Genomic DNA, 62027 nt, shown 5'->3' on the forward strand with positions numbered 1-62027 from the left:
AGGAGAGCTTTGTGAGCAGGGGCATTGGGATATGTCATGTTGGGTGGTTTGGTGAGTGGGACACAGGAGGATATCACTGGCATTCCTGCGGTGGGGGAGTTCCTGGAGGTGTTTCCTGAGGAGATCTCTGAGTTTCCACCACAGCGGGAGATAGAGTTCTCCATTGACTTGTTGCCTGGTGTGGGACTGATTTCTTTAGCTCCATATCGGATGTCGCCACCGGAGTTGGCTGAGCTTAAGAAGCATATTGAGGATCTTTCAGCGAAAGATTTCATCCGGCCGAGTGTGTCTCCTTGGGGAGCACCGGTCATCTTTGTGAAGAAGAAGGATGGGACAATGCGATTGTGCACCGACTACAGGCAGTTGAACAAGGTGACGATCAAGAACAAGTATCCCCTTCCTCGGATTGATGATCTGTTGGATCAGCTCAGGGGCGCTTGTGTGTATTCCAAGATTGATCTCCGGTCCGGATACCATCAGATTCGGGTAAGCCGGAGGATGTCCCTAAGACCGTGTTTCGTTCGAGATACGGTCACTTTGAGTATTTGGTGATCCCGTTCGGACTCACCAATGCGCCGGCAGTGTTCATGGATTACATGAACAGGATTTTCCAGTCGTATTTGGATCAGTTTGTGATCGTCTTCATTGATGACATTCTGATTTACTCCAAGACTGAGGAGGAGCATGCGGAGCATCTGAGGATTGTTCTGCAAGTGTTGAAGGAGAAAAAGCTTTATGCTAAGTCTTCTAAGTGTGAGTTTTGGCTCAAATCAGTCAAGTTTCTGGGGCATGTGATTTCAGCAGATGGAGTTGCAGTGGATCCCAACAAGATTGAGGCCGTACTGGATTGGGAGAGGCCCAAGACAGTTACGGAAGTGAGGAGCTTCTTAGGTTTGGCAGGTTACTATCGGAGGTTCATCAAGGGTTTCTCCACGATGGTTCTCCCTTTGACTCGCCTTACCCGAAAGGAGACTCCATTTGTATGGACTCACGAGTGTGAGGCGTGCTTTCAGGAGTTGAAGGAGAGATTGATTACTTCACCTGTGTTGGTCCTTCCTGATCCTGAGGAGCCGTTTGAGCTTTACTGTGATGCTTCTGGAAAGGGGCTGGGTTGTGTGTTGATGCAGTCTGGTAGAGCTGTTGCTTTTGCTTCAAGGCAGTTGAAGCCTCATGAGGAGAACTACCTGACTCATGATTTGGAGTTGGTTGCGATTGTGTTTGCTTTCAAGATTTGGAGGCATTACCTGTTTGGCATGCAGTTTGTGGTGTTCAGTGATCACAAGAGCTTGAAGTATCTGTTTGATCAGAAAGAGCTGAACATGAGGCAGAGGAGATGGATGGAGTTTCTGAAAGACTACGACTTTGAGTTGAAGTACCATCCTGGCAAGGCTAATGTAGTAGCTGATGCTTTGAGTCGAAAATCCGTAACTCTATCCAGTTTGACGATGGGTGACTTCGACCTCATAGAGAAGTTTCGATATCTGAAGGTGACCACCTTGTTTGGGGGTTCACTTCTCGAGATGGAGACTGTGAGAGTCAGGAATGAGCTTATGGAGAAGATCCAAGAGGCGCAAGTGCAGAGAGAGTGTCTCGACTACGTGAAGAACCAAGACGGTGTGTCTTGGAATGAGGATGGACTTTTGGTTTTTCAGAAGCGTATTGTGATTCCTCGAGGTCCCTTGACCGAAGAAGTTATGGGGAGGCCCATAAGGGACAGTTTACTGTTCATCCTGCTGCTACGAAGATGTACCAAGACCAGAAGAGAAATTTCTGGTGGCCAGGAATGAAGAAGGACATAGTTGTGTATGTGTCCAAGTGTTTGATCTGCCAGAAGGTGAAGATTGAACACCAGAAGCCGTCTGGTAAGCTTCAACCTCTTGAGATTCCGGAATGGAAATGGGAGAGCATTTCCATGGACTTCGTTGTGGGTTTGCCGAAGACTCAGGTTAGCTGTGACTCGATATTGGTCATTGTGGACAGATTGACAAAGTCTGCCCATTTTCTTCCAGTGAAGGTGAGCTTCACTACAGAGCAGTTGGCCAAGCTTTATGTTCGCGAGATCGTGAGGATTCACGGGGTGCCCGAGAGTATCATTAGTGATAGGGACTCGAAGTTCACATCTCGGTTGTGGGAGGCGCTGCAGGGAGCTTTTGGTACGCAGTTGAGACTGAGTACAACCTATCACCCTCAGACTGATGGACAGACTGAGCGGACTATCCAGACCTTGGAGGACATGTTGCGGGCATGCACGTTGGAGCTTTCATTGGTGGAGTTTTCGTATAACAACAATTTCCATACTATCCTGGGCATGGCACCCTATGAGGCGCTCTACGGTAGGAGGTGTCATACACCTACCTGCTGGTCTGAGGTTGGGGATCGTGAGTTGTTTGGCTTGGACTTTGTCCAAGATACCACCCTGCAGATCCAGATGATCAGGGAAAAGCTGAAGCAGGCGCAGAATCGCTAGAAGAGTTACTACGATGTCAAGCATCGTCCACTGGAGTTCAGTGAAAGTGAGCACGTGTTTGTGAGACTTTCACCTGTCACCGGTGTTGGACTGGCACTCGAAGTGAGGAAGCTGAGCCCGCGGTTTATTGGGCCATACCAGATTCTTGGTAGAGTAGGACATGTTGCCTACCGGCTTGCCTTGCCTCCGAACTTGGCTAACACCCACGACGTGTTTCACGTGTCTCAGCTTCGGAAGTACATAGCAGATCCGTCGCACGTGGTGCAACCTGATGATGTGGAGGTTCGGGAGAACCTAAAGACTCCCGTCGGACCACTAAAGATTCTCGATCGTGGCGAGAAGCAGCTGAGGAGCAAGATCTTCTGATGGTCAAAGTGCAGTGGACCGGAAGAACTCCTGAGGAGTGTACTTGGGAGCGTGAGGATGAGCTTCTCCGGCAGTACCCCGAGTTTCGACCAGATATGCTTCTGATTTTGAGGTCAAAATCCTAAAAAGGTAGGGTGAATGTAAGAACCCGCACCGTTGATTAAGGAATTTAATTAATAAATTATGAGAAGATAGGAAATGATTCAATAATTCACTCTAATAATTATTATGAGGCTTTAATAATTATAGTAAGTGATTAAGAATGCTGAAAGTCGCTTTTCGGAAGAAAAGTGCAGATACCGGTTCTGCTAGTCAGTATAAATGCGTACCGAAAGAGTATCCCGGAAAATTATAATAAGTGCATGATAATTACTAGAATAATATGTAGGACTTGTAAAACGAGTTTCCAGTCCAAATAATGAGAACTGGTGCTAGAAACCGGTACTGGCTTTGAAAAGCGCGTACCGGAAAGGTGCTCTGAAAATTATAAGAAAAATATGATAATTCTTGTAAAATTGAGTAGGTTAAGAATCCAAAGTTTGGGATTAAAATGCTAAGTGTCGCAATTAAAGTTAATATTGTGTGTTAATTGGGTAAGTGACTATAAATACCCTTATTAAGGGCACATTGCCCTAGAAAACTGACTCATGCGTGAGTGTTAGGAGGCTGGTCAGCTGCTGGTTGCTTGCCTATGGTTTCTCCTGCATTTGTGAGCCAAGTTGCCACCTTTGCTCCATTTCTTCTCCTCTTTGAGTGAGTAAACACTTAGGTGAGTGCCTTGAGAGGTTGAGGTCCCATCTTCTGAGTTGTGGGAACTGTCTTGAGTCAACGTTTGGGGTTGAGTTCTTGCTTTGGTGTAGTTGGGGTTTTGTGTTGGTTGTAGGAGCTTCAAGGAGTGAACTTTTGTGTGAAAGGATTACTCTTGATCACCATTTTCGTGTGCCTTGAAGGTCAGACCTGTAGAGGCAGATTTGAGAGCTCCAAGAGCCTTTCTTCCTCTGTTTTGAGCTTTGGTGAGTTGTACCAACCTTGATCATGTGTTTTGTTGAATAAAAGAGGTGTCTTTGCATGTTTAAAGAGTTAAACAAGTAACCAACAGTGGTATGACCCTTAAACAGTATAAAGATGCATGCTTTAACGTTTGAAAGTGTTAAAAATGGAACCTTGGAAGGATATCTTCACGAAATGTAGTTTCTGCATTCTGTCGTGAAATATCCGGATATGTTCCCGAGAAATATCCGGATATGTGATATCTGGATATGGGATTTGGATATCCGGATATTGGATATCCGGATATGGGAATCTGAATATCCGGATATTGAATATCCGGATATGGTCAGTGAGATATCCAGATATTGCATATCCGGATATGCCCCGTGGAATATCCGGATATTCTGGGATTTCGTAGAACAGTAGTTGTGTTGTGTGTACAGTAGGCTATTGGGGGTTTGTGGACCCTAGATTGATGAAGTTGAACTTCTGTAATTTAGGAACTAAGTCAGAATCAAGGGATTAAGGGCTTATGGCTTGGTATAGAGCCTTAAGACGTAAAACGTAAAGGAAAGGCGTTGTCTTTAAGTTATATGCTTGTGGTGCATTATTATTGATATAGTATTGGTCCATAACAGATTGTGAATCTGCGTGTTTGGACGTTGAGCTGTGGACTCTTGGCTTTGGGTGTTAGCTTGCAAGGTAAGCTTTCGTGTCCTCAGTTTAGCCATGTTGTGGTTCCACCATGTCCCTTGGGGGTGTGGTTATACGCATGCTGTGTTACATGCTTTGAATATTTGAAATGCTGTTGAGCTTTATGTGTAATGGCTTTTAATATGCATGTGTTGTTTCATCTTGACGGTAAGCCTGAGTATGTGGCGTCATACGATATGGTGATCCGGGGTGAATGCAAGTGGCGTCTTGCACTATGTGTGGGTATTTGGCGTATATAAATCCTGCATTTCTCTGACCAATAGAATAGAATTGACACACATGATATGATTATCTGCTGCATTGCACTGTTTTAGAAATGATATTGATGAACTGCTTTTAAACTTATATTGCACATGTAAGTGAGCTTGGGGTGGAAGATCCTTAAGGACCCCATGTCTTACTGAGATTTCTTGTTTAGAGATCTCACCCCACGTTTGGGGAATGCTTATTTCAGGTTCAGGTAGTATGGTGACTGATGCCTCTGGCGGCAGGAGGCCAGAGCTTAGCTGATTATGATATTATGTTGTATGGCTGCCATGACTGGATTTGGATGATGTTTATGTTTTCCGCTATTTATGATTATGTGGTTGTTGAGACTGATGTTGGGCTTGTTGCCTTATTTGAGTGAGCATGGGGATTGTCCATGACACTTTATGTTAGTACCTTTAGATTGGAGTTGTATAACCTGCTAGTTGGTCCGGCCTACTTGTGGTAGTCCCGTGATTTCTAGAGACACACTTATATTATCTATGTTATGAGGTATTTCAGTTAGCTATTTTATTGCAATTACATACAGGCGATGTTTTATTATTTGATTAATAAGCAAGTTGGTAATGATAATGACATCATAATTGAAAAGAAAAAGATATTCCGCAATTTAATTAAGCGCTGCTTAATACGATAGTATGATAACATTACCGGATATATACGGGGTGTTATACCTAACTTCCTTGTTCTTCTTTTTCAACTTCTCTACTCTTGTTAATCTTTGATGACTGGAAAGTGAACCCTGGTGTTTTTGAGTGGTCGTGATTTACTTTGTCCTACTCCGCTTCATCTTCATCACTCCGCAGGTATAGTGTTTGTAGCTTCTCCATTTGCTTGTGGTATTTTGTAACTTCTTCATTCACTCCTTGTATTTCTTTGGTTTATGGACTTTTCTTTTTTCATGATGGTTAAACTGAGTGAGTTGACGGGGGGAAACTTTGTGTGAGTTGGAGGTGACTATCAAGGAGGAAGAATTTGATGATGCCTTTGACTTGTTTGATGGTCGTGGTGTGGGAGAGGTGATGCGAGCTTTTCCTAGGGTTAAGTCTCAACCCCATGGTAGGGTCCCTAAGCTTCTGGGTTTTAGCGAGGAGGAGATTCAAAACCTTCTGCTAGAAAAGGCTTTGGGTCCTGTGGTTCCATATTCTGGGGAGGCTGTAGGATCTAATCTTCGTGGCGATCATAGGGGAGGTCGTAAGACTACTCTTGGTGGGAGGTGTTTTAGCCCTATTGGGCGCTCGTTTAGTGGTTCTAGATCTGGTTCATGTCACCGATCTTCCCGGTGATCTGTCTTTGGTCTAGGGCGCATCATTCGTCCCTTATCTATTATAAATCGGGACCTTGGAAATCGCCCTTTGGAGTTATCTTGCCAACCTCGCCCTTTACAAATAATATATCCAACGCCAAACCCGTTAGTTGCCTTAAGCAAGCTGGCGGGTATATCCCCCCAACCCCTAAATCTTTCCACCGTCGTAAATATGATGAGTCCACTAATAATCGGCGGGGTATATATCATCCAGAAGACTCCCGACTCATACGTTATGGCGTATGGGATGCTATTGCTGAGGATTTGGGGTTACATAAGGTGTCGCCCCCTTGGTTTCCATCCTCATTCACGTACTTAGACTATTACATCTCCTCTTCTTCGGAGGCGTCAAATTCCTCAGGTATGCACGTTAGTGTTTAATTATTCTTGTTTTTTGTAGTTTGGCGGGGTGTTGTTAGCGGTATGGATTAGGTTCTAGGAGAAGTTAGGGGAAGTGTAGTTAATCTCTGGAAGTAGTGGCGTCAATTTCTTAATGTCAGTTTAAATATTTGGCGTCTGATCTTATCTTTGTTCCTTCTCCCATGTTACATTGGTGGGATTCCTTGACTACGTATGGTGGGTGATCATCTTCCCGATAATTTGGCGGCTACGAGTTGGGTGGATGATGATGTTGCATCCACGTCGTCTTGCTACTTAGATCTGTCAATCTTAGACACAGCTTACGAACTTGAGGGTAATTTTGACCTTACCGAGGGCGGTTCCAAGGATGATGAGTGGCAACTGCGGATAGTTGAAGAGTCTGAGCGAGTTTGCGACCAGCCTCGCAGTAAAGGGGTAGCTGGCTGGCAGTTTTTATGTATAAGAACCACTTCACCGACCAAAAAGGCAGGTTTTCTTTTTCTGAGTTTGAGATGGATGTGATTCGTGACTTGCAGGTTGCGCCGTCTCAACTGCACCCTAATGCTTGGGCCTTTGTCTGGGTATTCGAGATTATTTACCAGTACTTCAGGTGGGTCTGTACCGTGAAACTATTCTTCTATTGCTTCAAGTGTCTCCGACGGGCAAGAAACTGGGTTGGGTTTCCCTCAAGGCGGGAGGAAAAATAGGGACTATAATTACCACTTATGCTGACTCCTATAAGAATTGGCGGGAGACTTTGTTTTGGTGAGGCCTGTTCTTAAAGAGGGGGAGAGTCCTTTCTTTGTTGATCCTGAAAGCAGGGAGAGCCGAATCAAGTTATATTGGACAAAATGGCATTATGAGGTCCCTTCCAGTTATTATTCTTTCAACTACGATGCTCTGTCCCATGAGGATAAATGTGTGGTCGAGTGGTTTAACTCTCTTAAGAAACCTTTGGGGCGATGGCCGACCAAGAAGGTGTTCGGTTACGGAGGTGTGGCGGTCGTTTGGGACGTTTATACCAAGCTTTTTCCTTGTTTTAACTCATACACTGACTTATCTTTTTCTTTGTAGTTGACAGTTTGTCGATGGATGCGCTGAAGGTTGCGCGTGAGGCTGCTTCTCGTATTAGCAGGGTTCCGTATCTTGCTCCCATGTCAGTGAGGAAGGATAAGAAGAGCAACAAAGGAAAAGAGAAGGCTCCTCTTCAGCAAAAAATAAAGATCCGGTCGGCCGCCGATATTCCTCCTGGGGAGATGGCGAAGAGAGCCAAAGGGCACATTATCAAAGACGTACATGACAAGGATGGTAGCTCGCCTGTGGAGGAATCCTTTTCGCGGCCTGTGATATCTGACAACACTCATTCTGGGCAGAAGCGGTCTGCGAACGAAGTTGTGCCCTCGCCAAAGAAGGTTAAGTTGGCGAGAACTGAGCCAAACTTGTCTGGGAAAGCGACGTGAAGCAATTGTCTTGTGTTGGATAATCTGGATGCAGGTCTTGTTGGTGAGGGTGGCATGATAGACCTTGGCGTAGGGAAGGACATAGTTGGTGTAAAGGAATCTTCTTCGTCTGCATTAGTCTCTCTAGACAGAGCTTTAAAGTTGACTGAGAGGGATCTGGGTTCGAGCTTCCCCAAACCGGTATTGAATGTGGAGGTGCCTGGGAGAATTGATTATCAGGCGATCATTGAGTGCATGCAGGTACTTATTACTGGCAGCTCTTGCTGGTGGTCGTCGTTGTAGCGAGCAAGATGAGCGTATTGTTCGGCTGGGGCACAAAGTTGAAGAACTAACTGTCGAGGTTGGTCGGCTTGGCAAGGAGGTCAATGACTTGAAAGTTGCTCACAAATCTTTGCATAAGAGCAATGAAGCGCTGAAGAAAGATAGAGAAGAGGTCAAACGCCTATCTCAAGTGAATGGCAACCTGTCGAAAACACTAGATGAGCTGACTCTGTCGAGGAATGAACTTCAACTTGCTAAGGAAGGGTTTGCCGCCAAACTTTCAACGGCTCAAGAGGCTCTGAAGGTTACTTTGTCTAGTCATGAAGATCTGGAACGGTCTACTAAGCGGGTGAAAGAATTAGAGATCGCCTTAGACCAACCCCAGTCGGCATTGGCCAAGATTTTCTACGATTCATTTAACAACGCACTTCACCAAGTTCTGTTTTGCTATCCAGAGGTAGACATTATCAGTCTTGACCCTGAGTATGAGGTGGAAAATGACCAGCTGATTCATTATCTCTTCGATGGGGAGGTGAGGGTTGTAGAAGAGATTCCAGAGTCTAGCGATGAAAGTAGCGATGCAAGGTGGAAACAGCTTCAGAAGGCGGGCCCGAGGGTTACTGCCGAGGTAAATCAAATTCCCAGCGGTGGTACTGACCAGAGTCTAGCTGGTATGCTTTCTGTAGCGGGAAATGTGGTTGCTAAAGAGGTGAGGGGGGCTCCTGGTGATGTTGTTGATCAAGGTATAACTGCTCTTGGTGATGTTGCTGATCAAGGTCTAACTGAGCAAGCCTTTTCAGCGGAAGAGGTGGAGAATCTTGCAGGAGGTGGAAACGTTTAACTGAGCAAGCCTTTATCTTCTACTTTTCCTGTATTTATCATGGCTGGTATGTCGACCTTTTGCTTTGTATTCAAACTTATTTGCAATAGAAAGTTGATTTTTGTAGAATGGTCTGTGATTTGCCATGCTTGGAAATAAGTATAAGAAGTGGAATCGATTATACTTGCATGATGCGTTCTGATATTTCGAACCTTTTTTGAAGGTGAAAACCTTCCCAAGTGTAATGTTTGTCGGGGATGAGAACCATCCCGGAATTTGGATGTTAACTGGGGAGAAAACCTTCCCAAGTGTAACGTTTGGCGGGGGTGAGAACCATCCCGGAATTACCAAAAAATTAAAGATATAAAAGGATGATCCGTTTGAGGTGGGAATGGTGACATAAATGTTTATTGACCACTTTAGATAAGTACCTATTGTCTACCTCATTAAAAACTTTCCAAGAAAAACCCATTAGGATAAAAGCTTGGTAAAGAAAAAAGATAGTACAATTATTGATTACATTTGTCACCTATCTTAAGCTTGCGTCCTTAGCTGTAGTATCTTTTAAGTTTGTCTGCGTTCCACACCCTGGGGATTGCTTTTTCGTCCAGGGTTTCTAGGGCGGAGGCCCTTCCTCCTAGCCTTTGGCTATTCGGTAGGGTCCTTCCCAATTTGGGGCGAGCTTTCCTTCACGAACATTTTTGTTTCCAGTATCTGCGTGCCTGAGTACGAGGTCCCTTTCTTCAAACTTCCTCGGGATGACTTTCTTGTTGTAACAGGCGGCTGACCTTTCCTTGGAAGAGCATTCTACTTGTGTGGCTTGTTCCAAAAGTTCGCTCAAGAGGTTAAGTGCTTCCTTAAGATTCTGGCTATTTGTTACTTCGGTTACATGTTCCTTTTCCAGGAGGGTTCGACGACTTCAACTAGGATAATGGCTTCTGCTCCATAAGATAACCTGAAGGGTGTCTCTCTAGTGCTAGATTGGGCACTGGTCTTGTAACCCTAAAGAACATTGTCTAAGTTTTGAACCCATGCTCCTTTATGTGCTTCCAGTCTCTTCTTGATTCCTCGAGACAACATTTAGTTAGCTGACTCCACTAGCCCATTAGATTGGGGGTGTTCTACTGCGGCGAAATGGTGCTTGATCTGAAGATTTTTCAGTAGCTCTCTAAATCTGGCATCTATGAACTAAGTGCCGTTATCAATTATAACTTCTTTGGGAATGCCAAAACGATACACAACGTTTCTCCAAAAGAATTTCCTCACTTTTTGTGAAGTTATGGTGGCGACTGGTTTTGCTTCTACTCACTTGGTGAAGTAGTCAATGGCGATAATCAACCACTGAACTCGACCGGCTGCCTTGGGGAACGGTCCCAAAAGGTTCATTCCCCATTTGTAGAACAGCCAAGGGGATGTTATTGATGTTAACTCTTCTGGTGGAGCCTGGTGTACGTCGACGTATCTTTGGCACTTCTCACACTTCTTGACGTGGTTGTGGGCGTCTTGTTCCATGGTAGGCCAGTAAAACCCAGCTCTGAGAGCTTTCCTTGCTAGAGAGCGTCCTCTCATGCGGTGACCGTTCAAGTTTTCATGGAATTTTTCAAGAACGTATCCCACATCGTTAGGGTTCAGGCACTTCAGGAGTGAGGTTGACAATCCTCTTTTGTATAAGCGGCCTTGTACAATGCAAAAGTGTGCGCTTCTTCGGACAAATTTATTTGCTTCATTCTGATCAGAGGGGAGGACTCCTTCAAAGAGGTAGTTAATGATGGGTGTGCTCCATGTTTCATGGGCGGTCTCAATTAGCACGTCTGAGATACACATGACAATACATAGGACGGGCAAGTTCTTTTGTTACATGGGATCTTAATGCTTGCAAGTTTGGCGAGGATGTCTGCTCGAGTGTTTTCTATCCGCCTAATGTGTTCTACTTCAATCACCTCAAAGGTTTGCATTATTTCCTTAACCTTGTTTAGGTATTTGATCATCGAAGGCCCTTTGGCTTGGTATTCACCATAAATTTGGGAGGTCACTAGCTGAGAATCACTGAAAACTTTGAGGCGTTGGGCTCCTAACTCTTTGGCTTGAAGTAGGCCAGCTATGATGGCTTTGTACTCAGCTTGGTGGTTGGTGGTGTTGAAATTAAATGAAAAGGAGTGCTCAACTGCTACCCCATATGGATTTTCAATTATGATGTCAGCGCCGCAAACCTTGGCGTTCTAGGAGCCATCTACATAAAGTTTCCATAAAGCTGGCGGTTGTGCCATGGTGGCTGGATCTGTCAGTTGGGCGGCATGTGTCATTTCTGTGATGAAATCTGTAAGAGCTTGGGCTATGATGGCGGTCCTTGGTTCACAGGTGAGTTGATATTCTGATAGTTTGATCGCCCAGGAAATCATTCATCCGGCGAGGTCTGGCTTATGCAGTATCTGGCGGATGGGTTGGTTGGTTCGGACCATGATGGGGTGGCACTGGAAGTATGGCCTTAATCTTCGGGCTGCAAAGATTAGTGTGAGGGCCACCTTTCTCACCTGCTGGTACCGTATTTCAGCACCTTGCAATATTTTGATGACAAAGTATACTAGCCTCTGTCCATCTTCTTTGGATTCTCTGATAAGAGTAGCGCTTATAGCTTCTGTGCTGATTGCAAGGTATAGGTATAGAGTTTCCCCATTTTCTGGTTTAGTGAGGACCGAGGGGCCAGACAGTATAATTTTGAATTTTTGAAAAGCTCTTTCACATTCATCAGTCCACTAGAAGTTGACTCATTTCCTTAACAAGCTAAAAAAGGGAAGGGACTTATGTACCGAGTCTTCTAGGAAATGGGTGAGGGCTACAATTAACCCAGTTAGTTGTTGCACCTCTTTGACTGTTTGGAGACTCTTCATCTCTAAGACGGCCTTGCACTTATCAGGGTTGACCTTAATACCTCTCTCGATTAACATGAAACCAAGGAATTTCCCGACTGGTACCCCGAACTCGCATTTGCTGGGGTTTAGTCTCATGTTATATTCCCTCAACCGATTGAACACACTTTGAAGATGTTGGAGGTGGTTCTCAGGCGACCGGGACTTGGCTATCATGTCATCAATGTAGACTTCAATCACGTTGCCAATTAGGTCTTTAAAAACTTTGTTCATCATTCTTTGACAAGTGACCCGACATTTTTTAGACCAAAAGGCATCATGGTGTAACAGTAATTTGCGTTTTGTGTGATGAATATCGTTTTGTCTTCATCTTCTTTGAATAACGGGATTTGGTTGTAGCCGAAATATGCGTTCATAAAAGACAACATTTTGAACTCAGAGGCATTATCCACTAGCTAGTCAATGCTTGGGAACGAGTAGGCATCTTTGGGGCATACCTTGTTTAGGTCTGTATAGTCTACACACATCCTCCAGGCCCCACTGGGTTTCTTTACCAGGACCGTGTTAGCTAGTCAAGTTATGTAGTTGATTTCTCTAATAAACTCAACGTCATGGAGCCTCTTAACCTTCGCGTCGATGATCTTCGCCTTGGGATCAACAGATAGCCTGTGACAGTAGACTTTCGGGTCAATACCTGGCATGTCCGATGGTTTCCAGCCGAAGAGGTCTCTGTTATCTCTCAGTAGTTTGATCAACCTATTCTTCAGCTCTGGGATAATGGTTGCCCCAATTGTTGTTGTTTGCTCCTCAGTATCGCCCAAAATGACGTGCTCCAATGCTCCATCAGGGGTGGGTCTTGAATGTTCGACCCCTTGGAACATCATGTATGTAATCTAATTGTGGAAGGATTTGGGAATATAAGCTATAACATGGTATTTGATATTCAAGTAAGAAATGAATGCATATGATGTACATTGAATTAAAATGATTAAGTTTATGTATGAGGTAATATATAATGGTTGATGCCATGGATAATCAATTCATAGAAGAAATAATATATGAAGCTATCAAATGGTGAAATGGTTAGAATATTGTGTAATGGAGGATGATTATGCATGAATTTAAGTTGTATGACCTCTAGGTAGTGTCTTCCACACTTGGAGGAGTTTTGGGGACCAATTTGTAGCAAGAAAGCTGTCATTTTTGGTCTTCCGGCTTGCTCACTAAACGAGCATTCCAGCTAGAAAATATGAGATCTTCCATCTCCTCGTTGAGTTACTCGCTTGAGCGAGTTGTAGGCTTGCTTGCGGAAGCAAGCAATTCAACGAGTGTAGGTTTGGCAGCACATTCTCACAGCGAATCAAATGAGCATATCTTGAGGTAGAGAGCTCCGATTTAAGTGAGGTTTGAAATCATATGTAGCTAATTGAATGGACTTTAACCCTAAAAGAGAAAGCTAATAATCTATGATAAAATGAATAATTTGATTAAGAGATTAGAAATGGATTAGAATGAAAAGGGTTTATTTTAATATTATTTTAAAAAGAAAAGTTTATTCGCATTTTCGCTGTAATAATTGAATAAGCTAACTAAGCTTAATGCCATAATTGATGTTAACACACCGGGTGCACACGAGGTGTTACATACCTTTTACGATTTTTCTATTCAAATTTATTCTAAACATCGTTAAAAACTTAATTAATCTATCTATTTTACCTTTCTTAAAGAAGAAAATGAACTAATGATAAAAAAAAATATGGCCAAATATGTTAGAAGCTTACAATACTTACAGAAAAACTTAAAGTAAAAAAATAAAAATAGAAGAAAAAAGTCCAAATATGTCTAAAATAAAGAGAAGAAAATTGACTCAAGACAAAAAAATATAAGACTAAATATATTAGAAACTTACAAATATGACAAAAAAAAAATTAAAAGTAAAAAATAAAATTAAATAAAAAGAAGAAAATAGACCCAAGACAAAAAAAAAATAGTGTTTTAAGTTTACAATGTTCTTTGTCATTTTGTCATTTTTCTTTTTTGTACTCAATTTATTTTCTTCTTTTTTATTTAAACATATTTGGCCTTTTTTATTTTTATTTTTTCACTTTTAGTATTTTTTTATCACTATTAAAAGACATAGAAGAATAATTACCAAAAAAAAAAGACATAGAAGAAAAAATAAGATAAAAAATAAGACAAAAAGGAAATAGAAGAAAAAAAATGTGTTATAAATTTTCAACATATTTGATGTTCTTTTTCTTCTATTTTTTCTTTGAGTAAATACCCTTTTGGATCCCTAACAAAAACACGGTCCCCACTTTAGTCCCTTACAAAAATAAATTAGTCAGTTAGTCCTTAACAAATTTAAAGTGGACCCATTTTAGTCCTTTTGAGGGACTAATATGGGTCTTTTTTGAATTTATGAAGGACCACGAATTCAGCTAAATGGGTCCACTTTGAATTTGTTAGGGACTAACTGACTAATTTATTTTTGTAAGGGACTAAAATGGGGCCCGTGTTTTCTGTTAGGGACTAAAATGGGGCCCGTGTTTTCTGTTAGGGACCAAAAAAGGTATTTACTCTTTTTCTTTTGTCCTCAGTCTATTTTCTTATCTTTTTTTTAGATATATTAGTCTTTTTTCTTCTATTTTTTTCACTTTTAGTCTTTTCCATCACCGTTAAAAGAAATATAAGCAAAAATAAGATGAAAAAGAAACTAGTGTTATAAATTTTTAATATTTTTGGTCTTATTTTTTTTCTATTTTTTTCCTTGGTATATTTTTTTCTTTTTAATGTAGACATATATGGTCTTACTTTTTATAATAACCCTAATTTTAAAATTAGAGAATTATTATGAAGACCTTAGGGTCATGAATGGAATGAGGATGAAATTATAAGAATTTCGATATCCATATTGATAGTATTCTACATAGGTGAATTTTCATCTGTTATTTTTGACTACTGACGCATTAACAGTCAGTAGAATAGCTCCAAATTAACAAATTTGAGTTGAAGAGCTATTTTGACGATATGATTACCATAGATGAGGTTAGTATATGATTTGATGAAGTTTGATACCCATATTAGAATATTTTGGGAAAGTCACTTCTGCCGGAAATTTTGTACTATTGTAGAAGCAGCCGGTAGAATCTCGAAATGAGAAAAAGATGAGAAAATGGAATGAAAGACAAATATATGCCTAACAAGTCATAATTAGACCAATAATGTTAAAGTTAAGAAGATTATGAAATTCGGGTACAGTTAAGAACACTGGTAAAGACTATAGTGCAATTAAACAGAAGTAAGTGGATTTGTGATCTACTAATCAAATTTTTAAGTTAAGAACATGATAATTAGACAAATTTAATATTAATTACTTAAAGTTATAGTCTTGGGTGTTTCTGGGTAAAAATGTGATAACCGTTTAGAGAAAAATTACATCGGGTGTCACTAAATGATAGAAAGTCACTTAATGACATGTCAAAACCCCTAAAAACATAAGGAGACCCTTCCCCTCATTCTCATCAGCAGCCCAAACACTTCTCTCTCTACCTTGGAGGTTTTCAAATTTTTTCCTCCTTCTCTCTAGATTTCCACATCCAAAACTCCATCAAATCACCAAACACCCTTCACAAAACTTGTTCCCCTCATCCTTCTCTTCAAGAACATACCATTTTTGTTCTGGAAAACCAAATTTTCATGGTGAATAGCCCTCCATACAACAACAATTTTTGAGTATGTTCAAGCTGTGGTGATAGTGTTTTGAGTTCTCTTTGAAGAACACCACTTTTGTGTTTATTTCCTTGAGTTCTAGTGTAAGTCTCTTAAACTTTGTTCTTAAAAAATCCCACCTTTGAGTTGTGTTCTTGAGTTCTAAGATAGTGTCTTTCTTAAATGTGTGTTCTTTGTGGAAAGAAAGCATTTTTTCTTGAGAAAGATGGGAGCTTGAAACCTTGGTGCTCACTTGGAGAAGTAAGCATGAAACCTTGGTGAAATGGTGACCAAAATCCTCCCCCACCCACTTGCACAATTCAGCCAACATGTGTTCATCATGAGGTTAATGTTCTAAATTAATAAAAACTAGTTCTTGATGTTATAAAGGTGGATAATCATAAGTGGGACCAAGGGAAAGGTTAAAAATGCAACCTTTAATCTTAAGAACATTAATTATGATTAAGGAATGGATTTGAACCCTAATAATACCACTTAATCAAATTTGTCCCTTGGATTATTATTATGATTTTATGTTTAAAAATTAATGGAATAATGGATTAGTGGACTAATTAAGTGTAGTACTTAATTAACTAAAGAAATGGGAAAGTTGACAAGCTAAAAACCTTGTTTATAGCACTTAAACAATTCGGCCAATTAGGGATCAATTAGGGTTAGTATGTTAAATTGGTTTAAAATCTAATTAGGATAATAGTCTAAGGTTTAAGAGAGGTGAACCATGTATAATGGACTAATTAATTATAAAACACTAAAATTGGACCTAATTAAGGTTTAGAAGAACAAATTATATAATTAGTGAAATTAATGAACTAAGTAATGTGACTATGTATGAATACATAAGTGACCTAATAATATAAAAACTGATAAATCTTTGGTTTACCATGTTTTTAGGCTAAATTATACAAGAATTATGTAGTATATTGCATGGAATTCAAGGTTTTACAACATATAAATCATAAGTTAGGAATTTGAGCTAAATTTTTGATTTTCTTTGCATTTTGAAGGTAAAACCACACTTATTGGTGCTAAGAAGTGATGAAGAAATCATGACAAAGAGTTGCAGCTCAATATGTACCAAAGGAAGCTAAAATAATACAAGTCAAGGGCCAGAAGAGCACGCTCAAGCGCACAGAATGGACGCTCGAGCGCGTCCAGGCAGGAAAGTCAGCTAAATTGAGCAATCCAAGGCGCTCAAGCGCCCAACAGCACGCTCAAGCGCCCAAGACTACAAGAGTTCACCGTCGAGGAACACGCTCGAGCGCCCAGTTAGACGCTCGAGCGCGTGAAGCAGGCAATATCCAGTAATTCATGCTCAAGAGGACGCTCAAGCGCTCAGTAGCGCGCTTGAGCGCCCAAACACGCACCAGTCAGCCCAAGATTTGATTAGATTTTCCAATGGATACAGAATTGTAATATGTTAAATGAAAGCGGAAACAAATCAGTCTTGACTTATCAACTGATAGATATCCTTTAGAAGATTGGAAGAGGGATCATAACAAAGAATCGAAGCTCAACTCATCACCCATTCTGCAAGATCTTAAATAAGAAAAGGAAGCAATTAAAGATTTGATTGCAAATTTGATAGAGATTCATGAGAAGATTGGATGAAGAATTAAGAGATATGGCTTCAATGGTTACAAATAGGGAGCTGAGGGTCACTGATTCATAGACTTTTAAACCAATACACCAATCCAGAGAATTACAAAGAGACCCAACGAGGGAATCCTGTTGCGAAACGTTGGAGCACTGGGGAGCCAAGTCAACATCACACCAATGGAAGCTTGGGGTTCTCTTTTCTTTATTATTGCTTTTGAATTCAGTATGTTAGGCTAGACTTTTATGTAGTTAAGGGTAGATGGAACCCAATTGAATCTTTATGTTTATGAATTAAATTGTCTCTGAATTCTTCTCTTTTTATATTTGAATGAATTTATATGTTTTTAATGCTTTCTATGAGTTTGCTCCTTATAGATTGATTTAGGGGAATTGTATGACAATAGGGATGTTGATGCATGAACCCCGATTTGATAAATTCATCATAATCCTTGAGATCTAGGGATATACATAGGGAAATTGTGCAATCTTTAAATTCTTGATCTTAATGCATGTTTTCTTGGGGAATAATCGGGGAACTAGAGTTCTTTCAAGATCACATAGATTTAGGGTAACAAGGAATTGAGCCCTAATTAACTTAAAAAGAATTGATTGACATTATATTAAGAGCATATTCTTGATTGTTTAATTCATAACATAAAGAGGATATAGGGGGAAGTTGAAACCTTAACTACGCTTGTTTTTAAATTCTTAATCAATCATCTTTTCAATTGCTTTTTAATTCTGAATTTTTATTTGCATGCTATTAATTGTTTTCAATTTCAATTCTCTTAATCCCAATATTGATTGTCCAACTAAACTGTGATTAACGAACTAGTGCTTGAAAACCAATCCTCGTGGGAACGATCTCGTACTCAGTACACATTATTACTTTTACGACCGGTGCACTTGCTGAGTCGCAACAAAAACCCTAAAATTAAAGTAAATTAGGGTTTCCAACTAAACCTAATTAGGAATTGCTAATTAAACACACTTTGGTTAAATGACCAGTTTTTAGGCTAACTTTGGGAGAGCATATCTCCCTCCATAGAGGTCTAATAGGGATGTACCATACATCATGTTGAAGCTTGAGATGTCAGATATGTTGTGTCAAAATTTGATACCATTTGAAGACGTGTAGCGTTCTGTAGTCTGATTGAGTGGAGACTCCCCAAGGAGGCCATGTGCAGGGCTGAACGTGTCTGCATCTTCCACGAATTGTTTCTCCCTCAGTTCTTACAAAAATTAGGCTCATGATATATAAAGTTAAAGCTGAATGTGTCTAGTTTTTTGTATAAAAATTTGAGATTAATTGGTTTAGTAGATTTTCCAAAATCGCAGAAGCGGTGAGAGATGTTTGGGGCTCTGTTTGGAGTTGGCAAACAGTTTTGCTTGTCCAACTTCAAACGATGATAACCGGAGCTAGAGAACTCCAAATGAGACATGTGAGATCTTGTTGGAAAGGTAATTGATTCTTGATTAACATACTAAAAGATGAAAATTTTATAACAAGTGGATTAACAGAAGCGTGTACAGATATAGAAAAACTGTAAAAGTGAGATTTAGGCTAAGTGGGTTTATGGGAACCCCTTAGTAACTTATAATAATTAATGTTCAAGGTTATGAATGACATATATTGTTGATAAATGTCTTGATTAGTTGTAACTTAAGTGGAAAATGCCTTAATCTACGAGAGTTTATTAATGGACTAAGTGTCTAATGAGTTATTATGGACTTAGGGAACAAATGAACATCTTATATACCCTATGTATGTCACAGCCATGAAAGATATATATGGCTAGGATGAGTTGAAAATAATACAAGCTATCTTAGTTTCCTTAGAGTGTAATTCTAAGATGATTGAAGTGCTTAAATCACATAATTGATTTTGTTGTAAGATAACAATTTCTTATGCACTAAAAACATATAATTAAGTAATAAATGGTCTAGACTTGTAATGGGCATATAAGTATGAAACGTGGAATCATAAAATGGTTAAGTCTTGTATATGACTTGATTAATTACTATGTGATTAATGATTGAATGGTTCACACTCTAGGTGTGCCTAGAGAACCTTGCACTTGAGGACTGATTTGGAGCATACGTGTTTATATTGGAGTGTGGGCTTGTACTAAGCTCCTAGAGATAAGCTCCTGGTTTTGATTGCTCCTCTATCTTGTGGCCCAACCATGATGGTGGGCATTATGGTTGAATTGTATGAAAGTATGTGATATGTGGTATATGTGCGTTCATTCACATTCATATAGATTTTATATGATTCTTGATGTTTTGATGATGCACTGATAATGGATGGTATGAGGTTCCTGGCCAGTGAATATGTATGTAGGCTACCTATGGCTTGACCCTGGAGTTATTTCATACTACAGTTTGTGTTGACTGCCTATGGCTTGACCCTAGGAGTCACACTAGGCATGTGGGACATGTCAGTTAGCTATTCTTGGGAAGAGCCCTTGAATAGTTAACCAGAGGATGAGTTATGATGCTATGTTTATGTTGTATGTTTGTTATATATGCTTTATATCTGACTTGTCTTACAGGAGGTGGGCTCAGGGGATTACAGGATCCTCTAAGAACCTTGAGCTTACTGAGATATTGTTATTTCACCCCTTTTTTAGGACATCATTTCAGGTACACATGGTAGATGTGAGCATTCTAAGGGCAAGGGCCCAGCTACATATTAGTGGATTGATGCTGCTGTTTATGTTACGTTGTTATTTGGTTATATAGGATGCATACTGTTTTGGCATGTCTAGTTAGATTATTTTAAGACTATATTGTTGTATGTAATAATGCTCAGAATTTATTACTATTTGAGCTTCTGGATTATGGTTGTATTTAGTATGAGTTATGTTAGATGCATGTGATGAGGACACATAGACATGATGTATGGATTTATGTAACACCCTGTATATATCCGGTAATGTTATCATATCATCGTATTAAACTGCGCTTAATTAAAATTGCAGAATATCTTTTTCTTTTCAATTATGACGTCATTATACTTAGCCAAGTTGAATACTTAGTTCATTTTCAAAACATTGCCTGTATGTAAATTGCAAAAGACAGTTACTGAAATACCTCATTAATTAAAATAACAGACATATGTCTCTAGTCACGGAACTACAACACGTAGACCGGACCAACTAGCAGTTTATACAACTCAAGCTAAAAGTACTAACAATATAGTGGCATGGACAACTCCCATGCTCACCCAAATAAGGCAACAAAGCCCAACAAGTCTCAACATAGCAACAATATAATATAAAGGCGGAAAACATAAACAGCATCCAAGTCCAGTCATGCCAGCATATAAACAGTAAAATCATCAACTAAGCTCAGGCCTCCTGCCGCCAGAGGCATCAGCCCCCAAATTACCTGAACCTGAAATAAGCGCCCCCAAACGTGGGGTGAGATCTCTAAACAAGAAATCTCAGTAAGACAAGGGGTCCTCAAGGACTCTTCCGCCCCAAGCTCACTTACAAGTATAATATAAGTTCAAAACCACTAATTTCAATGCATGTTCATGTTAAGGCATATATGTCATGATAGTATAATCTCTTGCTCAACGAGCTAAATACTATACTCATTAATCATGTGATGTATGTAAATGCGGTTCGACTAGCCAGGGAACAGGATAGGGATTATGCACGTCTGCGACCCATCTAAACATAAGAGTCGCAGTCTTATGCCTTACACACCAGAGTCGTTGTCTGATCGTGTAAGTGACAACATCACTTTCAAACACTACATGTCTTACGCACCAGAGTCGTTGTCTGATTGTGTAAGTAGTCAACAATTAATTTAATACATCTCAGCCATATTTCATCTTTCATAAAAGCATACCATGCATATAAACCACCCTCCCATGGAGGTCGGTGGAACAAACAACAGACTAATCCGAGGACACAAAAGCTTACCTTTCAAGCTAGCTATCCAAACCAAGAATCCAACCCAGCTCAAGCTCCAAACTCAGCATAATCACAATCTGTTTTGGACCGATAGATATATCAATAATTATATACGACAAGCACAAGACACAAGGACAACATCTTTCCTTTACTTTTCATGTCTTAAGGCTTCTCACAAAGCCACAAGCCCTTAATCACTTAGATTCTGACTTAGTTAATTATTACAGAGGATCAACTTAGCCAATCTAAGGTCCACAAACCCCAAACATCAGTTCTGGATGAACAATAAGCTACTGTTCCTCGCAAACCCAGAATATCCGGATATTCGTCGGGGGCATATCCAGATATCAATATCTGGATATCTCTCTTCCAATATCCGGATATTCAGATCCCCATATCCGGATATCAATATCCGGATACCCATATCCGGATATCAATATTCGGATATTCACAACGAAATATCCGGATATTTCGCGACAGAACCCAGTTTCTGCATTTCGCGAAAATCCACACCAAAGGTCCAACTTTTACCGATTACAGAAGCTTAAACATGCATTTCTAAGTGTGTTAAGCATTACCCAACGTTAGGTTATCATCTTTAGCTCATTACATGCAAAGACACCACCTTTAAACATAAAAATCATGACCAAAGGTTCAAGAACATACCCAAGGCTTCACAACTCAGAAAAGAAGGCTCTTGGAGCTCAAACAGTCTCCAAGGTTCTAACTTCATAGAAAAACGAAAATGGCATACAAAGGTTGGTTCTTTGCATCCAAAGAAGACTCCATCAAGCTAAAAGTGCTAAGACCAAGGCTCTCTCAACAAGGTTCATACACAACCCTCTAAACCCCTCAAGACAGACACCCAAACTAAGCAACAATGTCAGCAACACACTTCCAATGGTAACTCTCACCCACACCAAGTGTTTAGGATGAAGAAACAACCAAGAAATGGTCTCTTGGTTGAGTTTTGGTCAAGAACAATGGAAGAGAGCAATGGAACAGTGAAAACTAAAAGGAGGCAGCAGCTACACGCGTAGGAATTATGAGGATGCCTAGGGTTTTGGTCCAAAGTGAGTATTTATAGTCACTTAACCATAAAACACACAGTATTATCTTTAATTGCTACGCTTAGCATTTTAATCCCAAACTTTGGATTCTTAACCTACTAAATTTTACAAGAATTAACATATTTTTATTTTATTTTTCGGAGCACCTTTTCGGTACGCGCTTTTCATAGCCAGTATCAGTTTCTGACACCAGTTCTCATTATTTTAACTTGAAACTCGTTTTCACAGTCCTACATATTATTCTAGGAATATTAATGCACTTATTATAATTTTCCGGGATACTTTATCGGTACGCATTTATACCGACTAACAAAACTGGTTTCTGCGCTTTTCGTCAGAAAAACGACTTTCAACATTATTACTCACTTACTATAATTATAAAAGCCTCATAATAATTATTAGGGTCAATTATGAAATTATCTTATAATTATCTAATTAATTTCCTTAATTAGTGGTGCGGGTTCTTAAATTCACCCCGTTTTTTTAGGATTTTGTCCTCAAAATCAGAAAACATACTTTTCCCGAAGCGCGGGATACTGCCGGAAAAGCTCATCCTCTCGCTTCCAGAATTACCCTTCAGGAATTCTTCCTTTTCAACGTACTCTGACCATCAAAATGATCTCGCTCCTCAGCTGCTTCTCGCCACGATCGAGAAACTTGAGCGGTCTGACGGGAGTTTTCAAGTTCTCCCGAACCTCCACAACATTCGGTTGCACCACATGCGAAGGATCCGCTACAAACTTGCGAAGTTGAGGCACGTGAAACATGTCGTGGGTATTGGCCAAGTTCGGAGGCAAGGCAAATTGGTAGGCAACAGGTCCTACTCTACAACGTAACTGGTATGGCCCAAAGAATCGCGGCTCAGTTTCCTCACTCCGAGTGCCCAAACAACACCGGTGACAGTGAAAGTTTCACAAACACGTGCTCACCCTTACTGAACTCCAGTGGACGATGCTCGACATCGTAGTAACTCTTCTGGAGACTCAGCGCCTGCTTCAGCTTTCCTCTGATCAACTGAATCTGCTGGTGGTAAATTGGACAAGGTCCAATTCAAACAACTTTTTATCTCCAACCTCAGACCAACAGGTAGGAGTTTTACACCTCCTACCAAACAGCGCCTCGCAGGGTTCCATGCCCAGGCTAGCAAGGAAAAACACAATAACACAAAACTCAACCGATGCCAGGTACCTATCTCATGCTGAGCCCTGCCCCAACGTGCAAAGTCTCAACATGTCCTCCAAGATCTGGATGGTCCGCTCAGTCTGTCCAACAGTATGAGGGTGATAGGCTGTACTCAGTCTCAACTGAGTTCCAAAAGCTCTTCGCAGTGCCTCTCAAAACCGAGATGTGAACTTCGGGTCCTTATCGCAGAAGATACTCTCGGGCACCCCGTAAAGCCTCACGATCTCGCGAACACACAGTTAGGCCAACTGCTCAGAAGAAAAGCTCACCTTTACCAGAAGAAAGTGGGCAGACTTTGACAATCTGTCCACGATGACCCAAAAGAGTCACAGCTAGCTTGAGTCTTAGACAAACCCATCACGAAGTCTATGGAAATACTTTCCCACTTCCACTGCGGTACCTCGAGAGGTTGAAGCTTACCAAACGGTTTATGGTGTTCAATCTTCAACTTCTCGCAAAACAAACACTTGGACACATACACAGCTATGTCTTTCTTCACACCCGGCCACCAGAAATTTATCTTCAAGTCTAGGTACATCTAAGTCGCACCAGGGTCAACTGTAAACTGGCCCTTATGGGCCTCTACCATAACCTCTTCGGTCAAAAGACCTCGAGGAACCACAATCCGCTTCTCAAACAACAGAAGTCCATCCTCATTCCAGGATATGCCATCCTGATTCTTCACATCATCAAGGCATTCTCTCTGCACTTGCGGCTCTTTGATCTTTTCCATAAGCTCGTTCTCGACTGTCACAGTCTCAATCTCGAGAAGTGCATCCTCAAACAAGGAAGTCACCGTCAAATCTCGAAGTTTCACAATGACATCAAAAAAGTCATTCAATTCTCTGGGATCACCAGTCACTCTCTCAATAGAGATGACCTAACCCCACAACTCAAAGATCCACACAAAACTCAAGTGAGTTTGGCCCTATTCCATGACTCTAACATCGACTAGTCTTACAATTTGATGAATCATTATTTTCAAAATAACTTCATATCCATGTTTATTGTACAAAATCAAAATCATACTCAATTCAACCAACACATGTCGGCTAGCATATTCATTCACATAATAACGTACCTTAGTTCACGTACACTTGCAAAATTTTCAATCTTAGTAACATAATAATTTGAATACTAAATGCAACAGTATACCTCAATCTCCATGACATCTGCAAAATCAAAACTCAATTAAAGGTGAAATGATATTGATACATTACAACAATCTATCGTACTCATTTCATGCTTAACACTATTCATGAGGTTAATATGCGAACTACTCATGAAGCATATCAATAATCAACATAAGATCCGAGAGTCATGGAGACCACTCAACTCACAACGAATTGTACATGCGCTGCCTCGCATATACAAGATCGCGCGTGGCCTTTGCCACAAACACCAAGTGTGACACACTCAGTTTCCCTGAAGAGAATTTCACAGTCTCAAACAGAGCACCATCACGATTAGGTAACGGCATAAGGCATCATACCTTACAACAAAGTTTACCGGTGCTCCCCAGGGAGACACGCTCGGTCGAAAGAAGTCTTTCGCCGAAAGATCTTCAATGAGCTTCTTCAGCTCTGCCAACTCCGGTGGCGACATCCGATATGGAGCTAATGAAATAGGCCCCACACCAGGCAACAAATCTATGGAGAACTTTATCTCCCGCTGTGGCGGAAACTCAGAAATCTCCTCAGGAAACACCTTGAGGAATTCCCCACCACAGGAATGCCAGTGATATCCTCTTGTGCCCCACTCACCAAACCTCCCGACATGACATATCTGAATGCCCCTGCACTCAAGGCTCTCCTAGCCTGCAACAATGATATATACGGTGAGGAACTGGCTGTGGAGTCACACGGAGACGTCACCACTCGCTAGGCACAACATTCAATCAATCAGTCATCACACAACTATTGGACAATCCATCCATGCCAAGGACGATTTCCAAAATTAGTCATCGATAATCCCATCCAATCAACCGAGAACTCATGACCAACCCACTGAAACACGACATCTCGATGTACAGTGGTAGTATCACACTTTTCCCCGGTGGCAGTAGTCACCCGCAACGGTGGAGAAAACACAGACATAGGCACTCAAGCCCCAGAACAATCGGGGTTGCAATAAAGAATGCGTAGCCCCGGAATCAAAAAGCATCAAAACAATACCATCAATGGTAACAGTACCTATAACAAGGTTCAGAGCTCTATCCGACTGTTGGCGATCAGAAGTATACACTTGCCCCGGTAGTATGTGGCACTGCAGGTGCCGAAGAAGGTGGAAGGAGATTCCTTTGTAAAGGAACTGCTGCAGCTCTCGCCGTCGACGACGGACACTCTCTAGCATAGTGGCCCTCCTTGCCACACTGGAAACATATAGTCTGACCGGTAGCACACGGCCCCAGATGAAACTTCCCACATTCCATGCATCTGGGAGTAAGAGGTCTCGCTGAACTCCCCTGAGTGGAAGTCCTCTTGAACTGTCTAGGCGCCTGCCTAGCAGCAAATTGCTTTCCCTTTCCTTTGCCAGCAAACTTCCTGTCTTTCCAAGAAGTGGAACTACTAGTTCCCTTATCCTCAGCAACTTTGGCCCCCTTGGCTATGCTCGCAATACAAACATCCTCAGTGTCCCTCTGCTGAAAATCTGACGTATAAACTCAGTCAGTCTCTAGTGGTGCAGGAACCATCTGGAATGACATCACATTAGCAACTGTAGCACCAGCGATATTTGTAACGCAGTCTCTGGAGTAGTGGCCCTCCTTGCCACACTTGAAGCATATCAGTTCACCCGAAACACAACGTCCCGAATGCTCCTTATCGCAACCTGTACACTTCGGAATAATCGAAGATCCAGTAAATTTGCCTGCCTGAGTAGTAAGCCTCTTGAATTTGTTGCACAGTTGCTTGACCTGTAGATGCTTCCCTTTACCCAAGGAAGCACGGACACTTGTAAAAACAGGAAGAGTCGTGTCTGACACGCTCCGACACGGCGACACGTTTCGACTCGCTCCGACACGGTGTCGGACACGCGGTCAACTTTTTCCGACACGTTGACCATTCCGACACGCGAATTTGACCGTGTCCGACACGGTCAAATGGCATTTTCGTATTTTTTTTTATTTTTTTATTTTTTTTTAAATTTTTTAAAAAAAAAATTAAAATATATTAATAAAGCTTCCACCTGATCATATCAATTTTATTTTTTTTGTCTTTTTTCCCCTTAAGTAGATAAGAGATCATCTCAGCATCATTGTTGTCAATTCCTATCACGCTCTTGTTGTATCTCCTTCTCTCTGATCTCTCTCTAATATGATTTGATCTCTCTATCTGATATTATATCTCTCTCTCATCCCAGTTCTTATTTTTTTTATTAAACTTCCATCTTTATAACGTGTTGATGGGTATTATTAATTTAGTTTCATTTTTTTGTTACATTATTAAATATTAAATGAAATATACACTATATAAATTAAAAATATTATTTAATATTAAAACGTGTCCCAACGTGTCGAAATCCATAATATTTTAGGATTGACGTGTCGGAGTGTCGTGTCGTGTCGTGTCACGTGTCGCGTGTCGTATCGGTGCTACATAGCCTTTACCTCTACCTCCGAATTTCCTGTCCCTCCTGGAAGTACCCCTAAGGGTCTTCCCACACGTGCTGAACTTAAGTAACGAGGATTTATTCCCAACTAGCATTTCTCTAACTCCACTCCCACACTGATATGGGGATGGAGGTGGTGGCAGCGGAGGATGTTGGCCGTCATGACAACCAATTCTCATCTCCTCCAATACGACCCGCACCATGGTCATTTACGCCAGTCGATTCGTCTCAAGAGCATCCTCAATGGATTTCCGGTTCGTTTCTCGAGCGGCGTCCATCATTGCCACGTCGGCCAATCTAGTGGCCTCTTGCATCTCAGCCAATGCAGTCAGGATCGGGTCGGGTTGACCCTCGACAGTCTCGTGAGTTCTCCTGGGTATTACCATGACTCTGCACAAGTTACACAAATTATGAGTTGATCAGGCCCACGCAATGTGTCCACATATGCATCATCATAGTAACACTCAATGGAGCAAACACACAAGACAAGACACAACCAAGCATCCTAGTTATTGCAATACATACAGGCTTTTCCCTCGAACCATTGCTCTGATACTATAAAATGTAACACCCCGTATACATCCGGTAATGTTATCATATCATCGTATTAAGCTGCGCTTAATTAAAATTGCGGAATATCTTTTTCTTTTCAATTATGACGTCATTATACTTAGCCAAGTTGAATACTTAGTTCATTTTCAAAACATTTCCTGTATGTAAATTGCAAAAGACAGCTACTGAAATACCTCATTAATTAAAATAACAGATATATGTCTCTAGTCACGGAACTACAACACGTAGACCAGACCAACTAGCAGTTTATACAACTCAAGCTAAAAGTACTAACAATATAGTGGCATGGACAACTCCCATGCTCACCCAAATAAGGCAACAAAGCCCAACAAGTCTCAACATAGCAACAATATAATATAAAGGCGGAAAACATAAACAGCATCCAAGTCCAGTCATGCCAGCATATAAACAGTAAAATCATCAACTAAGCTCAAGCCTCCTGCCGCCAGAGGCATCAGCCCCCAAATTACCTGAACCTGAAATAAGCGCCCCCAAACGTGGGGTGAGATCTCTAAACAAGAAATCTCAGTAAGACAAGGGGTCCTCAAGGACTCTTCCGTCCCAAACTCACTTACAAGTATAATATAAGTTCAAAACCACTAATTTCAATGCATGTTCATGTTAAGGCATATATGTCATGACAGTATAATCTCTTGCTCAACGAGCTAAATACTATACTCATTAATCATGTGATGTATGTAAATGCGGTTCGACTGGCCAGGGAACAGGATAGGGATTATGCACGTCTGCGACCCATCTAAACATAAGAGTCGCAGTCTTATGCCTTACACACCAGAATCGCTGTCTGATCGTGTAAGTGACAACATCACTTTCATACACTATATGTCTTACACACCAGAGTCGATGTCTGATTGTGCAAGTAGTCAACAATTAATTTAATACATCTCAGGCATATTTCATCTTTCATAAAAGCATACCATGCATATAAACCACCTTCCCATGGAGGTCGGTGGAACAAACAACAGACTAATCCGAGGACACAAAAGCTTACCTTTCAAGCTAGCTATCCAAACCAAGAATCCAACCTAGCTCAAAGTCCAAACTCAGCACAATCACAATCTGTTTTGGACCGATAGATATATCAATAATCATATACGACAAGCACAAGACACAAGGACAACATGTTTCCTTTACTTTTCATGTCTTAAGGCTTCTCACAAAGCCACAAGCCCTTAATCACTTAGATTCTGACTTAGTTAATTATTACAGAGGTTCAACTTAGCCAATCTAGGGTGCACAAACTCCAAACATCAATTCTGGATGAACAGTAAGCTATTGTTCCTCGCAAACCCAGAATATCCGGATATTCGTCGGGGGCATATCCGGATATCAATATCTGGATATCTCTCTTCCAATATCCGGATATCTATATCCGGATATCTATATCCGGATATTCAGATCCCCATATCCAGATATCAATATCCGGATACCCATATCCGGATATCAATTTTCGGATACCCATATCCGGATATCAATATCCGGATATTGACAATGAAATATTCGGATATTTCGCGACAGAACCCAGTTTCTGCATTTCGCGAAAATCCAAACCAAAGGTCCAACTTTTACCGATTACAGAAGCTTAAACATGCATTTCTAAGTGTGTTAAGCATTACCCAACGTTAGGTTATCATCTTTAGCTCATTACATGCAAAGACACCACCTTTAAACATAAAACTCATGATCAAAGGTTCAAGAACATACCCAAGGCTTCACAACTCAGAAAAAGAAGGCTCTTGGAGCTCACAAATAGTCTCCAAGGTTCTGACTTCATAGAAAAACGAAAATGGTATACAAAGGTTGGTTCTTTGCATCCAAAGATGACTCCATCAAGCTAAAAGTGCTAAGACCAAGGCTCTCTAAACAAGGTTCATACACAGCCCTCTAAACCCCTCAAGACAGACACCCAAACTCAGCAACAATGTCAGCAACACACTCCCAATGGTAACTCTCACCCACACCAAGTGTTTAGGATGAAGAAACAACCAAGAAATGGTCTCTTGGTTGAGTTTTGGTCAAGAACAATGGAAGAGAGCAATGGAACAATGAAAATTGAAAGGAGGCAGCAGCTACACGCGTAGGAATTATGAGGATGCCTAGGGTTTTGGTCCAAAGTGAGTATTTATAGTCACTTAACCATAAAACATACAGTATTATCTTTAATTGCTACGCTTAGCATTTTAATACCAAACTTTGGATTCTTAACCTACTAAATTTTACAAGAATTAACATATTTTTATTTTATTTTTCGAAGCACCTTTCCGGTACGCGCTTTTCATAGCCAGTATCAGTTTCTAATACCAGTTCTCAATATTTTAACTTGAAACTCGTTTTCACAGTCCTACATATTATTCTAGGAATATTCATGCACTTATTATAATTTTCCGAGATACTTTATCGGTACGCATTTATACCGACTAGCAGAATCGGTATCTGCGCTTTTTGTCAGAAAAGTGACTTTCAACATACTCACTTACTATAATTATAAAAGCCTCATAATAATTATTAGGGTCAATTATGAAATTATCACATAATTATCTAATTAATTTCCTTAATTAGCGGTGCGGGTTCTTACAAGTTATGTTAGATGCATGTGATTAGGACACATAGACATGATGTATGGATTTATTAATTTGGGCACGGAGCCAATATGTATGTACTGACCGATTGAGGGAATCATAGTCTGTGTGGGACTTGTGAGCTATCTATAACACCTCGTATTTTGTAAACGTATTATTATATACGAAAATATGGTTTAAAAGGTAGGATTAGTGAAAATCCTGTAATTAGGGTCAAATTGCATAAGAAAGATAAAATGATAATTTGCCAAACACGTAATATTAGGAGAGAAAAATTGAGTATAAGGTCTCAAATGGAAAAATGGACACTAGAAATGGATTCAGAATGAAAAATTGAGTAGATAGGCAAGTTTCTGAAAAATTGATGAATAGTGATTTTATCGGTGTAAAATACTGCGGTATAATTTTACAGATAAGTGCGAAAATATGATCAATATTTTTAGGAAGTAAAAATATGGCGTGAACGAGAAAAATGTGTAGGTTATAAATTTGTGGTTTAAAATAGATGATTTAAGAAAGTTAAGTGACATGTGAGATCCACATAAATGATTTAAGTGAATGAATGGCCCATTTAATCACAAAATCATATTCTCTCTCCTCTCTTCTTCTCTCTCACGTCGTGCTCTCCACCATTGATAGGGCAAGTGAGCTTTTCAAATTAAAACCTTGAGTTAGAGCCATTTTTGAGAAACTCTTTACTACAAAGTTGTTCCCCTTGATCTTGTGAGTGACTTTCATGTAGAGTGCACCTTGTGGGGATCATTATGTGAGGAGAATCCCTCCATTTTCAGCCACAAAAATCGTGGATTTTGGGGGGGATTTTGGTGTTTTCTTGGTTTGATACATTGGTTGGAGATCATCACCTTGGACCCTAGAAAGCTATTGGTGGTAAGTTTCTACACTCTCTTTGAGTTTTCAATGAAATCATAAAATAAATGAAGGTTTTGATTATGTGTGATGAGTTGTGATAGTTAGGAACATTAAATGGTATGACTCCTTTGGAATTAAATGCTTAGAATAATAAATGATGATGATTGATGCAATAAAAATTATGGTGATTTGCAAATTTGTAACTTAGTAAAATTGATGATTGGAAAGTGTTGGAATTTCAATACTTTGTGGAATTGACAGGTTGTGTGATGGTGTAGTTGAGTTGTGGAACATTGGTATGAAGTAATTATAGGATTATGTGAAGAGAGTAAGTGTTGAATTGAACTAAAAACCTTAGAGGATACTTACTTGACGAATTCGACCTATAGGGAATTTGGAGGAAAATGATGTGAAAAATATTGTAAAATCAATGGTTGGTGCCTTGGTGTATGAATGGTTAAATGGTGAGTTAGTTCAAGGATCAAAATGATTGAGCTAGTTGAAATGAATGCAAGATAATCATTAGGCCTAAGTGTTTAGGTTTGGGTAATATTATTGTGAAATTGATTGATTTCTTGCAATTGGTTGTTGATCATTGTTCTTTGATCGTTATAGGTTCCCTCTCACGGAACCAATAGAAGTGGAATAAACTTGGAGCTTACGTGGAAGAGCATTACTTGTGGAGTTGATGTACACTCTTGGTACTAGGGTTTTATCCGCTTGTGTGTTTCGTCACACCTAGTGGAAGGTGGTGGTTGGATTTTGTGCTCTTTGACTTTGTATGAAATGGCATGTTCATGCATTATTGTTTTGTGTCACATGCTTGGAGAATGTTGTGTGACATATCTGTGATCTCTGGTTTGGACTTCCGCTGGAGATATCCCTTTGGGGGATTCCGGTCTGGTTTTGCCGTGGGGCTGACTCTAGGAGCGGTACTATGATGATCCAAACGTGAGACTTCCACTGGATAGGTCTCTTGAGGAGTTCCAGTTGGGTTTTGCCATGAGGTCGTCTCATCTATGGGAGAGGTACCAGGAAGCTTTCCGAGAGTTATATGATGGGGTCCTTGAACAGAATCCTTGTGTGGATGTTCTTGGATGTGAGCCCAGTGTGATATGATTTTGTGTGTTATGCATTTTATATGATGATCATTGTATGCACATTGAGTAAGCCATGGGGTGGAGTGATCCTCTAGTACCCTTGGTTTACTGAGATATATTTGTATATCTCACCCCGCGTTTAGGGACATCATTTCAGGTTATAGTGAGCATGGAGAATCTTTGAGCAAGAGGCCTGCTTAGTGGAGGAGTTGATCATGGTGTGCATATGGAGAGCATAGCATTTTGGAGGATTACATTTGATGCACATAGCATAGTGTCTAGCATTTTGGACTTAGGTTATGAACATATTGCATGTTGATACTGCCATGCTTTTGGGTGTTCATGACTATATTCTAAGTCTTTTGTAATTGACGGATATTTAATGTCTATTGTTCATATATTGAGATTTTGGTGAGCATGAGACTTGTCCATGGCCACACATTATGTTTTGAGGCATTTGGGAATGTTTGATGTAAATTAGCCATATGATGTGTAAATGGCAAGGAATGGAGGAATATTGTAATTGATACCTTAGACAAAGAATTATGCATGATGGAAGGGCCTAGAACCTACATTAGTAATGGTACTAGTTGTATAATTAGTATTAAAGTGTTAGGAGTAGAATACTTTGTTTATTTTCAAGTGAAAAAGCTGTCATCTGTGAATTTTACAGTAAGGTAATCGATTACCTTCAGGTGGTAATTGATTACCTGAAACAGGGGACGCAAAAATTGAGTCATTGTTATCAAAGTAATCTATTACTTTTGCATAGGTAATCGATTACCTAGTTCAATAATCGATTACCTATGAAAGGTAATCGACTACCAAAAACAGGGGAGCCCAAAATTAGCTATTGTCTGTTACTGTAGCTCTTGGTAATCGATTACCTAAAGAATGGTAATCGATTATCACTGTGCAAATTTGAAAATAAGTGATTTTATAACCATGAGTTAATGGTATTGCTTGAAAGGGTTGTAAGGATAAGTTTTATGCTTCCGCGAGTTTTGCATTTACAATTACGGTGTTGTTTTTAATTGATTACGGAAATGATTAATGTTTAAAGATAAGGACATAATAAAAGAAAAAAATTATCCGTAATTTAATTAACTCAATTACTGTGATTATAACTGCGCTTAATACCATATGCAATGATAACAGGATATGATTTTGTGTCTATCAGGATTGTATTATGGAGTGAGATTTTTATCTCCCAGTTTTCCGTTAAACAGCCGTTATGCTGTCCGTGAGACTCTGGCAGGAATGACACTTGTTGTCATATCCGGTTAATCAATGGCCACTAAAAATGGCTAATGGGATTAGTTAGTAGTTGTATGTTTTAGATTTACGCTTACGCAATTTTTCATGTGAACGATTTTGGAAATGTTTTTAGAAAACGTATTGGAAAAAGTTAACTCATATTTTTAAGAGATGATTTTATATTTAATAAAATAAAGTCTTCCGCTGTGTATTCTAAATACCATGTATGTTAACAACCGGAGCGCTACGGGGTGTTACACTTTTTTCTTCTGTTTATTTTTTTCTTTTTGATATAGACTATTTTCATTTTTTTTACTATTAATTTTTTATGTTATTTTTGTAAGTTTTTAATACATTTAATCTTATTTTTCTTCTATTTTTTGTCATCAATTTATTTCCTTATTTTTGATTTAGACATATTTGAATTTTTTTCCTCTCTTTTTAATTTTTTTTTTACTTTTAATTTTTTCAGTAAGTGTTATAAGTTTCTAACAAATTTTGTCCTTATTTTTTCTTTTTCTTTTTTCCTTTTTTGTCATCAATCTATTTTCTTCTACTAAGAAGGATAAAATTTGCAGATTAATAAAAATTTTAACAGCGTTAAAAATGAATTTGAATAAAAAATATATAGAGAGAGTAAGTGATTCCAAAACTAAATTATATGAAAAAAATTAAACTTTTCCCAAAAATATAATACATTCTTTAAAAGCGTCTTGGATGAGTAGTGGAGGTATGGTGCTAATTTAGAAAATATGGAGGGATCAAGTTGAATGATAAACCAGTGCATTGCCAAACCTAATATTGGAGTTACTATCTTGTTTTATATTTCTACTGTTAAAAATATAACTGCATTTGTTTTTCCTGTTATTTTAATTAAATCATTATCAAATTATTAAAATAAGAGTTCAAGAATGCCTTATATTGTGTTCACTCGAAATTCTAATGAAATATGATTTGGAATCCTCAAAGCAAAACATATCTGACTTATTCCACTAGTAAGATTCTCTTGCCTAGTAGATAACCCAAATGAGAGCCAGATTGACAACATTGAGAAATACCACTAGAAAATTGGTCTTAATTAAGCATAAGTAATTAGGATAGTTGACACAAAAAACCAGATGACTTACTTGATAAAATGATTACATATATCACCAATTGATAGAGACAGTGAGGATTTTTTTTTTTTTTTTTTTTTTTCGTCTTTTCGGTCCTTGGAGAGGATGACTGATTCAAAAGGGCGTTTCATTGGTTCTAGGAATGTAGCCATCATGAGGTACCCTCCTAAATGGTTTGCAAAGACGTTTTCTTGCTATTGCAACCGCGTGGAAGTTTCCACCCAAATCCCAAACAATGCAAAATTTCTAACTTAACACGGTGAATATCTCTGCCCCACCCACACACTTTAGTTTTTGGAGCCTTGTGCACATACGTGTATATATATTCAGCTCATTCCAAAAATTTTAAACGGTAACATAGACCCATAATCAAATACAAGTAAGCTACAGAATCAATGGAAGATCTCCCACCTGGTTTTCGCTTCTTCCCTACAGAAGAAGAGCTAGTTGGCTTCTACTTAAACAACAAGCTACAAGCCCAAAGAAACGCCATAGACAGAGTTATCCCAGTTATTGACATCAATGGTGTAGAGCCGTGGAACCTTCCAAGTAAAATACACAAACTCTCAAACTCCCTTACTCTTCATTATTCTCAGCTAGAAAGTTCTGTAGTTTCATTCATGTTTTGATCATTGTTTTGCAAAAAAAGCTGTTATAATTTTAAAAGACACAACTTAGTAGGATAATATATTATGAGAGAGAATATTAAAATGCTCCAAATTATGTGTTTTAAAATGGGACTTGTTAAGTAGTTAGGATTGGTATACCGGCGAGGGATTTGAGTATGTTGTATTATATTATCTGTTCGATTACCACTTATATTAAAAAAAAATATGAGACATGCTTTTTCCCTTGTATTTTTCAACACAGGATGAGTTTGCTAAAATGATTTGATATTCTTGTAGCACTAGCTGGGGAACTGTGTCGTGGGGACACAGAGCAATGGTTTTTCTTTTCACCCGCTCAAGAGAGGGAAGCCAAGGGAGGCAGACCCAACAGAACCACAGCTTGTGGGTATTGGAAGGCCACAGGTTCTCCTGGCTATGTTTACTCTTCTGACAACAAAGTAATTGGGTTGAAGAAAACCATGGTATTCTACAAAGGGAAAGCTCCTACCGGAAGAAAAACCAAATGGAAGATGAATGAATACAGAGCCATCCAAGTTTCTAACCAATCCACCACTGCCACCCCTCAGGTATATTATAATATGAGAAAAACTAATGTTATGTTAGATGTAATAACTTTTTCTCCTACACACTCTTCGATAAGTGTGTCATCGTTTTCTTTTCTTTTCATTTTTTCAGATTGTGGAACTCATAAATTTATCTCTATAACATGAGATAACTTATCTCATTTAACATGAGATTAATAAAACCCTTATAATATATACAAGGTGCTATATAATAAAAAAAAATCATGTATTTCAACATTTTTTACCTATATTTAGTTTAACCGGCTAATTGACCATTTTGCCTCTAATTAATTAATTAATAATTATTTTGCTTCTGATTCAAAACTATTCACCAATCTGTCTCTCTTTAATCGATTAACTTACATTTTTAATCGATTAAATGATTGTTGGGAGATTTAATCGACTAAATCTCTCTACTTAATCGATTAAAAAATCATACTGACTTGTTTCCCTTTGTTGCCTGTTGGGAGATTTAATCGATTAAATAGGGAGATTTAGTCGATTAAATCTCCCAACAGCCATTTTTGCATGTTTTGACCATTTAATCGATTAAAAATGCAATGTAGTCGATTAAAGAGGGGCAGATTGATAGATAATTTCAAATCAGGGACAAAATGATTATTAATTAATTAATGAAGGATAAAAGGGTGAAAAAGCCTAGTTTAACTGGTAAGAAATTATTCCAATTTAATATAATTGTGTTGTGTTAAAATTTGATAAGGAGAATTTTGTAACTGTATATTCTTATCGGGCTCAAATCGTAGAAGATTATTAGTTGGGTAATCGATGAACTGATGAATAATATAAAAAAATAAAATAAAATTACATGTTTGTTCTATTGAAGTAAAAATACTTGTAAAACTTGATTCAATTTGGTTTTGCAAGAATTCTGATTATGATAATCTTTTGGTGTTTAGTTGAGGCGGGAATTCAGCTTGTGTCGGGTTTATGTCATATCTGGAAGCTTTCGAGCATTTGATCGACGCCCATTAGAGAAGGAAATTAGAGTAGAGTCGCGGGTTCAAGATATTGCACGTGCTCAGCAGCCTGCAAGGGTGGATGGAACAAGTTCATCTGAAAATTCACACTTAGGAGGACCCCACCATAGTGCTTATCCTCAAGAAGCTGGAGGGTCAAGTAGCACAAAATCAAATTTACATAATAACGAGGTCCAACTCCAAGAACCGTCATGGGAATGGGAATGGGAACAAGTCAAATGGCTCTAACTCAAAGCCATGCTTAGATCTCAACCAAGACCCCTCAAGCAATTAATGACTCATATATCAACCAATATGTAACATAATCGTCATACTTGTTTAGAATAGGATTGATTTACCATAGCAAAATAAAGTAATTGTAAAAGATCATAGGAAGAAGGTAGCTTTTTCTCCTTTGATTTTTTTTTTTTTTTTTCATTTAAACCCCAATTAGTTTGCTAATTGCTTGTATGTACACGACTGTTCCTAGTATATATGGTGATTTAATTTAACAACTTGATACTTATCATAAGTCGGATATTAAAGTTTTCATAACATATTTTTGCATTTGGTATGAGCCTTCTCGTGAGATTAAAATTAAAATTGTACCCAAGCAACCTAAGGAAAGCAAAATTTGCAGTGCCATTTTTTTTCGCAATTTTTTCATAATTCTTATCTTTTCGTAAGATGTTATTTTGCAAATTATTGTGCTATATTATTTTTCAAAAATATTACCTAAAAATTAGAAGTAATTCATCAAAGAACTAAAGAAGATATTTATGTGATAACATTAGAAATATAATAATTTATGTATTTGTAACTTATTTTGAGTTACCAACCAATCAGGAGCAGCCAGCAGCACGTAAGTTTATTCAATTCAATTCAAAATTTTAAACTCTAACAAACCAAAATAAAAAATAATAATAATAATTTCCACCTAATAATAATAATAAAATAATAGCTAGCGATTTCAACGTTTTGCTTTGATAAGAACATCGTTGTGGTTCCCATGGGAACCGGAAGATCTAGCTAGAAAAGGAGGAGGGAGGAGCAGCAGAGAACTTTCTCCGTAATCTTCTGGAAAGTTCTTCGCGGATGGCGATCCTCTACGCTTTGGTGGCCAGAGGCACGGTGGTGCTGGCGGAGTTCAGCGCCGTCACCGGCAACACAGGCGCCGTGGCCCGCCGCATACTCGAGAAGATTCCGGCGGAGTCCGACTCCAGGCTTTGCTTCTCTCAGGATCGCTATATCTTTCACATACTCCGATCCGATGGCGTAACCTACCTCTGTATGGCCAACGACGCCTTTGGAAGTGAGTAGTTCCAGTTCTTCTCACCGTTCGTACTTTTTTTTTTCTTCTTCTTAATCTCGTCGTTGTGCGATCCGATTCACTTTCAGTAAAAAACATTGGTTCTACAGAGTTGTGTGTTAGATGCTAGTTTGAACTCCTTGTGAGATGAGTAATGTTGCTTGGACGAACTCTTCTGCTTAAAGTAAAGAAAAAATTTTCGTTTAAAGGTAAAGTAACCACAAGCGAGGATATGAATTGGATAAATTTAAAAGAAAAAGAAAAAAATAGTGTTTGTGAAGAAAATGTTTGTGGAAGTAGCATTACTCTGTTCATAAAGGAAATAGGGCTGACCTTGGTATCTTAATTACAGATAATTGTTCTTTAGAATAGGGAATGTCTTTATTTGATTGCTTTTGTGTACATATTTTGTTTTCACTTTGGATGAATTAGAAAAATGTAAAAAATAAATAAATATCAACAGGATTGGTGTGCTAAAATTGAACAAGCCGTGATTGAAGTCTGCAAGCTCGTTTCTGCATCAGTTCATTGACTGGGAGATTCAAAATGTAGTGCAGAGAGTTGTTCTTGAGAATCGTTTGCAGCTTATATTGAACTTTGGGGACTGACATCCTCTTTGGTAGCTAGTATGAGTTCCTCCATTTTTCGGGATTTCCTGCAATTGATTCTCATTTCTCTATCCTTAAAATGATTGATTATATTGCATGGCAGTAGCATGATATCTAACGCAGTCAATGCTTCTGAAAGACTCTTTTTCAGAAGGAAACTGTCAGGAGCAAAGTCTTTGAACTGTCAGTAACTATAGGAACCATGTGAGTTTTCAAAACATGATCCCAAGTCTTTGCCTTACCAGACTGCCAAAAAAGACAATCCCTATTTTGATTAAAATGCTATGATGCACAATATCCTATTAAACCTTGACACGATTTAAACTGTTTTATATGGCTAAGCAACTGATGAAGAAGATTGTTTCAGAATTGTTTAACTAAACCACACAGCTCTTTAATGTCTGAGATTGCACAACTTTAGCTTCTTAAATTACAGGAATTCCTGTTGCTGTGTAGTGTGACACACAAAATAGTGTATTCCAACAAGCCTTCCAGAACCAGACAGAGGCCAAGCCCCATCTCTTTACAAGTCTTTTACTATATTAAATGATGTTTTGCTTTGAAAAGTTATAAATGGATTCTAGTTATCCTGCACTAGAGATGTGTTATCATTATTTACAAAATTTTGAAACACTAAAGGCTACCTTTGTGTTAAGTATAACAGTGTGCCCATTTTATAGCTTCCTGCTGATTGGAAGTTTCCTAATTTGTATTTAAAAAGACACTCCTAGGTCACTAAGAAAATTAAGGTTTTCATGATTGTGTTTCTTGGGAAATCCTTTTAGGGTCTGTTTAGCAAGTGGAAATAGTAGCAAAACACATCTGCAAAGCTCAATTATATTTAAGATGACGCTATTTATAATGACAGTTGAAATCAACCATCAGTGCTTGCTGCATGAATGTACTTCCTGTCAATCCATAAAAGATACAGAGCTAATGTTATCCTGAAATGAAGTGGGGAGGGGGAGGGCTAAACTAGGCCCCTTTTAACTACATTAGATTTGCTATAACATTCTTCTGAAGCTTTATTGACTCTTGAGCTAGAAACACATTTTCAGCTATTCTCCTCACTTTCAACGAGGTCAGATTTGTTCGAACCATTAAATCAGCCAATTACTCCTATAATATATTAGCAAGTAGTAATCATATGCTTATAAACCTTATTGCTGGAGGATTTAAGCTCATAATTGATAGATCTATTACTTTATTTGAGGCTCCAAATATTACTATCTCAGAGAAGATAGACATTGCTAGTGATTTTCAATATTCATTCCAGAAGTAGTTCTGTCAATTTAATATTTACTGGTCCAAGCTGTTGTCTGACTTCCCATTTTTTATATAAACCTTTAACTGCAAGAGATGATGTAGGGGATTAGTAGATTTATCTCTGAATAGCAATAACTAGCAATCATTAACAAAACCATAATCCAAGCAGTTACTATGCTGTTTTAATCTTCGTTACTGTTTTCATGTGCTTATTATGTCCCATTTTCTCTTTATCCAGGGAGAATCCCTTTCTCGTACTTGGAAGATATCCAAATGAGGTTCATGAAGAACTACGGCAGAGTTGCCAATTATGCACCAGCTTATGCAATGAATGATGAGTTTTCAAGGGTTTTGCATCAGCAAATGGAATTTTTTTCTAGTAATCCTAATGTCGATACCCTCAGTCGTGTACGGGGTGAAGTTGGTGAGGCAAGTGCACTTCAAAGAAAACATTGTTCCACTCTATTTTGTCTTTCTCATGCATCCTCACCGGTTTATTTATCTAGCACAAAAGTGAGCTACTCAAGTTTCATGATATGATTGGTGAAGTTGTGCTCTGGCTTATTTTATATGCAACCCTTTTTTTCTGTTGATACCAAAACAAACAATCTGGTCTGTGGGAGCAAAGAAAAACACAAATGTGATAATATCATTTCAATATGTTTGTTTTTGCCCCAGTTTTTACTTTCAGCAAAAATGAAAGCCATAATATGAGTTATTATATATAGGAATAGTCTATGATAGAAATTGGTAAGCTAAGCAGAAGTGGTATACCTCTTGACTTGAAATGTTCTAATGTCTTTACAAGGTGTATGGCTCATCCCAAGGGATGATGGCCAAGAATCCTTACTAGCAAAGTTATTACCTTTCTTCTTAGAACTCACTATATATTGATTACTTTGCAAACATGTTTCTGAAGAGCGTTGTATTGGATTTCAAGTTGTATAGATGCTGTAATGCTCTTTACTTTATTGGTGTTTAGTTATCATGCATCTATGGCTATTTAAGTCCTTTCATTTAGTTTGACTTAGTTGGTGACGTTAGAACTTTCAATCTATCATACAGATACGCACTATCATGGTGGACAACATTGAGAAAATATTAGAGAGAGGTGACCGGATTGAGCTTCTTGTTGATAAGACAGCAACAATGCAAGACAGTGCATTTCACTTTAGGAAACAGTCAAAGGGCCTTCGAAGAGCTCTTTGGATGAAAAATTTTAAACTCCTGTGAGTCAAATTTCTTTCATATGCTTAATATAAAGAACATATATTTTGGAATGTATACATATTAGATTTGGGATACCAAAAGTTGTTTGGATTTAAAGTTCCGAGGGCTGGGCTTTTGTCCTTCTTCTATCCTTGCCCTGACTGTCTGTTTTTGTGTCTTTACCAGGGCGCTATTGACATGTCTGATTGTTGTCTTTCTTTACTTTATAATTGCTGTTTGTTGTGGAGGTGTCACTCTACCGTCCTGCAGATCCTAATTGTCACTGCTGCTTTATATTTTCTGAGCTCTGCAATTATCGAGATATTTTCTGTCAATATGTACATTGGAGGGCACTTTGATATTCCAGATAGCCGAGTGGGAAAATTTGACAAAGGGTCCAGAAACAGTTTCATATATTTTCTTGCTTATGTCGTTCTTGGTTCTGTATTATAAAAGTAGTGCTGAAGCCTAACAGGGTACTATTCTATGATTATGGGGCATCTTTCTGTAAATGTATATTTTTACTATCTTTTATATTCTAGCTTTAAATTATTATTATTTTTAATTTAATGCAATTTATTTGTATACATAATGGCCTTTTTTATGTGATGGAACCAGATTATTGAAGGTCCATCATTATGCTTATCAGTTATCGTCGTCGTCATTATTATTATTATTATTATTATTATGATATGAGCTGGCTATTGAGATTAAGGGTTAAGAGTGATTGTTTCCCTGTTCGTTTAATTGATGGACGGTTCTACACATTTCAATACAATGATGGTTTGATATGAAAAGTTGATTAGATATTGCCAAGAAGACAGATATAGTGTAAAATTGGCTTATTGGTGACCAATAATGATGAAAGAAGCTAAAGCATTTGGAAAGTAGTCATTAAATCTAGTTGGAAGAAGCAGCTTTCAAGTTTCAAGATAGGCTACAAATAAATGCATCTGGTCTAACAATTACTCGTTTAAGTACTCGGATTTGTTTGGCCGGATTAATGAGATTAACTCGAATCTTTCCAGGTTGTTTATTGTCAATATGTTACAAAGTGCCTTGTAACATTAGCTAGAATGATGAGCTATCTTTGGAATCCATTGGATGATGGTCTGATCTCTGATGGGAGGTTGTGAAATACATGCACACTTTTTTTTTTGTTTTTTTTTTTTCTTGTAGTTGAACTTGCATGATTAGTAGAACTATACTTTATCAACAGCAAATTGATTATTTTGCTTCTGGAAATTATTTCTGTTGAATGTGAAATAAACATCTAACCCTTATACAAATAATAGCCTGATTCTACAAGTTGCCTCTCTTGCTATATATGTGTTTTAAAAAAAAAAACACACACACAAGTTGGTGTTGAGCTACAAATTATGGATTTATTCTCTCTCATGTTGTAAAAGATAAATTTATTTCTACATACACATAAAAGTATGTGGGTTCATGTTTTCTTTTTTTTTTCTCTATCTCCTTTTCACATCCTTTTCACATGAATCTCACACACACAAACTTTTTTGTGTGTAAAAAATAAATTAAAATCAATAAACCCACAAATTATTTTGTCCACAAACTAGAAGGGATGATGATTGCAGTGTTAATATTAAGCGGGAGAGATGCACAGGTGAAGGTGGGTTTTATAGATGGCTTGTGAAAATGTTGAGGATATTCATGCTTTGGTGGTAGCGTGTGAGCTGGTTGGGTTGATGAAAGAGGAGGTACTGTCGGAGCGGCCTTATGCAGCGGCGGATTCTGGTGAGTGACTCGCGGAGCTGGTGCTGGTGGATCCTTCTAAGTTCCATGCATTGGTGGCGAAGTTGAAGGACGTCCTCATGGTGGTGGTTCGGATTGAGACGCGGACAAGGACGAGGATTGTGGCTCAGCATGGTGGGGAGGAGACTGTTGTGGCTAATATAATCTTGGAGCTGATCAATATGGCGAAAGAGGCGGTCCACATGGTGGCGGCACTGGTGATGCGGGTGGTGGTGATGGAGGTGGGTCAGCCATGTAGACTGGCGAAGATGGCGGAGCACCACTGTAATGCGGTGGAGCGGATAAAACGGTGGGCACCCCCCTGATGCCATAGTACAAAAGGCAGAGGTATTAAGATTGGGCATATAAGAAAAATAAAATTTGTATGGTGTGTAGTCAACTTATGCTGTATCAAGGTGGGTCTCTGTCTTTAAATTTTGGGCTGAATTTATGGATGAATACTACTTTGGTGGCGAATTCACGAGTTGGCAGTTACAGCATGTGTGAAATAAGTCTCTCTTGTGTGGATTTTTTTTTTGGTAGGTCAGAGCTTCATCCCCATATCCCCTTTTTGCTTTTACACACGACTCATTCACATTCTTCTCTGGAAATTGAACATTCATTTTGCTCTCCGGAAACAATTGGCATGCATCGTTGATTCTATTGATTATATGTATGTCTTAGGCCGTGTATGGCGAGAGATTATTTTTCTTGTTTTATATTTTTAATTGTGTGTTACACCAGCTATAATATTAAAAATATGAGAGATAATAAAGATCTATATAATTAACGTATACATATTTAATAACTCACATACAAATTTAATGGTAGTATATACCATTTTTTCATTCTCTCAAAGAATCATACAAATAGAAGGTTGATACCATCGGATACAGTTTTGATCGATTTTACCAATTCTTTAAAAAAGTAAATTGAATTTTTTTTTTTTTGGAAATCATGCTCGAATTGGATCCTTTTTCTTTCTCTATCAAAAATATATTTACGAAGTTGTTCTAATTTATTAATTTTCATTAACCTTAGATATTTGTCTCTTATAAATGAATCAACTCGAGCTCCCTCGTGTACTATACTATTTACATAATCAATATCTCTTGTTATAGTACTATACTATAATAAGAGATTTTACATGCATTAGGTACACTTAAAAAAATTATCAGACAATTTTTTCACCTCAACAAATTTGATATATGTGTAAAAATTTGTATGTACAACTACCATTTTCACTAGGGTTTTTTTTTCTTGATTGTTAAACGAATCAATGTGGGACTTCAAGCATTAGGTCTGATATCATGTCTTAACCAAAAACTTTAAGACATTGACTTTATGGGTCATTCCATTTATATGAATGTCACTTAGCTAATTAATCAATGTGAAACTTTCTTAGACTTCAATATTCTAACACTAGCATCCAGTCTAGTACCAAATATTCTAACACTAGCATCCAGTCTAGTACCAAAATTCAAATTCATAATAAGTTTTAGTTTTGCGATTATATATAAGCTAGAAGTTTGACCACATGAAGACCTTAAAGCACATTTTGCATTGGAGAAAGAATCTAAAATGAAAAATAGATTATCATGTGCTAGAATATTAAGTTCAAATTCAAAAGCTCACTCTCACATACGTCACCATGAAGAAATCGTCTCTAAGGAGGCTTCCCAAATCAACAATCGCTGCTTTGATACTTTAGCCCTAATTCATATGAAACTCCTTTATAAAAGCAATCTCAAGTCACCTATAATTTTAACCAATAAAAGTACTTTGTTGCCTCACCCACTAGCTAGGAACAATTACGGGGATCCCCCAATTTAGTCATCTACCAATTATAAATATCAATGTTCTAAATACAAGGTGATATCTTCTCTCAATATACTTAAACCTGCTTAAATAAATTCTGACTGGAACATCAAAGTGTCTTGCAGGGACATCCCCTTACTTGGTTCACTTGAAGGCCTGAAAAAGAGCTACGTCAAATGATCAACAAATGAACTTCATCAATCATGGTTAGCCCAAAAATTTTCACTTTTTATCATTAACATTGTTTATGGGGAGGTAAACTTTAATTCTCACACCAGGGTATGATCCCGTAAACTTCTTTTCATGCAAATTTTCAAAGTCATCAGGGTAAGATTCCACAAACTTCTTTTCACGGGGATTGTGACACCCCGTATATATCCAGTAATGTTATCATACAATCGTATTAAGCAGCGCTTAATTAAAAATGCGGAATATCTTTTTCTTTTCAATTATGATGTCATTATCATTACCAACTTGCTTATTAATCAATTAATAAAACATCGCCTGTATGTAATTGCAATAAAATAGCTAACTGAAATACCTTATAACATAGATAATAAAAGTGTGTCTCTAGAAATCACGGAACTACCACAAGTAGGCCGGACCAACTAGCAGTTTATACAACTCCAATCTAAAAGTACTAACATAAAGTGTCATGGACAATCCCCATGCTCACTCAAATAAGGCAACACGCCCAACATCAGTCTCAACAACAACATAATCATAAATAGCGGAAAACATAAACAGCATCCAAACCCAGTCATGGCAGCAATACAGCATAATATCATAATCAGCTAAGCTCTGGCCTTCTGCCGCCAGAGGCATCAGTCACCATACTACCTGAACCTGAAATAAGCATTCCCCAAACGTGGGGTGAGATCTCTAAACAAGAAATATCAGTAAGACAAGGGGTCCTCAAGGATCTTCCACCCCAAGCTCACTTACATGTGTAATATAAGTTTAAAAGCAGCTCATCAATATCATTTCTAAAACAGTGCAATGCAGCAGATAATCATGTCATGTGTGTCAATTCTATTCTACTGGCCAGAGAAATGCAGGATTTATATACGCCAAATACCCACACATAGTGCAAGACGCCACTTGCATTCACCCCGGATCACCATATCGTATGATGCCACATACTCAGGCTTACCGTCAAGATGAAACAACACATGCATATTAAAAGCCATCACACATAAAGCTCAACAGCATTCAAATATTCAAAGCATGTAACACAGCATGCATATAACCACACCCCCATGGGACATGGTGGAACCACAACATGGCTAAACCGAGGACACGAAAGCTTACCTTGCAAGCTAACACCCAAAGCCAAGAGTCCACAACTCAAAGTCCAAACACAGCAGATTCACAATCTGTTATGGACCAATACTATATCAATAATAATGCACCACAAGCATAAAACTTAAAGACAACGCCTTTCCTTTACGTTTTACGTCTTAAGGCTCCATACCAAGCCATAAGCCCTTAATCACTTGATTCTGACTTAGTTCATTAATTACAGAAGTTCAACTTCATCAAACTAGGGTCCACAAACCCCCAATAGCCTATTGTACACACAGCACAGCTGCTATTCTTCGAAATCCCAGAATATCCGGATATTCCACGGGACATATCCGGATATGCAATATCCGGATATCTCACTGTACATATCTGGATATACAATATCTGGATATCCAGATTCCCATATCCGGATATCTAAATCCCATATCCGGATATCACATATCTGGATATTTCTCGGGCAGATATCCGGATATTTCACGACAGAATGCAGAAACTGCATTTCGTGAAGATATCCTTCCAAGGTTGGGTTTTTACTGATTTTAGACACTTAAACATGCATTTCTAGGTGTGTTTGACCAACCCCAACATTAAGTTATCATCTTTTAACCTTTGCATGCACCAAGGTTCCATTTTAAGCTCAAAGACTCAAGATCAAAGGTGATGAAGCTTACCCAAGCTCAAACTCAGAATGAAGGCTCTTGGAGCTCACAAGAAACTCCTAATGGTTCTGTCTCAACACTGTGCACGAAAATGCACACCAAGAAGGGTCCTTTCTTCACAAAGGTTGGCACTTTGAAGCTCACAAGCCAAGGAGAAAGCTCCAACACCACAAACCACCAACTCAGCCTCTTCACAACCACAAAACAGCCCCCAACACTCAGAAATAAGGCCTCCAACACTCTCCTAAGGTCACTCTCACTCACACCAAGTGTTTAAGAGAAGAGAATTGAAAGGAAATGGCTTCAAGCCTCAAGAATGGAGAAGAGAAGCCAAAAACAGTGTTTGAAAAATCTGGTCAGCCACCCTCCATGCGTAGGAGTCTGTTTTCTAGGGTTTTGTGCCCTCACCTAAGGCTTATATAGGCGGTTAAGTTTCAAACACACAGTATTAGCTTTAATTGCTACGCTTAGCATTTTAATCCCAAACTCTGGATTCTTAACCTACTCAATTTTATAAGAATTATCATATTTTTCTTATAATTTTTGGAGCACCTTTCCGGTACGCACTTTTCAAAGCCAGTACCAGTTTCTAGCACCAGTTCTCATTATTTGGACTTGAAACTCGTTTTAAAAGTCCTACATATTATTCTAGTAATTATCATGCACTTATTATAATTTTCTGGGATACTTTTTCGGTACACATTTATACGGACTAGCAGAAGCGGTATCTGCACTTTTCTTCCGAAAAATGACTTTCAGCATTCTTAATCACTTACTGTAATTATTAAAGCCTCATAATAATTATTAGGGTTAATTACGGAATCATTTCCTATTTTCTCATAATTTATTAATTAAATTCCTTAATTAACGGTGCGGGTTCTTACAGGGATATACATCACGCAATCTTTCAATGTCGACCTGTAAATTTTCAAAGTCATCAAGGTAAGATCCTGTTTCAAAGTCATTGAGGTATAATTTCGCAAACTTTTTTTCCTGGGGATAAACATCATGTAAACTTCCAAAGTCATTCCGTGAACTTTCAAAGTCTTCCACCAAACTTTCAAAGTCATCAGGGTCTGATCCCACAAACTTCTTTTCGTGGAGATATACATTTCGCAAATTTTCAAAGTTAGGGGGTTATGATTCAGCAAATTTCTTTTCATGGGGATACACATCCCGCAAATTTTCAAAGTCACTAGGGTATGATCCTGTAAAAAAAATTTCATCTCGAACTTTCAAAGTAATCTCGCAAACTTTCAAAATCATCAGAGTATGATCCTGCAAACTTCTTTCCATGAGGATATGCATCATAAATTTTCAAAGTCATCAAGGCATGATCCCGCAAAATTCTTTTCACGGGGATATATATCCCTTGAATTCTTGTTCATGAAGATTTACATCTAGCAAACTATCTTTCAAAAAATATGGGTACGTCTCATTTATCCCTTGCTCGTGGGAATACACATCCCGAAAATCATCCCAAAAATTAAAGGGAAGCATAAATAAAAAGAAATCCCTCAAAATTAAAAGGTAACCTACGCAAATTATGTAAATTACAGTGGGTCACCAATGGTTTAAGAGAGCACTACCAACCCCCAAGGGTAGCTCAGTTGGCAGCTGAGCTCCCAAGGGATTGCTTGGTGCAGGGATCAAACCCTGCTTCAAGCAGTTTCTTGGAAAATCTTTGGGGGCTAGAGGATAAGCCAAAAATCTTCGGTTGGAGGATTAGTCTCGTCCTTTCTCCGGTTGCGAAGCTTAGTGCACCCATTGTTACAATGAGGGGTTAGCCTAAACGGGCCGTTGAGAGCACTACCAAAAAAAAGGGTTAGGTTTCATACTTTTATTATGAATTAGATTGGGTCGTGGGTCACCGATGGTTTAAGAGAGCACTACCAAAAAAAAGGGTTAGGTTTCATACTTTTATTATGAATTGGATTGGGTCATGAGCATTTGTGGCTTGGATTATGGGCTAGATCAAACATGGGTTATTTTGAAGAAACAGGGCTTTTTAATTTTTCTTCTTTTTCCGTTTTTTTTCTTTTTTCCTTTCTCTTAAAATAAGATAAAGCAAAGTAGTAGTAATATCGATAAAATAATAATAAATAATAAATTTTAAATTAAGGAATTCACGACAAGTCTAGCACGATCCATGACTTTGTAATCCTTGATACTAATGTTGTCAAAATCGAGTTTTTATGTAGAAACGAAAAGGGTGGTAGAAACGTAAATCGTAGAAACGACACGAAACGTAAAATTTATACTACTTAAGGTCAAGATATTAAGTTTCTTCGTCGTTCAGTTTCTTTTAGAAGGGATTTTTCTCTCTTCATAATAGCATATATGCTCTATTGCAAAGTTTTTAGTTGCCAGTCCCAGCCACCAAGGTTTTGCCCCTTTCGCTGGAATCAAAGATTTTTTTTGGTTGGGATTTTAAAGAATTTTAATATATTATTTTTGGACAAAAAAATCCATTGATATTCAATTAGGATTTTAATGGATTGAAAAAAAATCACGTGGTATTCGATTAGGATTTTAAAAGATTATTTTAGAGTTCATCCAAATCCATTGGTATTCAATCAAGATTTTAAACAATGGAAAACCAATCTTGTGATATTCAAAAATCTAACGATTTTAATGGATTTTTTATTGGTGTAGATTTCGTTAGACATTTTAGTAAGAAATATAAATAGAATGTCTCTCTTACAATCTCACCATAACCCTAGGATTTCTTGAGATTTCTTCAGATTCGAAATTTTCTTAGAATATTCAATGATATATGGTTAGAAAACTCTCATCACGTAGAATTAAAACCCCAAGATTTTTAATATCAATTGTAAAAAATTTCAAACGAAATTTTATTATGAACTTTAGGTTCTATATGCAAATTTAGAATTGTTTTAATAATTAAAAAAAAAAATTGGTCTTATAATCATATACGCATAGCTTTGATACCAAATGAAGAAGATAATTTTCAACTCATTGGTCAAACCCAAGAGCATAAACGAGAAAATGCTAATGCATGGAGGACTAGTATAACTTTAGATTTGTGAAAAGTTGTTGTTTAGTAATTTTGAATGTTTGTTAAAAATTATATTATGTTTTACTGATTAAGAAAATTATATTAAGTTTTTTTTATTATTAATTTCATTGCCTTTCTTTGTTTTTTTATGGGGAATGTTATACTTATAACCTATTTTTATTTACAACATTTTACAACCATATCTTAATTGATGATTTTCGTCAATCAACGGTTATTATTTTCGCAAATCAAACTCATTAATTAATATTTAATTCCCAATGAATGATAACCGTTGATTAACGGAAATCAACGGTTAAGATGTGGTTGTAAAAGATTATAAATAAAAATAGATTGTAAATATAACTTTTCCTTTTTTTATTGACTATTGTAATTTTGAATGTTTGTTAAAAATTCATATTATTCTTTCAAATCTTATAAATTCATATTGTCCTTTCAAATCTTATAAATTCTATTAAAATCCTTTAAAATTCAATTTTATGAAATCTTAATTTTTTTTATAATAGTATTTTAAAATCTATAAAACAAATTATCTCAAATAATTATTATTTTTTTTAAATTCTAATCTAATACACGCTATTCTTCTCTCGATTTCCCGAGAAAACTCGTGCTTGATATTCTTGAACTCAAAAGTGGTGAGCATATTTTGTTGTATGTGTTCAAAGTTCAACCGATGAGACCAATTCAGCTTCCTGAGCCGCCAAGCCCTACCGGCCTGAGGGGTACTCCTGAGATCTTCGAATCTGGTGTTCACACCTTCGTTAGACGCGCTATCGTCATCGGAAACGGTTTCCCCGCTTCCGAGAATCAGAGCATCGGATTGGTTCGCGCCCTTGGCCTCTCAGATAAGCATATCTTATATGTACGAATATATCCCCTCTCCTTTTTTTTCTTTTCCTTTTCTTGCAACTAGTTCTTCACACTTATAACATTGCTACTAAGTGAAACAAGTAGTTTTGATCTTTGAATTTGACCTGAATGAGAAATCACATATATGTGGATAACGGTATGATTTGTTTAAAGAGTGAATTGCTAAGTTAGTCACTGAAAGATATAGCATTGGTTTTATTGGTCTCCTAACTGAAATATGCATTCTGCTGATCAAATTTAGTCCTTGAGTTGATGGCGGCAGGTATTCATTTGACCGATGAAATGTATATTTTAAGGACTTGTGTGATAATTTTCTTCTTTTAGAATCTAGTATAATTTCCGCTATATCTTTTAGGGACTGAATTGAAGGTTATTCTTCTTAAAATTACTATAGTATGTAATGTTGGCAATAGATAAATTGGAATGTGAACACCAATAGGGGGAAATTTGAACATACGAAGCACTCAAGCATAGAGTGGTGGTGTTAGAAGATAAGTTGAGAGAAAGAATTTTGCTCGACGTAGACAATGTAAAATGCGCAGTTAAAAGAGCGGGTAAATGGCATCTATATTTGGGTAAATCATCAAACATTTATCCAAGTGATATTGGATAGTAGGTGTAGTTTAGAAACATAATTCTAAATTGAGAAAGGAGTACTTATTTTTGGTGATGTCGATTGAACCCTAATGAAGATTTCCTGGGGAGATAGACAATGGTATTTTGTTGGGCACTCTTATGCTAGATCGCATTGGAATCTTGAGTAAGGGTAGTAGAGGTATTTGAATTGTAACAACCTTGCCTATGTGGCAAGGAGGGTGTGAAGGAATGGAAATAGTTAGAAGCAAAGATAAAAAGGAGGGAAAGGTAGGGGAGAGAGGCATCCAGACATTGAGTTAGTTTTGGGGCCTTTGGTCAAGGAGGTTTGCAGAACCTCAAAGTTCTACGGTGTTCTATCTTTTGTTTTCTTGTTTTTGAGTGATTTTGATCTTTGTAAATTGGGGTTTGTCCCTATTTCTCTGTAATAGAATATTTGGTTGCTATCATATTTCCACCAGTTTTATTATACTAAATTGTATGTTTCTATATCTTTGTTGGTATAGAATGTGATTAACATTGTATCCTTACATTCCTTATATTTCAGTTTGGTGTTTTTCCATTTAGAGCCCGTTTGGAGCACCTGATAAGAAAGACATGATACGATAGTTTATCTTATCCTGTTCTAATCAATTGTTGGTGAAATTATAAGATAGGATAAAGTTATCAGGTTGGCTCATTTTATCCTATTGAAAGCCTGATAACTTATCCTAAAGGTGGGGCTTCGGTTACCCTCCAAGAGGATAGGATAGAAAAAAATAAATTCATTTTATTCCAACCAAGCCTATCTATCCTCTTCTCCCTTTCCCCCTTCGACCTTCGTAACTGACAAATCTCAAAGACATCTCCAATTTTAGAACCGCTAAAAGACCCTATCTTTCTCTATCTCTCAGCTCCTAATCTTTCTCTAGTCAATACTTCACCACCTCCAAATCCAAACAATCCACCGCCACACCAAGAAGTCAGGTGCTACCACCCGCCCACAATCTCAAGGCCTTCCAACCAGAGCAGTCTCAGTCTTCCAAAATGGCCCAAATCAAGGAGTAATCCCTCAAATCCCTAGCCAAGTCCATCACTGTTTGGCTTAGTTTCTTGCTCGAAAACCCTGCCTCTTGCGGTTGCGACTTGTCTATTGCCGGTGTCCACATCGGTGATGCCACTCCGACGTCCAAGGGCAAGAGAGACAGCGGCCCCGAAATCATTGTCGGGGTTGATTCCACCTGGCAAATCGATACGAACCTTGGAAGAGTCTCACCCCAAAAGTTAGCCCATGAGATAGGAGAGCTCAAAGTCCAGATAAACCCCACACCATAACCTTATGTTTCCGATGTGAAACTCCAAGTCCCATACCTTGCAATTGGACCGTAACATTCAACCACACTTCACAGCTCTGACGCCCACGTGGGCTGGCTTTGCGCTAGTTTTTTTACTAGCCCAGGACGAACACTGCAATGCCAACGTCACCATCCGTGCTACTCGATTGCAACTAGGAAACATAGTGGAGGGCTCTGATACCAATTGATACGAACCTTGGAAGAGCATCACCCCAAAAGCTAGCCCATGAGGTAGGAGAGCCCAAAGTCCATATAAATCACACACCATAACCTTATGTTTTCGACGTGGGACTCCAACTCCCATACCTTGCAATTGGACTGTAACATGAACTCCGAAGCAACAAAGGAAGATGTGGTTGCGTGATGACTGCTATCAAAGTTGGTGAGGAAAATGCTACTGCTGCGGCGGAGTATCCAAAGTACTTGAAGGATTCGCTGAAGGATGTCTACAGTTTCGATGATTTGAAGCAGTGAATGAGGGTCTAGCAAAAGCATTTGAACCATCCTCCACTTGGCCCTCTCCATTGAATGGGAGCGGCCGTAACTCTAGCAATTGAGCTGTCGGGTTTGATTTCTTTCTTGGCTCAGGGGGGGGGGGGGGGGAGGAAATGGTTCTAATGTATACCAATTACCAAAAGGATGGAGATGAGTCGTCTACTTTGACAGATTCCGAGGAGGAATCCGATGACTCGTCAGTCAACAATTATTCAGGTTTCTTAGGGAATGGTGGTGATCCGGGGATGAAAGGAAGAATAATGGAGTTGGAAACTGAGCACCATGAGGTAAAAGAAAAGCCATGGATGCAAGAAGAGGAACATGCAGAGGTTTTTTTATCTAGGGGGCAAGAAATGATAATACTGAAGATGTTTATGCCTAAATTAATGCATATGAACAAGAACTGGTGATAGTGAATGAAAAGTTAAGACTTTCAGAAGAAGAAATCACTAAACTGAAGATTGAGCTTGAAAATTACAGATCCTTGGATTCAGGAAATTGGAGGCTGGTGTTGAATTATCATCAACTAAAGAATAAAGCTAAATGTCAAAGTTGCCTCCCATTTGAGTGCAGTATTGATGGATTAGGTGGGGGTTCCCCTTTATTATTCAAAGCAGAATCATGGATTAAATCAAGTAGTCAAGTGATCCATGGTGTATTATTCTGCAGGTACTTCAAATAAGTGAGCTACGTCAATATAATGGTGCTTGCAGTGATCGAAGTGTGGTGATATTGTTGGTTTTCTTAGCAAGCCAGTTATTTGTCAAGAAAAATGTGGTAAACAGAAAAATTGTAAGGGGGTTCAAGCCAAAAATTGTTGCATTATATTTTGCAGATATATGATTTTTTATTTTAAAAAATAATGCAGGTTATTTTATGTATTTTTCATATATTTTATTAAAATAATGAATTTTAAATTTTTTAAATAAATTAAAATAGGAACTAATGTATAAATAAATTAAAAAAGAATTTTAAAAATCAAATAAAAAAAATATGAAAATCTATTATTGAGGGTATTTTTGTCTATTTAAAGCATATCCTGATGCAATTTAATTCATATCAAACTCATAATAGGATACTATAATCTTATCAGACGGCTTATCTAGTGCATATCAAACATAGGATAAGATATGAGCTTATCAGACTCATCCTATCCTATCATTATCCAGCCCTGTTATCCTATCCGTTCTTATCCTACCCTGTGCACCAAACAAGCCCTTAAGGTATGTTTGGAGGGAAAGGGAAAGCAGGGTAAGTTTTTCATTTGAAGTAAATATTCTCTTATTTGAGAATTTTTAAGATGAAAGGAAATCAAATGTGATATTATCATTGCAATAAGCATTACTTAAAGAGTCGAGCTGGTGCATTTTCATGTGACATTATCTGCAACCAACGTGTGCTGTTATGTGGGTTTTGTGTTTATTGGAAATAAAGGGAAAAGTTGCATATCGAAAAAAAATGATAATTGGAATTATTGTTATCATATTGATGAAATTGATAATGGTAATTGATAATGAAAAAAAAAAGTTACCCATATTTTAATGATAATTTTAACCATTCAAGCATAGAGTGGTGTTGTTAGAAGATAAATTGAGAGAAAGATTTTGCCCAATGTAGACAAGATAAAATGCACAGTTAAAAGGGCGAGGAAATAATTGAAGGGGAACCTGCATCTATATATGGGTAAATGAAGGAGGATTTATCCAAGTGATATTGGACAGTAGGTGTAGTTTAGAAACATAGTTCTAAATTGAGAAAGGAGTTTTTTTTTTTTTTTGTGATGTTAGTTCCTCCCTATTGAAGATTTTCTGGGAAGAGTCACAATGATATTTTGTTTTGGCACTCGGAGTCTCAGACCATGTTGGATTTTTTAGTAGGGGTAGTAGAGGGATTTGAATTATAACAACCTTGCCTATGTGGCTGGGAAAGGTAGGGGAGAGAGGCATCCAGACATGAGTGAGTTTTGGGGCCTTTGGGCAGGGAGGTTTGTAGATCCTCAAAGTTCTGCAATGTTCTAACTTTCTTTTTGTTGTTTTTGAGAGACTTTGATCATTGTGAATTGGGGTTTATCCCTCTTTCTCTGTAATAGAATATCTGGTTCCTGTCATATTTCCACCAGTATTATTATACTAAATTGTATATTTCCATATTTTTGTTGGTATAGCATGTGATTAACATTGTATCCTTACATGCCTTATATCACAGTTTGGTGTTTTTCCATTTAGGGTATGTTTGGAGGGAAAGGGAAAGGAGGTTAAGTTTTTCATTTGAAGTAAATATTCTCTCATTTGAGAATTTTTTTTAAATGAAAGGAATTGAATGTGATATTATCATTGCAATTAGCATTACTTAGAGTCCAGCTGGTGCATTCTCATATGACATTATTTTGAATCAAATTGTGCTGTTATGTGGGCTTTGGGTTTATTGCGAAGGCTATCTCTTAATAATTTTCAGGACTCAAATTTTCCTTCTTTAAAAAGCATTATATTTCATCATGTCAAAATTGAAAGTACCTCTTAATAGCTGAATGAGTTTGCTCATCATTTTATGACTGGCTTATTGCAGCGGGTTCGCAGGCCAAGAGGTGGAACTAATGAGTGGCTTCAATGGCTTCCAGTTTCTCTCCATAATAAAATATATTATATAGTAAGAATGATCGGCAGTTATTCTCAGCTTCTGTTCAAATCTCAAGAAAAGAAGCCTATGTCTCTACCTTCAGAAAATGGTGACAGCGCAGGCTTGTCAGTTGTCTTAGAAGCTGATGTAATGAAGATTGTGAATTTAGCTCGGGAAACTTATGAGAAGTAAATTTTATTCCTATTCTTTAGTTGTAAAACTGACTTATACTGTCAAATGATGCGTATAGCTTGGCTGAGCTTTATGTTCATTTCTTGATGAAGACAGATTTAAATGCCTGTGTGTCTTTGCCATTAATAATCTTGTTCAGAATGATAAACTTCCTCTAAACATAGCAGGGTACCTAATTACCTATAAATCAATTAGTTCTATTTAATATGTTATGTGACATATGATACAGAAATGTGTGGCTTGATGTAAATTACTTGACAATTTATTCCTTGTAAATGATTAATTTATACAACTAAGTCAGCTACTAAAACTTGTAAAAGATTTCCAGTTCATCATGTTAGATAAAAATTAATGTTCTGACATTTTAATTGATTTACTAGACAAATCCAATCAGCATTCTGATTCTCATATCGATGTAATATGAATCCTGATTCTTGTTCTTGTACTTCCTGCATTCTATGGTTTCTTTCTTGTATATTCTTCATCACCTAATTCTTTGGCCACTAACAAAGAAGGATATGATTGATGTTTTATCCAGGGAGGGACCTTTGTTGGTGGTTGCATCTGGAAGAGATACCATTTCTACTGCAAGTTCCATAAAACGTTTTGCATCTGAGAATGTTTTTGTTGTTCAGGTCTGCAGACTTAATGCATATTTTTCTTTTATCCAAGTATGCTATGATATCTTGTAAATTAAGCAATTATTGAGTGTGCACACAAAAATTTGGGACAACAATTTACTAGCACCAGTGTGTTTTTGTTGCAATGATTTATGAAGATAATGAGTATGATTCAATTCCAATAATGCTATATAAATCCAATATTTTTAGTTGGTTTTTGTTTTATTGAAAACTCAGAGGTGAATTAAAAAGAATAGGCTTAATGCCTTAAACCAAGGATGAATTTCAGCTGGTGATTGACATTAAGTGGGAGTTGTTGTTAGAATTGAATATCCACACAGATGCAAGAGACAACCAGACTTGTGTATCTACAAAAAAAACTTTTCTTTTCTATTCTTGCTTTCTTGCTCTTTTTCTTTTTCTCTTGATCTACTTGATCTACATTTCATACAAACTATCAAAGGCTATTTATAAGCTATAAAACTGACAAACATAACTCCACACATAACAACTCATTACTTTATAACTGACATAACTGACTCATTAATATTCTAACTGACATAACTGACTCATTAATATTCTAACTGACACAAGAAACTAAAAAACCAAAACTGCTAAAAAACGGACATTTAAAATTTATCCCTACAAAACTCCCCATAAATTTTAAATTCTTCTTTCTTTCTTCGCGTTGCTTCTTGTTTTCTTCAACTTTCTGATCGCGCTTGTTTTCTTCAATCTTGATCACTGACAAGAAACATCTAACACCTTCCAACTTAATTAACTCAAAAAGAAAATATCTCCCCTGCAATTATTTTTCTGAACATATTTTATTTTATCCGGTGGCTTCTTCAATTTGATATTTTCAGTTTCATTAGCAGGACTTTCCTTGTTTCCATTCGCTGTATCTTCTTCACCTGCAAGTTTCTCGTCACCCAAATTCTTCTCAGTTTCATTCGCCACTTCATCAGTTGTTTTCACAATTTTATTTCCTCGTCCAATCCCAATTTCTGCATCATTGGTATTGTCAACAAAACCTCTTTTTCTCTTCAAGACCACATCCTTTTCTTCAAATGCACCTTCCATTTTTTCTCCGTTCTCGGCTCCTTCATTGCCGTCTTCCTTGCACCTCCTCAATGGCATCTCGAACCAGCGACCTATGCCGGTCGCCGACGTCGACCTCGTCACGCCGGGGTCGAAGTCTCTTCCAAAACATGAACTCGGTGATTTAGCCGGGATCTCCCCCATCCCGGTTATCAACATGAGACTCGGATTCGCAGTCTCCTCCAAGCCGGTCTCCATCAAGCATCTCGGATTCCACGCTTCTCGTTCCTTTGCTGGCTTCTCAAGCTCCTTCGACATCTCGTCTTCTTCCTTATCCTCTCTATCCGGCTTCTGAATTGACTCGCCGCTCTCAGCGTCTTTGATCTCGGCTCCCATAGCCGCAATCATCGTCTTTTTCTCTGATTCATCTCTCTCACGCTCCAACGCGTCGATCTTCTTCGCGGATACGTTGCCGTTGGCAATCTCAGACTCCTCCATCTCGGTCTCTTCTTCATCCGCATGATTCTCCTCATCTTCATCATCATCATTGATGATTTCATCTTCTTCTTCATCAATCAGATCAAACCGTCCAGGTAGATATTTTGCTATAAAGGCTATTAGAAAATCCTTCCACATATTATTAAAGTCGCGGCAGTTCCATGTACGGAACCATTTGATTGCGCTTCCTCTGAGTCTTCTCATGGCTACCTGCCATTTGTCCTCCGTCCAGATTTTTTCTTTCCGAAAATGTTCCTTCAAACAGAGAAGCCAATCTAATGCTTCATCCTTATCTCCATGGAAGAGTGGCACCTCTAACTCGCTCTTTTTCTCCATAGCTCTGATACAATTTGTTAGAATTGAATATCCACACAGATGCAAGAGACAACCAGATAACAATTTGGGCAAACTACTTTATAGGTTGGAAATTCTCCATGTCTACTTTCAATCTTTAAAGCAGTTTAGTTTTAGAATTCCTTGGCATGATCTTGCTAGGAAATCCTGAGAACACTTTGCTACTTCAATGCTCTCTTTCCCCAATGAACTTCTCTGTCTTTTACTTTATTTTCTTTACTTCTCTTTTTATCTCATTCAAGGTTTTAAATTGTAGTTGTGATATTGGTTGTGGTTGCATTGTGTCGTTGTATTAAAGTAACATAGTTACTGGCTTACTGCTATGAGATCCTATTATGAAGAAATGAATCCCCTGCTCGTAGGCTCTGTATATGTTTAATTACTCATCTGCTTGGTGCTGTGCTATTGGACTTGAATTTTGTTCTGATGTTCATTACAACATAAAAACATCAGCTATGATTTCTAATCTTGGTCTCCTTGATTGTCTTTGTCACATGGGCAGATACAACATCCAAGATTACGTTTGAATAGGTTTGACTTGGTGATTACGCCTAAGCATGATTATTATCCTTTGACTCCAGAAGGACAGAAACAGGTTCCTAGGTTCCTTCGAAGTTGGATAACTCCACGTGATCCTCCAGATAGTCATGTGGTATGCATAATGTGTATATCATATTAGTTTAAATAACTTTTGCTTTCCTGGAGAAACTTTGATTTAACTTTGTTGTTGGCCACTGTCAATTGCTGAGACTGTTATGTGGTAATGTACGTTCAGGTTCTCACCATGGGAGCCCTTCATCAAATAGATTTCACTTCAATACGTAGTGCAGCCATTACTTGGCATGATGAGTTTGCACGATTTCCCAGGCCCTTGCTGGTTGTCAACATTGGAGGACCAACACGTAATTTCTAATGTGAATTTAATCATTTAAAATGCCACTAAAACTTAAGAGAAAAAATATTTACATTTCATAGATTCAGTGGTCAAAGAGAAAAAATATTTACATTTCATAGATTCAGTGGTCAAACAAAATCGGTAACCTGACTAATTTCCATTATTGATTTAGGCAACTGTCGATATGGTGTAGACCTAGCAAAGCAATTAGCAGCCTCTTTGCACAGTGTTCTTGTTAGTTGTGGGAGTGTGCGAATATCCTTTTCAGAAAGGACTCCACAAAAGGTATAGTCATACCTTAAAGTTTCCTAAAGTAATATCACTTAACAGCCCTTGCTTTCCATCTCTGACACACTTTCTTCCCTCTCTTTGGTCTTTTTAACAGGTGTCCAATATTATAGTGAACGAACTTGGGAATAACCCTAAAGTTTATATTATTTGGGATGGGCAAGGTAAATATTTTATTCAGGTTTCAACTAGATTATCTATTCAAATATTTAAAATTTGTTTTAATAGATAATAAGTGCTTAAACCCTGACAGTAATTCACAACATTCAGGACCGAACCTGCACCTGGGCCTTCTAGCTTGGGCTGATGCATTCATTGTCACAGCAGATTCAGTTAGCATGATAAGTGAAGCTTGCAGCACTGGGTATGCTTGTGAAGAAGTATTTCTGTGATTAGAATAATTTTATTTTCTTTCTCTTGATACAAGTGTTTAATATTATGTTTTATTGTTAAATTATTTTGTTCTTTCCACAGGAAGCCTGTCTACGTTGTGGGAGCTGAGCGTTGCAGATGGAAGTTCACAGAATTCCACAAATCATTGAGAGAGCTTGGAGTTGTTCGGCCTTTTACAGGCTCTGAGGATGTAAGTAAAACTCTCAATGAGTTTTGTATCAAATACAAGGATTGAATATTATTGAGGAAGAAGGATGTCTGTTCTGGAGTTACATATATTGTCAAGTAAGTATGTTTTGTAATGTGTATGTGTTTTTAAAATTTTCAGATATCAGAAAGTTGGAGCTATCCACCCCTTAACGATACTGCTGATGCGGCTAAACGGGTTCATGAAGCGCTTGCTGCCCGAGGTTGGAAACTGAAGATATAGAATGCAATTTGAAGTTGACATATTACTTTTTTTTTCGATTTTATTTATTTTTCTGAATGGAGGTAACCATTTGTTCTTTGGAAGATATTTACAGAACATAATATTTCATTCATATCACGAATAGGAAATACAGATCCGCTTGTAATTTTCCACCATACCAATTTTTTAAGTTGTAATATAAAGTTAAGCGTATGATTGCGGCTTGTAAAATGTAGTTGGTATGTTTTTGGCATTTTAAAGAATGAGATGAATAAAAAAAATTGAGTTGAAATTGTCCTGTATTATCATTTTCTTTCTATTCATTATCTGCAGTTTAATTTGACATTATCTTTGGCAATTAAATGCCACCAATATGTTTCTACCAAAAAAAAAAAAAAAAATGCCACCAATATGTTATTCATGCTATGCGGTTTCAACCGAAGAAGATAGTATGAAGCTTGATTCACTCTAAAGTAGGAGAGAACTACATAATGTAATGTTATTAAACTAACTTATAAACACTCTTTTTGTTTTTTGTTTTTTTTTTTAACTCAAATTTTATGGGGTGTTAAATGCTTGGTTGGTATTCCACCAAGATCGGAGGGATATATATTGCACCAAGTATATGAAAAACTTTTGTGAAACAAGAAAAAAGAGAGTATTTTTTGGTTAAAAAAGAGTAATAATTTGATTGTTCGATTGCCTTTTGGGTGGTGCCAAAGGTATTTGGCAGGGGGAAGTTTTTAAGATTATGGAAGGGAAAGGTTATACTAGTTATCTTCCCGAAGAATTACAACTTTTTTTTATTACCTCTTATAATTATATATCATTACCGTTGATTTCTACTAATTAACAATTGTCATTTAATTAATGAATTTAATTTGTGAAAATCATAACGTTGATTGACGAAAATCAACAATTATGATATATGGTTGTAAGTAGGGGTGATAATAAGGCCAGGGGCCTTAGGCCCGGCCCGTTTCGGCTCGGCTCGGCTCGTCTTTTTTTATTATTAAGCCCAGACTTATACTCATGCAAAAGCCTTTTTATTTAAAAGGCATCAGGCTTCCAGAGCCAAGCTCGGCCTTGAAGCCTTGGAGGTTGGCCCGTATACATTAAATTTATTTATTTTTATATTTTTATATTAATCATTTCAACATCATTTTCTCAGTTTTCTGTCTCTGCTCTATCTCTTCTCCCCGATCTAACTCATCGTCCCACCAACAAGTAAATGAAGTCATGTTCATCATCTATTTTTATAAGCCATGCGGATTCCACGGCTTATAATGATGCTTATGGCGGCGACCGTGGAAGAAAATTTATTGGTGGGGTTCAAATCTAGTGTAAAAAATCTAGAATATTAAGGAATGTGGAAGAAAATTTAATGTAAAAAATCTAGAATGTAGAAGAAAATTAAGGAAAAACAACGTAAAATAAAGTAAAGGTGCTGTTGTTATTTTGATTTTTTAATATTAATGTTTTTTTATTATAAAAGAAACAACTATTATTTTCTGACAAAAAAATACATATCAGTGCATGATTAATGGGCTAAATACTGCTACAAATTGGAAGGTAAGGTTTTTATTTTTAATAAATAAACAGGCCACAGACTTGAGACATGCTTTTATATTTAATATTATATTCGTAACAGGTAACAGGCTAAGGTCAGTCTGACACGTTTAAATACAGGCTTGACCCGTTAAGATCAAACCTCGGCTAGGCTTGGCCCGTTAACACCCCTAATTGTAAGATGTTGTAAAAATAAAAGTAGTAACTATAACTTTT

General features: G+C 38.0%; 3 protein-coding genes across 4 annotated transcripts; all 3 read left to right on the forward strand.

Annotated features, from left to right (window-relative positions):
- The first annotated feature begins 34882 nt into the window (after positions 1-34882).
- LOC133289880 (NAC domain-containing protein 90-like) lies at positions 34883-37150 on the forward strand. Its single transcript, XM_061487905.1, has 3 exons — positions 34883-35057; positions 35414-35703; positions 36618-37150. The coding sequence occupies exons 1-3, from the start codon at positions 34904-34906 to the stop codon at positions 36924-36926; spliced, it is 753 nt and encodes a 250-aa protein (XP_061343889.1). The 5' UTR covers positions 34883-34903; the 3' UTR covers positions 36927-37150.
- Positions 37151-37647: 497 nt separating this feature from the next.
- LOC133289862 (vesicle-associated membrane protein 714) lies at positions 37648-41707 on the forward strand. The gene is made up of 4 exons (XM_061487878.1): positions 37648-37989; positions 40099-40289; positions 40926-41089; positions 41256-41707. Exons 1-4 carry the CDS (start codon positions 37773-37775, stop codon positions 41344-41346), a joined length of 663 nt encoding a protein of 220 aa, XP_061343862.1. The 5' UTR covers positions 37648-37772; the 3' UTR covers positions 41347-41707.
- Positions 41708-50292: 8585 nt separating this feature from the next.
- Positions 50293-60520, forward strand: LOC133289868 (mitochondrial fission protein ELM1). Of its 2 annotated transcripts, XM_061487888.1 has the most exons (11): positions 50293-50505; positions 55502-55598; positions 55656-55740; positions 56283-56379; positions 58760-58909; positions 59033-59159; positions 59325-59437; positions 59538-59604; positions 59711-59804; positions 59915-60023; positions 60162-60520. In XM_061487888.1, exons 1-11 carry the CDS (start codon positions 50317-50319, stop codon positions 60261-60263), a joined length of 1230 nt encoding a protein of 409 aa, XP_061343872.1. In that variant the 5' UTR covers positions 50293-50316; the 3' UTR covers positions 60264-60520. The 2 variants fall into 2 exon arrangements, with proteins under 2 accessions (XP_061343872.1, XP_061343871.1); XM_061487887.1 differs by having other exon boundaries at positions 55502-55740.
- The last annotated feature ends 1507 nt before the right edge of the window (positions 60521-62027 follow it).

Source organism: Gastrolobium bilobum, unplaced genomic scaffold, assembly GCF_033153095.1.
Source record: "Gastrolobium bilobum isolate Gb01-03AN ecotype WA unplaced genomic scaffold, APGP_CSIRO_Gbil_v1 utg4848, whole genome shotgun sequence".
NCBI lineage: Eukaryota > Viridiplantae > Streptophyta > Magnoliopsida > Fabales > Fabaceae > Gastrolobium > Gastrolobium bilobum.

Excerpts from the sequence above, each read along its gene's own strand:
- LOC133289880 (XM_061487905.1), top strand. The coding sequence starts at position 34,904 with ATGGAAGATCTCCCACCTGGTTTTCGCTTCTTCCCTACAGAAGAAGAG. Across the intron at positions 35,058-35,413 it reads AGAGCCGTGGAACCTTCCAA|CACTAGCTGGGGAACTGTGT; the intron begins GTAAAATACACA and ends ATATTCTTGTAG. Across the intron at positions 35,704-36,617 it reads CCACCACTGCCACCCCTCAG|TTGAGGCGGGAATTCAGCTT; the intron begins GTATATTATAAT and ends TTTGGTGTTTAG.
- LOC133289868 (XM_061487887.1), top strand. The coding sequence starts at position 50,317 with ATGAGACCAATTCAGCTTCCTGAGCCGCCAAGCCCTACCGGCCTGAGG. Across the intron at positions 50,506-55,501 it reads CAGATAAGCATATCTTATAT|CGGGTTCGCAGGCCAAGAGG; the intron begins GTACGAATATAT and ends GGCTTATTGCAG. Across the intron at positions 59,605-59,710 it reads TATTATTTGGGATGGGCAAG|GACCGAACCTGCACCTGGGC; the intron begins GTAAATATTTTA and ends CACAACATTCAG.
- LOC133289862 (XM_061487878.1), top strand. The coding sequence starts at position 37,773 with ATGGCGATCCTCTACGCTTTGGTGGCCAGAGGCACGGTGGTGCTGGCG. Across the intron at positions 37,990-40,098 it reads GGCCAACGACGCCTTTGGAA|GGAGAATCCCTTTCTCGTAC; the intron begins GTGAGTAGTTCC and ends CTCTTTATCCAG. Across the intron at positions 40,290-40,925 it reads TACGGGGTGAAGTTGGTGAG|ATACGCACTATCATGGTGGA; the intron begins GCAAGTGCACTT and ends TCTATCATACAG.